Source organism: Gossypium hirsutum, chromosome D02, assembly GCF_007990345.1.
Source record: "Gossypium hirsutum isolate 1008001.06 chromosome D02, Gossypium_hirsutum_v2.1, whole genome shotgun sequence".
NCBI lineage: Eukaryota > Viridiplantae > Streptophyta > Magnoliopsida > Malvales > Malvaceae > Gossypium > Gossypium hirsutum.
This window is the reverse complement of record NC_053438.1, coordinates 3,786,412-3,847,359: the sequence shown is the minus strand read 5'-3', so window position 1 is coordinate 3,847,359 and position 60,948 is coordinate 3,786,412. Positions and strand designations below refer to the sequence as shown.

At 33.1% G+C, this 60,948-nt stretch overlaps 3 protein-coding genes and 2 long non-coding RNA genes across 10 annotated transcripts; all 5 read right to left on the bottom strand.

The window, feature by feature from the left end:
- Window positions 1-2,425: 2,425 nt before the first annotated feature.
- On the bottom strand, window positions 2,426-5,155 carry LOC121214435 (cytochrome P450 CYP749A22). The gene is made up of 5 exons (XM_041088073.1): window positions 4,861-5,155; window positions 4,551-4,774; window positions 3,915-4,147; window positions 3,399-3,777; window positions 2,426-3,319 (listed from the first exon to the last, which is right to left on the bottom strand). Exons 1-5 carry the CDS (start codon window positions 5,132-5,134, stop codon window positions 2,879-2,881), a joined length of 1,551 nt encoding a protein of 516 aa, XP_040944007.1. The 5' UTR covers window positions 5,135-5,155; the 3' UTR covers window positions 2,426-2,878.
- An 8,790-nt stretch (window positions 5,156-13,945) lies between these two features.
- On the bottom strand, window positions 13,946-16,994 carry LOC107944035 (cytochrome P450 CYP749A22). Of its 4 annotated transcripts, none has more exons than XM_041088074.1 (6): window positions 16,534-16,994; window positions 16,189-16,407; window positions 15,880-16,103; window positions 15,231-15,463; window positions 14,714-15,092; window positions 13,946-14,634 (listed from the first exon to the last, which is right to left on the bottom strand). In XM_041088074.1, the coding sequence occupies exons 1-6, from the start codon at window positions 16,535-16,537 to the stop codon at window positions 14,194-14,196; spliced, it is 1,500 nt and encodes a 499-aa protein (XP_040944008.1). In that variant the 5' UTR covers window positions 16,538-16,994; the 3' UTR covers window positions 13,946-14,193. The 4 variants fall into 4 exon arrangements, with proteins under 4 accessions (XP_040944008.1, XP_040944011.1, XP_040944010.1 ...); XM_041088077.1 differs by having other exon boundaries at window positions 15,880-16,128; window positions 16,189-16,357; window positions 16,534-16,816; XM_041088076.1 differs by having other exon boundaries at window positions 16,189-16,357; window positions 16,534-16,808.
- A 3,655-nt stretch (window positions 16,995-20,649) lies between these two features.
- Window positions 20,650-22,637, bottom strand: LOC107944036 (uncharacterized). Its single transcript, XR_001696123.2, has 4 exons — window positions 22,425-22,637; window positions 21,783-22,015; window positions 21,265-21,645; window positions 20,650-21,185 (listed from the first exon to the last, which is right to left on the bottom strand). It is a non-coding gene; the product is annotated as an uncharacterized lncRNA (long non-coding RNA).
- A 4,973-nt stretch (window positions 22,638-27,610) lies between these two features.
- Window positions 27,611-29,154, bottom strand: LOC121214434 (uncharacterized). The gene is made up of 3 exons (XR_005910042.1): window positions 29,023-29,154; window positions 28,864-28,923; window positions 27,611-28,085 (listed from the first exon to the last, which is right to left on the bottom strand). It is a non-coding gene; the product is annotated as an uncharacterized lncRNA (long non-coding RNA).
- A 4,736-nt stretch (window positions 29,155-33,890) lies between these two features.
- LOC107914371 (cytochrome P450 CYP749A22) lies at window positions 33,891-52,047 on the bottom strand. 3 transcript variants are annotated; one of them, XM_041088072.1, is made up of 5 exons: window positions 51,767-52,047; window positions 51,457-51,680; window positions 50,891-51,123; window positions 34,864-35,242; window positions 33,891-34,784 (listed from the first exon to the last, which is right to left on the bottom strand). In XM_041088072.1, the coding sequence occupies exons 1-5, from the start codon at window positions 52,038-52,040 to the stop codon at window positions 34,344-34,346; spliced, it is 1,551 nt and encodes a 516-aa protein (XP_040944006.1). In that variant the 5' UTR covers window positions 52,041-52,047; the 3' UTR covers window positions 33,891-34,343. The 3 variants fall into 3 exon arrangements, with proteins under 3 accessions (XP_040944006.1, XP_016698760.2, XP_016698759.2); XM_016843271.2 differs by lacking the exons at window positions 33,891-34,784; window positions 34,864-35,242 and adding exons at window positions 49,392-50,295; window positions 50,375-50,753 and having other exon boundaries at window positions 50,891-51,140; window positions 51,767-52,046; XM_016843270.2 differs by lacking the exons at window positions 33,891-34,784; window positions 34,864-35,242 and adding exons at window positions 49,392-50,295; window positions 50,375-50,753 and having other exon boundaries at window positions 51,767-52,043.
- Between the last annotated feature and the right edge of the window lie 8,901 nt (window positions 52,048-60,948).

The window sequence follows — 60,948 nt, the reverse complement described above, 5'->3', positions numbered from 1 at the left end:
TTGTAAAATAATAAAAAAATCATTTAAGCCTTGCCATATAAACTAACACATCATCATTTTTCCATATCACCTGCTGACCGTAAAGGAATTCAATGGGAAAATGAATTCAAGGAGATTAATTAAGAGCATTTTATTATAAGGGACTTAATTAATTTTTTTAAAAATTATTTTTGAAGAGTTTATTTGACATTTTAGCCCATTCTTTTAGTGATTTGTATGGAAAGCATGGGAAACAGACAAACAAAAGGTGAGGTAGAGCCCATCTTATGGATGATGTGAAACATATCAACATCTCAAAAACAAAAGCAAAAACCAAATCTCCCACTACCTAATACCAAAAAGTAACGGGTAAATTGGTGGATGTTGATTTTTTTATTGGTATTCGCATGTGCCAATATTCAGCTGTTTCGATGTGTCATTTTAGATTTATTATTATTTTTTTAAAAATATTATATACATAAAATTTAAAAATACTAAAATAATTGTTTCACCAATGCAATCAAATAAGTCAATAAAGATATTTCATAAATTAAGCAGGTAACAATTCATTATTCAAGAAATAAAATTTTAAATTTAAAAATATATTTTAAAACTCATTTAAGCAAGTCTATTAATTACACTGGACCGATATACAAGCCTATTAATTATAATTTATTATGATTAATTATACTGCTTATATGAATTCTAATTTATTAAATAAAAATGATCTTAACTAAAATATTATTTTAATAAAATGTTTAAATTTGACATGAAAAATCTTCGTGGAATTAAAGATATCAATTCAATAAACTATTAAGTTCTCTAATTAAATATTAATTTACTATGAATTTAGAACATCATAATCTTATAAATTAATTACTTGTATTTAATAACACATGATAAATTAACTAATTTAATTTAATTTAAACTCATATCGATTAATTATTTGTTAGATTGATGAATTTTATAATTAATCATGTGAAAAATGTAAAATAAAATATAAAGGTAATAATGCATGCACCTATTATACATCTTTTAATTTTGTTGATTTGATTTCTACTTTCCTTTTTTTAATATAATTCTCAATTTCTTTATTTGATAGTAATTCACGATATAAATTCTATTTTAGGTTTACAATAATTATCTTTTTATAACAACATGTTGTTATAGTATATAACAACCACCTTTTTATAACATGCAAAGATACAAATGGAGTTGTTACAGAAGGGGTTGATTGTAACCATTTTCTTTTTTGTCATTATGCTTCCTACAAAAATTGATCAATTGTACTAGAAACAAGCATTCTCTTGGAGCATAAAGTTGATAATTGCTTAAAAAAATAAAGTGCGTAATTGATGACCAAAGTGATGGCTGTAGTGGCAACCTTTGATGCCACTATGATGAACACAACAACAAAAAATGGAACACAAATGATTGTTTACGCATATCGATTTTTCTATGTCTATGGAACCTAACTTAGTGAGTAAATTCATTATTTTTAATCCCAAGACAACAAGTTATTGAAGTCCTATCACAACTCGGTATAGCAACCTCACTTTTGTATCTAAAGATCTAAATCACTCACCACTAAATTCCCTTGAGAATTTTGGTTGTAAAACCAAGCAACAAACTTAATTTACACTCTTAATGCACTATCAAATACAAGTTCCTCAATGAAAAAATAAGTGCTATAAAAACTCTATCTTTTTTTAACTTATACAAGCCTCTAATATATAAGAATTTAATGTTTGCAAAGATAAAAGATCAATTAGAATCAATATCCCACAAAAAATAGCCTTGTAAAAAAAACTTTACAAATATCCTCAAAGTCAAGAATAAATCAAAGATTTCGAAAATAAATTTTCAAATAAGTCAAGCCAATCTCCACAAAATAAGTGATCCAATTTGCTTGATTCAGATTGATTTAATATTCAAAGATTGATTCCACAAAATGGATCTTCAAATATGAGCCAACACATGTCCACAAAATCATCTAAGTCGTTGCCCAACTGATTTTGCTGAAAAGATTTCAACTCCAAAAATGTCAAGTTATGTTGCTTATAATGGCAATGCTAGCTGTAGTGGCCACTGTTGGATCTGGTACACTAAGTGTACTATGTTCGTTTTATATAATTGTATTTTTCAAACAAATTGGTTTAATAATATCTATTAATTAAAGTAATACCCTTTGGATATTGTCCTCAATGTTTTTGCATGCAAAGCAAAATGGAAGCAAATGTTGACTCATTGGTTATCTAATGTTTAAATTAATACTAAGCGGTATCACGTGGTCAGATCGTGATATGAAAAGATAGCTTGTATTAGTAGATAAACCTAAATATGTCCTTAGTCTAATTGAAAATAAGCAAATCGATTGAGAAACTAATATGTCGTCTATCAAGCCCAATTGTGGAGAAGCTTTGTCTCAAATGGAACAGATGACTCCTAAAAGATAAAAACATAGATGTGATTGACTGGACTGACAGTACATCAGATAAGACCCAAGGAGAATAGATTCTAAATCCATTTATGGATCTATTTACTTGTGATGTTCATAGTGTGATATACCTTAATCTTGAGTGGATGATGGACTATGCATGCATGGCTCGTATACTTTGATGCAAGTAAAAGGCTAAGATAAAGAACCATTAAAAGTTGGTGCACTGGATACACAACTTCTATAGTATGTAACATCATTCAAAATAGTAGAATTCATAACCCAACTAATTGGTAAATGGTATCTTCTCATCGACATTGCATGATAGATGAAAAGTAAACATGACCACGAGTCGTTTGTCTTTGTGATAAATGCTAGAACCTTTAAACATATTAAATATCATCTCTTAAAAGTAGAATTCACGAACCATGTTAAACCTCTAGTTCTTAACGGCTATGTACTTCAAGCATTACTATGTATCGGCTCAAGTATTACTTGAATTCCATTTTGGGGTTGAAGGGTAAGAATAAGTACTGGAGAGTGGACATAGGCAGGGGAAAGGGTAATGGTGTAGCGTTGTAGAATCATGGAGAGAGCAATCTTGGTTTCTATCATTGCAAATGTCATACCAACACAAGATCGAGGTCCTAATCCGAAGGGGAAAAAGGCAGCCGCGGTGTAATTGGTAGCTTTGGCAATCCCTTCAGCGAATCTCTCAGGTTTAAAATGATGCACATCATTTCCCCAAAAGTGAGGGTCACGGTGAAGTCCAATATTTAAAGGCAGAATATCTATATTAGCAGGCAAGAGTAGCTTTCCCAACTGAATTTCTCTTGTAACTGTTCTTTGGAGGACACTTGTTGGACCATACAATCTTAGAGTTTCATTGATGATCATGGTCATCTGTTTGGAAAATAGAAAAATATGTCAGATTACATCATGTCGATGGCTATTTGAATTCCCAGTTAGATAGTTTTCTTACTATTTTGAGTTTGGCGATGCCTTCGAGATGTGGATTTTGGTTACCAAATATGTCAACCAACTCTCTTCTCGCTTTTTCTTGCCAATCTCCAAGGATTGCCGAATGCAAGACTATCCATGCAAGTAAGGAATTAACAGTGTCTTGTCCAGCAAAATAGAATGTTTTGCATTCAGCTACCACGTCTTCCAATGAAAGCCTGTTTTTCGCATCCGAATCATGATAGGCATTTAGAAGTAATTCAAGAAAATCACTGCGGAAGCTATTGACTTCTCCATTCACAACTTTGTCTTCTCTTTTCTTAACAATCTTCATCACACGATCTTTTATTTCTTTTGAAAGTTTTTCAGACTCTAGCAAATCAGCAGATTTCCACAACTTGCTGCAAAAGCAAACCAGGGTCAGCTATATATAAGGAGAAAACCAAATCCATGGGGAATGAAAGTCTAAAAGTTGCATTCAAAAGCTAGTTGAAATCAAGGTAAAAGTTGGGATTAATTAAGCTTAGAGGGAAGATACCTGATCAAAGGAATTCTAGTCGTGGAAACATTTCGACTCATAATTACTGCCAACTTGCTCAAGATGGCAAATATCTTCTCCCCTTCCATGTAATTGCTACCAAATGCTGTTCTGGAAATCACTTCTGAAGTTAATAACTTAAATTCTTGGTACACTTCAATCTCTTTGCCTTCTTGGCCTTTCCACTTTTCTAGCATTGTTTCAACACTAGCAATTATTGCTGGAGTCATGTTCTGCCCAAACAATCCTCCAATATGTAAGTAGTAGTGACATATATAATTGGAGTCTGAAAAACACGTTTTAACACAAAATCATGATTTTAAATTAAAAAATTTGACAAATAAACACCTTTTCAAACTAGATTTTATTTCAAACCAGATTTTAATCCAAGTCAAAAAGCTAAAAGAGTGCTTAAATTACTTTTTTTAAATCTCTGATTCAATCTTTTATTTTACAGCATCAAGTTTAAAATTGACCTCCTAAGTAGTAAACGGTGTTAAAATTTTCAAAAGTATGTTTTTACTACACTTTTTCAACGTCCCTTAGCTAACAATACAAAAATTTACCAAAATATTGTAGTCTATGTATAATTGTTGTAAATTAATTACACCTGGTTTATATATTTGGAAGACTTACTTTTAGGCTTTCCCCATGGAAAGTGTGATTGGCCAGCTTTCGATGCTTTGCCCATTTTTGCCCCTCAATGAATATAAGACCATTCCCCAAGAACTTCCTACCAATATCTGAAAGTTTCTTTTTCTGAAAAATTTGTTCACTATTTTTCAGAACCTCTTTGATTAATTCAGGCTCTGAAATCACCAATTCAGCTCGAGCACCGTTCCAATAAACAAAATTCTTCCCTAATAACATGAAAAGAAAAAGGGTCTACCTTTTCTTAGAACTACAAGTTATAAATCATAGTGAAAAAAAAAAGCATGGATCTTACCATATCTGTTAGTCCAGGTGTAAATATGTGGCAGTACTTTGGGAAATAAATCATCTGTCAGGCCCACAGATTTACTTAAAGCATTTTGTTTCATTTTGGTAACTTCCTTGTTGTTGCCATGGATGAATCTGTAAGGAGGTCCTTTGATCCCCTGTGAATTCAGCATATGCTGAATACGGAGAGGTATCCATAGGTAATCATAAAGTAACTTTATTAAAGCTATGAAGAAGAAACAACATGGAGCAAGAATTAGAAGCTTCATCAACGCATTCATTTTTCTTCTCTAAACCAGAACCATTTCCCCCTTTATTATAGCATAAGGACCAAAATTGCGTTTGCAATGACGTAAATGGGTGCGTCGTACGTTCAGAGTGCGTTGGCCGTATACGTGAGAGACTAATATTATAAAAGTCAAAAGTCGAAACCATTTTTTCAAACAAGGTAGACTTTTATTTTGAAAATTAAAAAAAAACGAGAGTCGTCACCAATCCTTTTTATGTAGGTGTGATCGGATCACCTCATAATTTAATAATTTTAATAAAAGTTTAGATTTACTAAAACGATAATTTTTATCTACAAAATCCAGAAAATGGGTTCGAGAGTCGGTTACGCACGAGGAAGGGTTAGCACCCTCGATACGCCCAAAATTGGTATCTAGTTGATTAGTGTCTCAGTGTCGAAAATTAGAAATTTTGAAGAGATTTAAAATACGATCATTTGTTAAAATGTTGAAAATTTTCGAGAAAATAAACATATTTTACGTTAATCGAAACAGAGAATTACGTCCCGTAAGTTAGTACACAAAGTCTTAATTTCTCGATACGAGATTAAATGCCAAAAAATTTACTTATTTGAAAGATATTCGATTATCTCGGTTTTAGAAAAGACCATATTCTGTAAGTTAGAACACGGTCTTTTATTAATCTCGAGATTATTTTAAAAAATGTGTTTTTTCTAAAGTGGTTCGTATATTCGGATTTATCAGAAAATCGAAACCCCGTAAGTTAGGGAACGACTTCTCGAATTCCAAAAATACGAAATATTATCTTTGTTTTTAAAATTCTATATTTTTACAAATTTGGATAAAAAAATATGCGATATTTGAAACACTATATGAATAAAATGTTACATTAACATAATGAATATAATAACATCAATTTACGAAAATCATATAACATACACTATTTTAACATTAATAAAAAAAGAATAACAATGGTAAGAAGATCAAAGCATGCATATAAAAGGACAATACCAACTAAAAAATACCAATAATTAAAAGCACAATTTTTTTAAAATGACTGAAATGGGTCCGGTAAAAAATTAATTACCGCAATGACTCAATTTCCCGAAAACGCGTCCGCGTCAGCGTGTTGTCAAGTGACGAGGCAGGAAAACGCTTCCTCTAGGAAGCATTTTGCCCATGCGTGAACAGTAGCAACGACTACTTTTTTTACCGTTGGTGACCCCCCAATGGTAAAAAAAAATATATATATATAAAAACCCCCTTTCATTTTTTTCAAACCTAAATCCTTTCTCTCAATTTCTCTCTAATATTCTCTCAAATTCCTCTCAAATTTCTCTCATATTTCTCTTAAAAAAAGCTTTAATTTTATTTTTTTTGAATTTTTTTAAATCATAAAAATTTGATCGTGTTAGCAATGGCTGGAGAATTAATTAGTCTCGATAACAAGCACATATCCGTCGAACAAATAAAAATGGTAAGTGTTAAATTTAATTTTTAAATATTATTTATGATTTTTTTGATTTATGTAATTTTAAATAATTTTTATTTTATTATTTCTTATAAAAGTCTGTAGATCGGATATTGTAATGCTATATCCGTAATATGCATGGTCCTCCATCACCGTTGGTAGAGAATTACCAGCGGGAAGCAGGTTTTTGGCACGTGGCGACGGTAGGCTGGGATGCAAGTTGGACCCGAAACTCATCAGTGCGTTGATTGAGAGGTGGAGACCCGAGACGCACACATTCCATCTTCCATTTGGAGAGTGTACTATCACTTTGGAAGACGTAAATTTGCAATTGGGATTATCGGTGGATGGGTACGCAGTCACTGGGTCTGTTCAATCTGGTGATTGGGGAGCGGTATGCTACAAGCTTTTGAGCGCTATTTCGGATAATATTAATGGAGGTCGGATCGAGATGGGTTGGTTATGAGACACATGCTCAGAGTCGGATGATGATTCTATCGAACTAAAAAGAATCCGATATGCTCGGGCATAATTCTTCAGATAATTGGAGGTTATCTTGTGCCGATCTTGTCACGGCACCTTGTACATCTGAGATGGCTGCTAAAACTCATTGATTTTAGAGCAGCTGATGAATTTAATTGGGGGTCTGCCGTGTTGGCAACATTGTACCGGGAGATGTGCAGGGCGACGCGACCGAATAAAGCAAAAATCGAAGGTTGCCTATCACTATTGCAGTCATGGGCACGGTTTCGCTTTCCATTTTTATGTCTTCGAGTGGACCACCCATATACATTCCCACATCGGAGTCATCTTCTAACCCACCATCATCTGCAACGTACGAGGTCCTCTCACCGGTGGACATCGTAGGGAGTACATCATCCCTTCTTCTAAGCGTTTCATAACGTTCCCAATTGGATGTAGATTGCCAACCACTAGAAGTTGATGCCGTTCCCCAGTACGTATTTCCAACATCAAACATCGACCCACCGAGGTGCATGTCCCATCCACTAACAAAGTGTCGTGCAGGGGATGTGTATTCCATACCGCTACCAAACATGAGCTGTTCCGTGTCTTGTAACCCATTAACCGAGTGTCGGGCAAGGTTCGTGATACCTCTCGAACAACAGTCACAAGTGCATCATTTGGTGATGTAAATTGTTCATATAACTCAATATAGGGTGCTCCACTAGCGAGATAATTCTACACCATTGCCTCCAAGCTACAAGCACCTTTTATGTCGAACGAGTCATATGTCACCGGATCAACAGAAGAACAAAATTGATACGTAATAGACAGAACTTTCATTGGTGTCGTTCTGAATATTTTACGCCTAATTATTTTATGAAGTTTTGTCAAATCTATGTTCTGGTTAAAAATCAGTCACACTGTATTCTCCGATAAAAAAATAACACCGTTCTTAGTGTGACGAACCTCACCATCATAGTAAATAATAGCACTAATATGTTCACTCATATTCAATTTCTATCCTTCTTAGCCTCTCTAAATTTTTTTTGCTATAACTTATGCAATTTGAGAAAAAAATTTTCCTCATTTATAGCCTCAGGCCAAACATGAGCTATTGTAGCAAAAGCGCGTTCACGTGGGAGCTTCTTGCAGTACTTTTTCTGACAAAGCATCCTGCTTAAAGTGTTTTTGACACTATTTGCTCAAAAACGTCTACTCAAAATTATTTTTTCAGGAGCTACTGTAGCAAAAGTGCGTCCACGTGGGAGCTTTTTTCAGTACTTTTGTTGACAAAGCATCTTGCTTAAAGCGTTTTTGACACTATTTGCTTAGAAAAGTCTACTCGAAATTATTTTTCCAAGAGCTGTTGTAGCAAAAGCGCGTCCACGTGAGAGCTTCTTTCAGTACTTTTACTGACAATGCATCCTGCTTAAAGCGTTTTTGACACTATTTGCTCAGAAAAGTCTTCTCGAAATTATTTTTTTAGGAGTTACTGTAGCAAAAGAGCGTCCACGTAGGAGCTTTTTTAAATTAACAAATAATTTAATTAAGTAACCCTAAACCCCAAACCCTAATTTAATTGAGTTTTTCCTTAAAAACCTTAAACCATAAACCCTAATCTATTTTTTTTAAAATTTATAATTAATTTACTCAAGTAACCCTAAACCTTAAGTTCTTTGATTTTTCCTTAAAACCCCTTAACACTAAACCCTAATCTAATTTGTAAATTTTTTTAATTAAATTACTCAAACCCTAAACCCTAATTTAATTGATTTTTTCTTTAAAAACCATAAACACGAAACCTAATCCAATTTTGAAAATTTTATAATCAATTTAATTAAGAAACCCTAAACCCTAAACCCTAAACCCTAATCCCTTATTTATTTATTTTAAAAACCCTAAACTTAAAAACTTAAAAACACTAACACTAAACCCTAAACTAAAAACCCAAAACCCCAAAACCCTAACCATAGTAAAAGACACGGGCAAAATGCTCCCACGTGGATAGAAAGCGTGCCCTTAATGGAGCATTTTCCTGCTTCCTCACCTGACAATGCGCTGACGTGGACGCGTTTTCGAGGAAATAGGGTCATTCCGGTAATTAATTTTTTACCTGGCCCATTTCAGTAATTTTTTTAAAAAAGGGCTTTTATTTGTATTTTTCCCTTGTGAAAATATTGAAAGTAAAGAACCAAATTAAAACATAAACAGAAAATTAAAGACATAATTTGAAATAAAATATATACAAATAAATGAAATAATAACAAACATAAAATAATAGTAATAATTATAACATTAATAATAATGATAATAATGATAATAATGATAATAATAATAACAATAATGATATTAAAAAACAGTCTGATAATAATGAAATAAAAAATATAAAAAAATGCTTAAAATGGTGAAGTTAAGTAAACAAAGGGTTTAATTAAAACTAAATGAGATTAAAATGTATGGATTTTAAATAATAAAAGCCCAATAAGGGCCCAAATGTAACGCGCGAAAAACAACGAAGACTGATTGAGGAAATATCCCTGGTCCTTATATGCAGCGTTGCAAAGTGGGTCAAAATAAAATGACACGGAAATTACAGGGTGAAATTTAAAAAAAGAAAATAAGGTGGGACTTGATTGAATTGCATCATGAAAGTGAATGGACTATTCACGCAAATAGCCCGTTGAAGCAAAACACGCGGATCCTCCCCTTGGGTTTGGTTGACGCGCGGATTCAGAGGGACTAAGGCCAAAACGGTGTTGTTTTAGGGCTATAAGAATCAGCCCTAAACGGCACCGTATTACATGGCCTATAAATACCAAGATTTTTTTAAAAAAATCATTCTAACTTCTTTTTTTTTAAAAAAATTGATAGAGCTCTCTCATTCTTTCCAACGCCGATTGGACTCCGGTCATTGGCCACCATGTTGACCGCCGATCGCTGGCAACGGCGCCACCGTCTGCGGTGGCCAAAAAAAATAAAAAGAACCCTTTTTTGGGTCTTTCAACTCCCCTAAGCCCAAAAACACCGATTTTCATCGGAATCGGTGAACCTCTCCTCCCCGACGAAAAAAGGTATGTTTTTTTTCTTTTATTTTCCTCTTTTTTATTTTTTAGAAAAAAATAAACAAAAATAAAAAGAACAGACTACCTCTAATGAAATGTTGTTGATTCTTTTTCTTTTTGTATTAATCTCTGTAAAAAAAGAAGACCATCACATCATTTTTTTCGGCTTTATATAGCTGAATATTACAAAATATTCTTTTGGTTTTTTTTCTTTTTCATTGCTGTTTTCTACTTTTCGTCCTTGTAGGTACAGAGGCCGTATGGTGGTCACGTGGAGGGGACGCGTGGCTGGGGCGACCGCTGGAGGCGGACCTAGGTGTGGCGCACCTAGGGTTTTCTTTTTTTACTTCTGAAAATGGTTTAATTTTTGGGCTGTTGGGCCATGAGGGTTTTCATTGCATTTGGGCTATAATTGGGTAGTGTAAGTTTGGGCTTATTATTTGGTTTGTAAATATTTTGGACTTGGACTATTTTATTTGTTTTGGTTTTATTTATTTGGTTTTGGGCCTGGGCCAAAATTGGCCTATTACAACTGTCCCTCTTTGCTCATTCTCGTGTAACGAGAATGGTGCAAAGACTTTAAAGAGGCTAATTTTTCCTGGTCTTGCCGAATCTTGACTTTATGGTGCTTCTTTCTTTCAAGTAGCCTCATTCCATTTCATCGCATCTTCAGGGGTATAGGAATTGGAGTTTTGATCTGCTCCAATGTAATTTTAGGGAGAAGAGACTTGTAGCTTTGATCTATACCGCTGGAACTTCAATGAGATAAGGCTGGTGGCTTCAATTTGCTCCATTGCAACTTTAGGAAGATAAGATCCGCCATAACTTGTAGCTTTAATCTGTTCCACTGCAACGCTAGGGAAATAAGATTCGCTATCTTCAGTCTGCTCCGCTGTAACTTCAGGGAGATAAGGCTGGTAGCTCTAATCTGCTCCACTACAACTTCAGGAAGATAAGATCCGCCATAATTTGTAGCTTTAATCTGTTCCACTGCAACGCCAGGATTGTTTAATGCTTTCTTTTTCATTTAGGTAATTTGCTTGTTGTTGCCGTGGATGAATGTGTAAAGAGGTCCTTTGATTCCTTATGAATTCAGCATATGCTGTATCACAAGCTCCATCAAAGCACTCATGTTTCTTCTCTTAACACTGAATCCAGATGGTCCTTTTGTTTTTATATAGTGGATTTAGGACGTTTCTCAATAACAACTAACTTCTTAGTTTCTTTTAGGTCTAACTATGCTTTCACTCCCTGTATCTTTTGCACTTTTGAAATTCAATTCATAACATTGTAATAAAAAAAAAAAACCTTTGTTAAAGTAATATTTATTTGGCACTTACGAAATAAAAAATCATACTCATCTATCTAATACATACACGTGGAAAGTCAAATAAGCAAATGAAAATATTAATTCTCGAATTGTAAGATTCTTCAAATCTATTTTAAGAAGATAGAATGAAAATCGATATATACATTTATATTTTCATTCTAAGTTTTTTTTTAAAAAAAAAACAACAACACATGATTGAGTTGAAGGAATTGGTATTATCAATTGAAATTTAATTATTTAATTATAAATAGTGGATGAATTAAATGGACAAAAGATAATAAAATCTTTCTTGTTTTCTTTTTTTAATAAGAGTAGATTTTGAAGCTATTTTTGCATTTCTACTTCTTGAAAAACATTCTCCCATTATTGAGGAGGACTGAACTAATTATTTAAGTGTTTTTCATCGTTGTCTTGCAAGTAAAAGTTGCCAAATATTAGAAAACAAATTTGGCTGGATATAGACGGCAACAATATTGTCGGGAACTATGGAAAAAGAGAAATATCACCACGTGGGTCTTCTTTAATATTTTTATTTTTTTAAATAATATATTTTTTCTATTATTGGCTAAGGATTTTTTCGGCCCACTTTGTCATTTGAATTTAATAATTAGGTCTATTTTAATCTTTGAACATGAAAATTTTAAAAGTTTGATGATGTGACATGATCATATGTATCACTTGAAAATTAAAAAAATTATATAAATTTTTAGGTGATGATGTGCTACAATCTCACAGTATCAGTTAAAAGATAAAACTATTGATTTCTTATTCAATCGGTTTGACTACTAGACCAATAATAATTAATTAAATAATAATAATTAAAGTATAACTTCCTTGTTGTTGCCATGGATGAATCTATAAGGAGGTCCTCTGATCCCCTGTGAATTTAGCTAGAGATGATCATGGGCCGGGCAGGACCGGCCCCAGATAAAATTTTAGGCCCGTTTTCTAAGTTCAGGCCCGATCCGGCCCAAGATATGGGTCTAAAAATTTGTCCAAGCTCGACCCAAAAAAAATTGCTAAGCCCTACCCGGCCCGGCCTGGCCCATTTTAAATTTTACAACACCAAAAAAGTATATATTTAATAAATATATGATTAAAAAGTATATTTGATTAAAAATAAAAAAATATATTTAATATATATTTTGGGTTGGGCCGGGGCCAAAAAAGTTTTACCTGAGGCTCGGCCCATTTTTTAAATGGACCTCTTTTTTTACCCAAACCCTCTCATTTTTCAGGTGGGCCGTCAGGCTGGGCGAGACCGCCCAACTCATGATCACCTCTAAATTCAGCATATGCTGAATATAGAGAGGTATCCATAGGTAATCATAAAGTAACTTTATTAAAGCTATGAAGAAGAAACAACATGGAGCAAGAATTAGAAGCTTCATCAACGCATTCATTTTTCTTCTCTAAACCAGAACCATTTTCCCCTTCAAAACAGATAAACCAAAAGTCAGGTAGGACCCTATCTTTCCCATTATCGTGTGTGGTCATAAAAGGCTCCTGAAGATATCAACATCTCAAAAATATATAAATAGCTCCTGCCCCTCCCATGGGTCTCTCTGGATTCAATCTGCTCTTCTACTCCTTTCCTCATCTCAACTGGTAGCTTCAAATCTTAGTTCGATACCAATTATTACGGGACTAGAACTTTAATTTTATAAATCGCACGACCTTAAATAATTTCTTAACTTTAATAATAAGTACTACAATAGTACAAATTTTAGTATAGTTTATACCGGAATCATGTTTACATAAATAGTAAAAATAAGACATGACGAACATGCTTTACAGGTATTGTTATCATAAATATTGAAATGAGAGGAATGATAATTGTTACAAAAAGACCTAAAAAACCCAGCAACAAAGACATGAAAAGAGAATATTTATTCTCAGCTCCTATAAACAGTGTTTTAGTGATGATATCGCATTATGTTTTGCAAAGGTTCCTCAATTCTCAAACCTTTTAAACCAATGGTTTTCATTTGCCAAAACAAAATGGATTTAATTTAACTATATTAATTATCAATTTGTTTTAGGGTAATATTTAATTTTTCCCCATTTTCGTTGTTCCCTACAACATATATTAAACCAATCTCATTAATCTATATTTGAATTAGATATGGAAAGATAGCTTGTATTAATAAATAAACCTAAATATGTCCTTAGTCTAATCGAAAATGAGCAAATCGATTGAAAAACTAATATGTCGTCTATCAAGCCCAATTGTGGAAATGTTTTGTCTCGAATGGAACAAATGACTCCTAAAAGAGAGAGACATAGATGTGATTGACTGGACTAACAGTACATCAGATAAGACCCAAGTAGAATAGATTCTAAATCCATTTATGAATCTATTTACTTTTGATGTTCATAGTGTGATATACCTTAATCTATTTACTTTTGATGTTCATAGTGTGATATACCTTAATCTTGAGTGGATGATGGACTATACATGCATGACTCGTATACTTTGATGCAAGTGAAAGGCTAAGTTCAAAAAGATAAAGAACTACCGAAAGTTGGTGCATTGGATATACAACTTCTATAGTATGTAACATTATTCAAAATAGTGAAATTCATAACCCAACTAATGAGTAAATAATATCTTCTCATCAACATTGCACGATAGATGAAAATTAAACATGGCCACGAGTCGTTTGTCTTTGTGATAAATGCTAGAACCTTTAAACATATTAAATATCATCTCTTAAAAGTTCAATACACGAACCATGTTAAACCTTCTTAACGGCTATGTACTTCAAGCATTACTATGTATCGGCTCAAGTATTACTTGAATTCCATTTTGGGGTCGAAGGGTGAGAATAAGTATTGGAGAGTGGACATAGGCAGGGGAAAGGGTAATGGTGTAGCGTTGTAGAATCATGGAGAGAGCAATCTTGGTTTCTATCATTGCAAATGTCATACCAACACAAGATCGAGGTCCTAATCCGAAGGGGAAAAAGGCAGCCGCGGTGTAATTGGTAGCTTTGGCAATCCCTTCAGCGAATCTCTCAGGTTTAAAATGATGCACAACATTTCCCCAAAAGTGAGGGTCACGGTGAAGTCCAATATTTAAAGGCAGAATATCTATATTAGCAGGCAAGAGTAGCTTTCCCAACTGAATTTCTCTTGTAACTGTTCTTTGGAGGACACCTGTTGGACCATACAATCTTAGAGTTTCATTGATGATCATGGTCATCTGTTTGGAAAATAGAAAAATATGTCAGATTACATCATGTCGATGGCTATTTGAATTCCCAGTTAGATAGTTCTCTTACTATTTTGAGTTTGGCGATGCCTTCGAGATGTGGATTTTGGTTACCAAATATGTCAACCACCTCTCTTCTCGCTTTTTCTTGCCAATCTCCATGGATTGCCAAATGCAAGACTATCCATGCAAGTAAGGAATTAACAGTTTCTTGTCCAGCAAAATAGAATGTTTTGCATTCAGCTACCAAGTCTTCCAATGAAATCCTGTTTTTCTCATCCGAATCATGATAGACATTTAGAAGTAATCCAAGAAAATCATTGCCGAAGCTATGGACTTCTCCATTCACAGCTTTGTCTTCTCTTTTCTTAACAATCTTCATCAGACGATCTTGTATTTCTTTTGCAAGTTTTTCAGACTCTAGCAAATCAGCAGATTTCCATAACTTGCTGCAAAATGCAAACCATGGTCAGCCATATATAAGGAGAAAACCAAATCCAGGGGGAATGAAAGTCTAAAAGTTGCATTCAAAAGCTACTTGAAATCAAGGTAAAAGTTGGGATTAATTAAGCTTAGAGGGAAGATACCTGATCAAAGGAATTCTAGTCTTAGAAAGATTTTGACTCACAATTATTGTCGACTTGTCTAACATGGCAAAAATCTTCTCCCCTTCTAAGTAACTGCTACCAAATGCTGTTCTGGAAATCACTTCTGAAGTTAATAACCTAAATTCTTGGTACACTTCAATCTCTTTGCCTTCTTGGCCATTCCACTTTTCTAGCATTGTTTCAACACTAACAATTATTGCTGGAGTCATGTTCTGCGCAAACAATCCTCCAATATGTAAGTAGTAGTGACATATATAATTGGAGTCTGAAAAACACTTTTCAACACAAAATCATGATTTCAACTTAGAAAAATTCGCAAACAAACAAATTTTCAAACTAAACTTTATTTCAAATTAGATTTTAATCTAAGTCAAAAAGTTAAAATAGAGTTTTTCAATGAAATGACTTCTTTTTTAAATCTCTGAATTATTTTTTACTTTACAACATTAAATCTAAAATTGATATCTTAAGTGGTAAATGCTGTCAAATTTTTCAAAATTACTTTTCACGAAACTTTTCAACTTCGATAATAAATTAGCTAAGAATGCAAAATTTTACCAAAATATTGAATTCTATGTATAATTCTTGTAAATTAATTCCATCTAGTTTATATATTTGGAAGACTTACCTTTAGGCTTTCCCCATGGAAAGTGTGATTGGCTAGCTTTCGATGCTTTGCCCATTTTTCCCCCTCAATGAATATAAGTCCATTCCCCAAGAACTTCATACCGATATCTGAAAGCTGCTTTTTCTGAAAAATTTGTTCACTATTTTTCAGAACCTCTTTGATTAATTCAGGCTCTGAAATCACCAATTCAGCTCGAGCACCGTTCCAATAAACAAAATTCTTCCCTAATAACATGAAAAGAAAAAGGGTCTACCTTTTCTTAGAACTACAAGTTATAAATCATAGTGAAAGAACAGGCACGGATCTTACCATATCTGTTGGTCCAGGTGTAAAAATGTGGATGTACTTTGGGAAATAGATCATCTGTCAAGCCCACAGATTTGCTTAAAGCTTTTTGTTTCATTTTGGTAACTTCCTTGTTGTTGCCATGGATGAATCTGTAAGGAGGTCCTTTGATCCCCTGTGAATTCAGCATATGCTGAATACGGAGAGGTATCCATAGGTAATCGTAAAGTAACTTTATTAAAGCTATGAAGAAGAAACATGGAGCAAGAATTAGAAGTTTCATCAACGCATTCATTTTTCTTCTCTAAAACAAAACCATTTCCCCCTTCAAAACAGATAAACCATAAGTCAGGTAGGACCCTATCTTACCCATTATCGTGTGTGGTCATAAATGGCTCTGGAAGATATCAACATCTCAAAAATATATAAATAGCTCCTGCCCCTCCCATGGGTCTCTCTGGGTTCAATCTGCTCTTCTACTCCTTTTGTCATCTCAACTGGTAGCTTCAAATCTCAGTCCAATATACCAATTGTCACAGGACTGAAACTTTAATAATAAGTACTACAATAATACAAATTTTAGTATAGTTTATACGGGAATCATGTTTACATAAATAGTAAAAATAAGACATGACCAACGTGCTTTACAGGTATTATTATCATAAATATTGAAATGAGAGGAATGATAATTGTCACAAAAAGACCTAAAAACCCAACAACAAAGACATGAAAAGAGAATATTTATACTCAGCTCCTATAAACAGTGATGATATCGCATTATGTTTTGCAAAGGTTCCTCAATTCTCAAACCTTTTAAACCAATGATTTTCATTTGGCAAAACAAAATGGATTTAATTTAACTATATTAATTATCAATTTGTTTTAGGGTAATATTTAATTTTTTCCCATTTTCGTTGTTCCCTACAACATATATTAAACCAACCTCATTAATCTATATTTGAATTAGCTAAGGACAATAAATCACATAATCGTGAAGCCTATCATCTCAAAACATACCACAAACTCTAGTTTTATCATTATGTATCTTAACATAATACATATATAAACACTATTAAAAATCCTAAGTTTATCATAAACAATCATAAAATATTATTTTAATAAAATGTTTAAATTTCACATGACAAAATCTTCAATGAGTGGAATTAAAGATATCAATTCAATAAACTATTAAGTTCTCTAATTAAATATTCTACTATAAATTTGGAACATCATAATCTTATAAATTAATTACTTGAATTTAATGACACATGATAAATTAATTAATTTAATTTAAACTCATATCGATTAATCATGTGAAAAATGTAAAATAAAATATAAAGGTAATAATGCATGCACCTATTATACATCTTTTAATTTTGTTGAATTGGTTTCTACTTTCCTTTTTTAATATAATTCCCACCTTCTTTATATGATAGTAATTCGCAATGTAAATTCTATTTTAGGTTTACAATAATTATCTTTTTATAACAACATGTTGTAGTATATAACAACCACCTTTTTATAACATGCAAACATACAAATGGAATTGTTACATAAGGGGTTGATTGTAATCATTTCCTTTTTTGTCATTATGCTTCCTACAAAATTTTGATCAATAGTACTGGAAACAAGCATTCTCTTGGCGCATGTAGTTGATAATTGCTTAAAAAAATAAAGTGAGTAATTGATGACAAAGTGATGGTTGTAATGGCAACCTTTGATGCCACTATGATGAACACAACAACAAAAAATAGAACACAAATGATTGTTTATGCATATCGATTTTTCTATGTCTATGGAACCTAACTTAATGAGTAAATCCATTATTTTTAATCCCAAGACAACAAGTTATTTAAGTCCTATCACAACTCGGTATAGCAACCTCACTTTTGTATCTAAATATCTAAATCATTCACCACTAAGTTCTTCCCTTGAGAATTTTGGTTGTAAAACCAAGCAACAAACTTATTTTACACTCTTAATGCACTATCAATTACAAGTTCCTCAATGAAAAAAATAAGTGCAATAGAAACTCTATCTTATTTTAACTTACACAAGCCTCTAATATATAAGAATTTAATGTTTGCAAAGATAAAGATCAATTCGAATCAATATCCCACAAAAAATAGCCTCGTAAAAAAAACTTTACTAATGCGGTTGTTGAAAGCACAAAAAATATCCTATCCCTAATAAATAATGAAAAAGAATAGTAAAAGGAAAGTAAGGTAAAATCCTTAGGGACTGGATTTGCACAATATCTTATTTTGTGAAATCCCAAGCAGAATCTTTCCCAAGAAAACCTGCGTTCCTGGAAAAAAAATAAAAAAATAGAATTAAAGGTTTGGGTCTGGAAACGAAAAATAAAATAAAAACAAAATTAAGAATATTGAATCAAAAATTCGAGAAATTAAAAATAAAGTTAAGAGAAAGAAAATTCTTATGGGAGATTCCAACCTCCAGCTTTCTCGTTCCGCCTTGGGTTCAATCCTCAACTTTTAGATGATCCTTCCTAAACCGAATAAGCCAGTTATAGTGGAAGAGGACGCCTACGACCACCAGCTCTAAGGATTTAGACTTACGATTTAGTGAAACCTGACTCTAGCCAACAATTGCTTCTATGGGATCGTCTTATGCTAGATCAGCGCTTCTCAATGGTGAATCCCATGCCATTTTGTCTCTTGGGCTCACTAACCTCTAACGCAGTAAGTTAACGAATTGACTATGCAATCTTCCTAAAACATACAAAGCAGTCGCCTTTGCATACATTGAAAATCTTACTTCTTAAGGGACATGGATGGAAGCGTCAGCCCCGTAGTGCAGCGAAACAATGAATACTCAGCGAGGAGGCTAAGTACGGACTCTAGGCCTCGAGAACCCTTTTTGGAAAATATCGACAACTTTCGGCTAGATGAGTTTAGTGGCTCATGGTTGTGGTGAAAAAGAAAATAAATAAAATAAAAATAGAGATTTTATTGAAAGGAAATATGAGGAGAACAAAAGCCTAGACTTTTGGGGGAGAGAGTGTTTACATCATTTTTGAGTTACTTTACCCCTATTTATAGTGCTAGGGGAGATAGTCTAATCCTACTTAAACTCCAAAAGATAAAAACATTTAATTGAAGATAAATAAAATAAAATCCTAAAATTAGATAATCCTTAATAATTATCTTAATATTAATTATCCTAATATAATTAAAATAGAGTTTGATAGAATAAAATCTCTTTTTTTTGCATTTCAACCCTTGTGTCCTCCATGCTTGCACTTTTGGCACCAACTTTTATTTGTGTCGCACATTGGCCCATTTTATCTCTAAATTCACACTTTTTGCCCTTAATTTTGCTTTTGTCTCAAATTTAGTCCCTATGAGATAAAATATCATAAATAGCTCAAATTAGCAGGATCATATTCAAAATAAATACATAATTAATACATAAAAATACGTTATTCTAGAGTGTTATCAAATTTTACAAATATCTTGAAAGTTAAGAATAAATCAAAGATTTCGAAAATAAATTTTAAAATAAGTTAAGCCAATCTCCACAAAATAAGTGATCCGATTTGCTTGATTCAGATTGATTTAATCTTAACAGATTGATTTAATCTTAACAGATTGATTGCTCCACAAAATGGATATTCAAATATGAGCCAACACATGTCCACAAAATCATCTAAGTCGTTGCCCAACTGATTTTGTTAAAAAGATTTCAACTCCAAAAATGTCAAGTTATGTTGCTTATGGCAATGCTAGCTGTAGTGGCCATTGTTGGATTTGGTACACTAAGTGTACTATATTCGTTTTATATAATTGTATTTTTCAAACAAATTGGTTTAATAATATCTATTAATTACATTAATACCCTTTGCATATTGTCCTCAATGTTTTTGCACACAAAGCAAAATGGAAGCAAATATTGGCTCATTGGTTATCTATTGTTTAAATTAATACTAAGCGGTATTACGTGGTCAGATCTTGATATGGAAAGATAGCTTGTATTAGTATATAAACCTAAATATGTCCTTAGTCTAATCAAAATTGAGCAAATCGATTGAAAAACTAAGATGTCGTCTATCAAACCCAATTGTGGAGATGCTTTGTCTTAAATGGAACAGATAACTCCTAAAAGATAAAGACATAGATGTGATTGACTGGACTGACAATACATCAGAAAAGACCCAAGTAGAATAGATTCTAGATCCATTTATGGATCTATTTACTTGTGATGTTCATTGTGTGATATACCTTAATCTTGAGTGGATGGTGGACTATACAAGCATGACTCGTATACTTTGATACAAGTAAAAGGCTAAGTTCAAATAGATAAAGAACCGAAAGTTGGTGCATTGGGTATAGAACTTGTATAGTATGTAACATCATTCACAATAGTAGAATTCATAACCCAACTAAAAGGTAAATGATATCTTCTTATCGACATTGCATGATAGATAAAAAGTAAACATGGCCACAAGCCGTTTGTCTTTAATGATGAATGCTAGAACCTTTAAACATATTAAATATCATCTCTTAAAAGTAAAATACATGAACCATGTTAAACCTCTAGTTCTTAACGGCTATGTACTTCAAGCATTACTATGTATTCGGCTCAAGTATTACTTGAATTCCATTTTGGGGTTGAAAGTTGAGAATAAGTATTGAAGAGTGGACATAAGCAGGGGAAAGGATAATGGTGTAGCGTTGTAGAATCATGGAGAGAGCAATCTTGGTTTCTATCATTGCAAATGTCATACTAACACAAGATCGAGGTCCTAATCTGAAGGGGAAAAAGGCAGCCGCGGTGTAATTGGTAGCTTTGGCAATCACTTCAGTGAATCTCTTAGGTTTAAAATGATGCACATCATTTCCCCAAAAGTGAGGGTCACGGTGAAGTCCAATATTTAAAGGCAGAATATCTATATTAGCAGGCAAGAGTAGCTTTCCCAACTGAATTTCTCTTGTAACTGTTCTTTGGAGGACACCTGTTGGACCATACAATCTTAGAGCTTCATTGATGATCATGGTCATCTGTTTGGAAAATAGAAAAATATGTCAGATTACATCATGTCGATGGCTATTTGAATTCCCAGTTATATAGTTTTCTTACTATTTTGAGTTTGGCGATGCCTTCGAGATGTGGATTTTGGTTACCAAATATGTCAACCACCTCTCTTCTCGCTTTTTCTTGCCAATCTCCATGGATTGCCAAATGCGCAAGACTATCTATGCAAGTAAGGAATTAACAGTTTCTTGTCCAGCAAAAAAGAATGTTTTGCATTCAGCTACCACGTCTTCCAATGAAATCCTGTTTTTCGCATCCGAATCATGATAGGTATTTAGAAGTAATCCAAAAAAATCACTGCGGAAGCTATTGACTTCTCCATTCACAACTTTGTCTTCTCTTTTCTTAACAATCTTCATCAGATGATCTTTTATTTCTTTTGAAAGTTTTTCAGACTCTAGCAAATCAGCAGATTTCCACAACTTGCTGTAAAAGCAAACCAGGGTCAGCTATACATAAGGAGAAAACCAAATCCATGGGGAATGAAAGTCTAAAAGTTGCATTCAAAAGCTACTTGAAATCAAGGTAAAAGTTGGGATTAATTAAGCTTAGAGGGAAGATACCTGATCAAAGGAATTCTAGTCGTGGAAACATTTCGACTCATAATTACTGCCAACTTGCTCAAGATGGCAAATATCTTCTCCCCTTCCATGTAATTGCTACCAAATGCTGTTCTGGAAATCACTTCTGAAGTTAATAACCTAAATTCTTGGTACAGTTCAATCTCTTTGCCTTATTGGCCTTTCCACTTTTCTAGCATTGTTTCAACACTAGCAATTATTGCTGGAGTCATGTTCTGCCCAAACAATCCTCCTATATGTAAGTAGTAGTGACATATATAATTGGAGTCAGAAAAACACTTTTCAACACAAAATCATGATTTCAAATTAAACAATTTGACAAATAAACACCTTTTCAAACTAGATTTTAATCCAAGTCAAAAAGCTAAAAGAGTGCTTTTTAATGAAATTACTTTTTTTTTAAATTTCTGATTCAATCTTTTATTTTAGAACATCAAGTTTAAAATTGACCTCCTAAGTAGTAAATGGTGTTAAATTTTTCAAAAGTATGTTTTTACTACACTTTTTCAACGCCCATAATAAACTTATCCTTAGCTAACAATACACAATTTTACCAAAATATTGTAGTCTATGTATAATTCTTGTAAATTAATTACACCTAGTTTATATATTTAGAAGACTTACCTTTAGGCTTTCCCCATGGAAAGTGTGATTGGCCAGCTTTCGATGCTTTGCCCATTTTTCCCCCTCAATGAAAATAAGACCATTCCCCCAAGAACTTCCTACCAATATCTGAAAGTTTCTTTTTCTGAAAAATTTGTTCACTATTTTTCAGAACCTCTTTGACTAATTCAGGCTCTGAAATCACCAATTCTGCTCGAGCACCCTTCCAATAAACAAAATTCTTCCCTAATAACATGAAAAGAAAAAGGGTCTGATGAAGTTGGTTCAGCATGCAACAAACTCGACAGCGTGCAGGCCATGAAGACCAAGACATGCAGGAGCTGCTGATGGAAGCTTATTTTGTTTATTTTGTAATTTCTAGTCAATGAAATGTAATCTTAGTTCATTTCTAACTAAGTTAGGTTGTTGACTGATGTAATTAGCTTATGTATGAGCTGTAAACACAACTTTGTATAGGTTTACAAGCTAAAATTTCAAGTTTCCATGTAATTAGTGGGAGTAGGTGATGTTTAGGTAATTACTTGCTGTTTTTGACAAGCTTAGTGCTTGGTTTATGTATTGGCATTATGCCATTATTCAATTTTATGAATATAGTTCTTTTTTGTTCATCAATTTTCCTATTCATTTTTTCTTAGCTTTTCTTCCTTTCTTTTGCTCGAATTCTCTTGTTTGCTCAGCAAGTCTCGAGACTTGCTCGACAAGTTTGTGCTGAGTCTGTTAGTTTCAGTTACAGCACCAACAATTGGTATCTAGAGCCTATTTCTTAAGGGATCTGTTATACAAATACATGGCTTCATCAAGCTTTTCACCAGCTGCACCTCAAGTATTCAATGGAGAAGGCTATCACATATGGGTGGTCAAAATGAAGACCTACCTGCAGGCATACGATCTGTGGGAGGTGGTCAACTCAGATGTTGAACCAGAACCACTTAGAGGCAATCCAACAGTGGCTCAGATCAGGCAGCATGCTGATGAGAGGACCAAGAGGCACAAAGCCATGTCTTGCATCTAGAACTCAGTGTCTGATGTGATTTTCACAAGGATTATGGCCTGTGAATCACCAAAACAGACCTGGGACAAGTTGCAGGAAGAGTTTCAAGGGACAGAGATGACAAGGCAGCAACAGTTGTTGAACTTGAGGAGAGATTTCGAGAATTTGAAGATGAAGGAAGAAGAAACTGTCAAGCAATATTCTGACAGGATTATGGCTGTGGTTAACAGCATCAGGCTCCTTAGAGAGCAGTTCAATGAAGCTAGGATAGTGGAGAAGGTTATAGCAACTCTGCCTGAGAGGTATGAGGCAAAAATCTCATCTCCCGAGGACTCAAGGGATCTGTCCACCATCTCCCTGACAGAGTTGATCAATGCTCTATATGCTCAAGAGCAGAGGAGAGCAAGCAGGCTGGAGGAGCATCAAGAAGGTGCCTTTCAGGCAAGAAAAAACACTGCCTATAAAGGCAAGAAGGCCTGGAGAGACAAGCCAAAGAATGATGCTGCAAGGAGAGAAGGTCAGACTTGCAAGCACTGCAGAAGGGTTGGTCATCCAGAAGAAAAGTGCTAGTTTAATCCAGAAACTGTATGTCAGCATTGTAAGAAGAAGGGTCATGTTGAGAGAGTTTGCAAGAGCAAGGCCAAATCAAGGCACAATCAGTTTCAACAGATGAAAGCTGAGGCTCGAGTAGCTAAGGAGGACAGTGACTAAGAGGAGCAAGTTTTTGCTGTGTCATGCTCAGCTGCTCAGGAAAGGTTCTCATCTGGTTGGCTCCTAGATAGTGGATGCACCAACCACATGACACCTGATGCTGCAATCTTCAAGTCTTTAGACAGAAGCTGCAGAACTAAGGTCAAAATAGCAAATGGTCATTTCATTCAAGCTGAAGGCAAGGGTGATGTGCTGATATGCACTTCTACAGGTGCCAAAGTGATTTCAAATGTGCTCTTGGTGCCTGAAATTGACAGAAACCTGCTTAGCATAGCTCAATTGCTGGAGAAAGGGTATTCTGTTGTGTTCAAAGACAACCAGTGCCAAATCAGTGATCCAAGTGGATCCAAACTGATGGCAGTCCCTATGGCTGATAAGAGCTTTGTGGTTGACTGGACAAAGAAGTCAGACATTGCCTACACAGCCACATTAGATGAATCCAAGTTGTGGCATCAAAGGCTGGGACATGCCAACTTCAGATCGATGGCCCGAATGGTCAGAGAAGACCTGGCTGAAAACTTCATCAACTCAGTGGACCATGATGATGTATGTGGAGTATGTCAGCTAGGAAAGCAGGCCAGACTCCCATTTCCCTCGAATCAAGCCTGGAGAGCCTCTGAAAAACTCCAACTGGTGCATACTGATGTGTGTGGCCCTATGAAGACTGAGTCATTAAGTGGAAACAGGTATTTTATACTGTTCATTGATGATTTTTCAAGATATTGTTGGATTTACTTCTTAAAACAAAAATCAGAGGTGGCCTCAGTGTTTTGGAAGTTCAAGACTGCTTCTGAGACTGAAACAGGCTGCAAGCTGAAGACCATAAGGTCTGATAATGGGACTGAGTACACCTCAGCTCAGTTCCAAGCCTTCTGTGAGAAGGCAGGCATCAAACATCAACTTACCAACACATATACACCTCAGCAGAATGGTGTAAGTGAAAGGAAGAACAGGAGTTTGATGGATATGGCCAGATGCTTAATGATTCAGAAGAATTTGCCTAGAATACTATGCGCAGAAGCAGTTAACACTGCAACATACATTCAAAATAGACTACCAACAAAGGCTTTGGATCAGAAGACCCCATTCGAGGCCTGATTTGGCTTCAAGCCATCACTGGCTCATCTGAAAGTCTTTGGATGCATTTGTTATGCACATGTACCTACTGTTAAAAGGGACAAATTGTCTGAAAGGGCTCAACCTGCTGTACTGGTGGGCTACAGCACTGTTAAGAAGGGCTATAGGATCTTGGATCCTTCAACAAACAAAGTGTCAGTTAGCAGGGATGTGGTATTTGATGAAAGGTCATGTTGGAACTAGGAAAGACATGAACCTGAAGAAGTTTCTGAAGAACTAGCAACAGACCAAGCTGAGCCAGACCAAAATGTTCCAGAAATGGACATTGATGATGAACCAGTCAGAGGAACAAGGCCATTGACTGAGATTTATGAAAGGGCTCATGTAGCCATAGCTGAACCAAGCAACTTTGAAGAGGCTGAGGCTCAGCAAGGGTGGAAGCAGGCAATGGCTGAGGAGATCAACATGATTGAGAAGAACCAAACCTGGGAATTGGTTGAAAGGCCAGTCAAAAGGAAGGTGATTGGGGTGAAATGGGTGTACAAAGCCAAACAGAATGCTGATGGTACCTTGAACAAGCTGAAAGCAAGGCTAGTAGTCAAGGGGTTCAGTCAGAGATATGGCCTGGACTACTTGGAGACCTTTGCACCAGTGGCCAGGCTCGACACCATCAGACTACTGATTGGCTTAGCAGTACAGCTCGAGTGGAAGATCCATCAGCTCGATGTAAAATCAGCCTTTCTGAATGGTTTCCTAGATGAAAACATCTATGTTGAACAACCACAAGGGTTTGAAATAGCTGGCAAAGAGCATATGGTCTACAAACTAAAGAAAGCCCTATATGGATTAAAACAAGCTCTAAGGGCTTGGTACAGCAGAATCGATGGCTACTTGACTGATCTGGGATTCGATCGAAGCAAGAGTGAGCCAACACTGTATGTCAAGAAACAAGGGACACAAACACAACTCATTGTGTCCCTGTATGTTGATGACCTTCTGGTGACAGGAGGAGATCGAGCAGTGCTGGCTGATTTCAAGACCAAGATGCAGGAAGTGTTTGAAATGTCTGATCTTGGGGAGATGTCCTATTTTCTTGGAATGGAGGTGTCTCAAGTACAGAATGAGATATTTCTAAGCCAGAGAAGCTTTGCCACAAAGATTCTGACCAAGTTTTCCATGCAAAACAACAAGGCAACTAAAACACCTGTTGCTGTTGGAGAAAAACTATCGAGCCAAGGTGTTTTTGAGAAGGTATGTGAAACAACCTACAGGAGTCTAGTTGGTTGTTTGCTATACTTGACTGCCACTAGACCAGACATCATGTATGCTATAGGATTGCTCTCAAGATTCCTGCATTGCTGCAATGAGAAGCATTTCCAAGCTGCAAAGAGAGTGCTGAGATATGTCAAAGGCACTTTGAACTATGGTTTGAAGTATAGCAAAGAAGGAAATCTGAAGCTGGTTGGCTACACTGATAGTGACTGGGCTGGCTCGATAGATGACATGAAAAGCACCTCAGGGTATGCTTTTAATCTTAGTTCAGCCATGTTTTGCTGGAGCTCGAAGAAGCAAAGTCTAGTGGCTCAATCTACTGCTGAAGCAGAGTATGTGGCCGCAGCAAGTGCTGTCAACCAAGCCATATGGCTAAGGAAAATCTTAGCTGACTTGAATATGCATCAAGAGGAAGCTACTGAGATCTTCTGTGACAACCAATCTGCTGTAGCAATTGCTAAAAATCTAGTGTTCCACGGAAGAACAAAGCATTTCAGCATCAAGCTGCATGTTGTTCGAGAAATGGAGCAAGCTCAGGAAGTAAAGCTGATCCTCTGTAATTCAGAGGAGGAGTGATGAAGTTGGTTCAGCATGCAACAAACTCGACAGCATGCAGGCCATGAAGACCAAGACATACAGGAGCTGCTGATGCAAGCTTATTTTGTTTATTTTGTAATTTCTAGTCAATGAAATGTAATCTTAGTTCATTTCTAACTAAGTTAGGTTGTTGACTGATGTAATTAGCTTATGTATGAGCTGTAAACACAACTTTGTATAGGTTTACAAGCTAAAATTTCAAGTTTCCATGTAATTAGTGGGAGTAGGTGATGTTTAGGTAATTACTTGCTGTTTTTGACAAGCTTAGTGCTTGATTTATGTATTGGCATTATGCCATTATTCAATTTTATGAATATAGTTCAGTTTTGTTCATCAATTTTCCTATTCATTTTTCTTAGCTTTTCTTCCTTTCTTTTGCTCGAATTCTCTTGTTTGCTCAGCAAGTCTCGAGACTTGCTCGACAAGTCTATGCTGAGTCTGTTAGTTTCAGTTACAGCACCAACAGGGTCTACCTTTTCTCAGAACTACAAGTCGTAAATCTTAGTGAAGAAAACAAGCATGGATCTTACCATATCTGTTGATCCAGGTGTAAATATGTGGCTGTACTTTGGGAAATAAATCATCTGTCAAACCCACAGATTTACTTAAAGCATTTTGTTTCATTTTGGTAACTTCGTTGTTGTTGCCATGGATGAATCTGTAAGGAGGTCCTTTGATCCCCTGTGAATTCAGCATATGCTGAATACGGAGAGGTATCCATAGGTAATCATAAAGTAACTTTATTAAAGCTATGAAGAAGAAACAACATGGAGCAAGAATTAGAAGCTTCATCAAAGCATTCATTTTTCTTCTCTAAACCAGAACCATTTTCCCCTTCAAAACAGATAAACCAAAAGTCAGGTAGGACCCTATCTTACCCATTATCGTGTGTGGTCATAAAAGGCTCTGGAAGATATCAACATCTCAAAAATATATAAATAGTTCCTGCCCCTCCCATGGGTCTCTCTGGGTTCAATCTGCTCTTCTACTCCTTTCCTCATCTCAACAGAAAGCTGCAAATCTTAGTCCAATACCAATTGTCACGGGACTAGAACTTTAATAATAAGTACTACAATAGTACAAATTTTAGTATAGTAAAAATAAGACATGACCAACATGCTTTACAGGTATTATTATCATAAATATTGAAATGAGAGGACTGATAATTGTCACAAAAAGACCTAAAAAACCCAACAACAAAGACATGAAAAGAGAATATTTATACTCAGCTCCTATAAACAGTGTTTTAGTGATGATATTGCATTATGTTTTGCAAAGGTTCCTCAATTCTCAAACCTTTAAAAACCAATGGTTTTCATTTGCCAAAACAAAATGGATTTAATTTAACTATATTAATTATCAATTTGTTTTAGGGTAATATTTAATTTTTCCCCATTTTCGTTGTTCCCTACAACATATATTAAACCAACCTCATTAATCTATATTTGAATTAGCTAAGGACAATAAATCACATAATCGAGAAGCCTATCATCTCAAAACATATCACAAACTCTAGTTGTATCATTATGTATCTTAACAAAATACATATATAAACACCATTAAAAACCCTCAATTTATCGTAAACAATCATAAATAACTTCAAAGCAAATGGCACATTTTTTTGGCTTTTTGTCAACAGACTAATAATCTCGAGTCAAACAAAGAACTTCCCCTTAAAAGGTGTGTTCTACTTTCTCAATATAAAATTTCAAGAACCGACAACCTGCCAAAAGTCACATACATTAGATTCTACATATTAACTATAAAAGAACCCTTAAGCCTAAATCATACCTTTCAACCTTTTTACAACTCCTTCGGTTTGCCCAAATCAGTTAAAGTTTTACGATTAACCTAAAATAAAAATCAAATACTGATGAAATTAGAAAGGTTTCATCAATGAAATTGACAAACAAGGGTTTCAAGAAAAACAAATTAATTCTTCAAACGTACCCTTCTATCAATTCCACAAAGGATTAATGAAGGTTGTAAAAAGATGATTTGCAATTTTTTGAACTAAAAGAGTTTGTGATTTGTTTGAAAAAAATAGGGATTGTTAGTAAAATCTGATTAAGGGTATTTTCAATCAGTAAAATGTTTTCCCTTAATGTTTAAATTTTATTAAATTTATGATGTTTTATTTTTAACTATTTTTAATTTTATTTATGGAATTTTAGTAATATTTTGAAAAAAATTAATAAATATTTTACGTGGCAAATGATTGGCTGAATTAAATAGATAACAGATTAATTGTTTAGATACCATTTTGACTAAAGAAAAATTTAAATACCAATTTTAAAAAATTAATATAATTTAGATATCATTTTATTGTTTAAACCATTCAAAAATTGATAGAATATTTTCTATTAAGCATGTTTCAATACTATGCCATTGCTACTCTTTTACATGAATTTTATTATTATTTTAAAGTAAATAATAATAATTATTAATTACTTAGCTGAAGCACTCACAAAAAAAAAAAAAAAAAGATTAGGCTCACACAATCTTTAACGAGATTGACACTCTTAAAGTATGTTTCATCTTGTATTCGATCACAAAAGAAAAAAATTGAAAAATAATCAATAAAATAATTTAATAAATACTCACTAATTGCTAAATTATGAGTAAAGTCTTAGAATTCTGATCGACTGAGTAACTGGAGTCAAGTGTTTAGGTTGTCATTTGTCTTCACGTCAAAAGATTTAGTGACATTCTAAGCTATTCACTTATTCTATTGATCTTAACAATTTTGACTAAAGCTAGTAATCATTTTTTTGATAAAACGGGCTTGACTTGGATTTTGAAAACGAAAACGAAAACGAATGTCCCCACCAATCCTTTTTTTTTATGAGGTGTGATCGGGTCACCTCGAAAAGTAGTTGTTTTTAATAAACGATTTGATTTTATTAAAACAACGGTTTTGGTCTACAAAATTTAGAAAAATAGGTTCGGGAGTCGGTTACGCACGAGGAAGGATTAGCACCCTCGTAACGCCCAAAATTGATACCTAGTTGATTAATTAATGTCTTAGTGTCGAATATTGAAAACTTGAAAAAGATTCAAAATACGATCCTTTATCAAAATTTTGAAAAATAAACTTTAAAGAGAGAAGCATATTTCTACGTTAATCCAGAAGAAGAATCACGTCCCGTAAGTTAGGACACAATGTCTAAAATTCTCGATTCTTAATTCAATCGGCTCTTAAACTAACAACGATTAAATAAATAATTAAAATTTCATAAAAATATAAAAAAATATTTTTTAAAGAAGCGATTCCACCTATTCAATTGTTTCGATTTTTAAATTCTAAAAAAAATCTAGTTTTTAAATATAAATTAAAAATTCATAAAAATTATTATAAATTTATAAACAATTATAAGACATTAAAATATAGAAAAATATAAAATGCTATAAATTTTTTTAGAAAAAATATATAAAATTTATTAAAACTATTCAAATACTATAAAGAAATATAAAAATTAAAGAAAAAGTTATAAAAAATTTAAAATTATTACACATTTTTGTTTTCTCTCACGCATTGTCATACATCATATATCAACCCTTCCTTATTAATGTCCCTCGCATCATCTTTCCTCAAATACAACATCATTATATATCACTAGAGGTATTCATGAGTTGGGTGGAGCTTAATTAAGCCTAATTGCATAAAACTTTCTAGGCTTGAGCCCAACTAGACCTAGCTCGCCAAAATGATTCGTTTCGCCATTTTAAAAATAATAAAAATATATTTTTAACTTAATTATAAGATATATAAAATATTTAGAAAAGCTTTCTTTAACATTTTTTTTATTTTTTGAACAGGATCGGTCCATGAACACCTCTATTGATCGCTCACTTTAAGCCATCAAGTACTAAACCCATGGTCACTCAAACCCCTCACAAGTTTGATCATCGCACTTCAATCTCCCCATTTCCTTATTACTAAAACCAAAGACTCTAATGTCCAAAAAAATAAAATTGAAAATGCCAAACACTCCAAACCAATAAAAAAATCTATTTAATAATTTTTATAAAAGTTACTACTAATTTTTAATATTTTTTGTATTTTTAATAATTTTCTCTAACTTACTCGTATTTCTTTGTATTTTTTAATAATTTCTAAAATTTTATGCTATTTTTATGATAATGTATTTATATTTAACGATGTTTTAATAAATTTCCTGTGTTTTTATAAACTATTTATAACATTTAAAAATTTTCTATCATTTTTAATATTTTTAAAATATTTTTTATGATTTTTATAATTTATATTTTAAAATTAGATTTTTTTAAAATTTTAATAATTTTTTATTTAAATAATTAATTAAACCCTTGTAAAATAATAAAAAATCATTTAAGCCCTCCATGTTAGCTTGCCATATAAACTAATTAACACACCATCATTTTTCCACATCACCTGCCCCGTCAGCAGTTAACTGAACGTAAAGGGATTCAATGGGAAAATGAATTCAAGGGGATTAATTAAGTGCAAATTGAGATTTAAAAAGCTCAATTTGGTGCACTTTATTATAAGAGACTTAATTAAGTTTTTTAAAAATTATTTTTGAAGAGTTTATTTGACATTTTAGCCCATTCTTTTAGTGATTTGTATGGAAAGCATGGGAAACAGACAAACAAAAGGTGAGGTAGAGCCCATCTTATGGATGATGTGAAACATATCAACATCTCAAAAACAAAAGCAAAAACCAAATCTCCCACTACCTAATACCAAAAAGTAACGGGTAAATTGGTGGATGTTGATTTTTTTATTGGTATTCGCATGTGCCAATATTCAGCTGTTTCGATGTGTCATTTTAGATTTATTATTATTTTTTTAAAAATATTATATACATAAAATTTAAAAATACTAAAATAATTGTTTCACCAATGCAATCAAATAAGTCAATAAAGATATTTCATAAATTAAGCAGGTAACAATTCATTATTCAAGAAATAAAATTTTAAATTTAAAAATATATTTTAAAACTCATTTAAGCAAGTCTATTAATTACACTGGACCGATATACAAGCCTATTAATTATAATTTATTATGATTAATTATACTGCTTATATGAATTCTAATTTATTAAATAAAAATGATCTTAACTAAAATATTATTTTAATAAAATGTTTAAATTTGACATGAAAAATCTTCGTGGAATTAAAGATATCAATTCAATAAACTATTAAGTTCTCTAATTAAATATTAATTTACTATGAATTTAGAACATCATAATCTTATAAATTAATTACTTGTATTTAATAACACATGATAAATTAACTAATTTAATTTAATTTAAACTCATATCGATTAATTATTTGTTAGATTGATGAATTTTATAATTAATCATGTGAAAAATGTAAAATAAAATATAAAGGTAATAATGCATGCACCTATTATACATCTTTTAATTTTGTTGATTTGATTTCTACTTTCCTTTTTTTAATATAATTCTCAATTTCTTTATTTGATAGTAATTCACGATATAAATTCTATTTTAGGTTTACAATAATTATCTTTTTATAACAACATGTTGTTATAGTATATAACAACCACCTTTTTATAACATGCAAAGATACAAATGGAGTTGTTACAGAAGGGGTTGATTGTAACCATTTTCTTTTTTGTCATTATGCTTCCTACAAAAATTGATCAATTGTACTAGAAACAAGCATTCTCTTGGAGCATAAAGTTGATAATTGCTTAAAAAAATAAAGTGCGTAATTGATGACCAAAGTGATGGCTGTAGTGGCAACCTTTGATGCCACTATGATGAACACAACAACAAAAAATGGAACACAAATGATTGTTTACGCATATCGATTTTTCTATGTCTATGGAACCTAACTTAGTGAGTAAATTCATTATTTTTAATCCCAAGACAACAAGTTATTGAAGTCCTATCACAACTCGGTATAGCAACCTCACTTTTGTATCTAAAGATCTAAATCACTCACCACTAAATTCCCTTGAGAATTTTGGTTGTAAAACCAAGCAACAAACTTAATTTACACTCTTAATGCACTATCAAATACAAGTTCCTCAATGAAAAAAATAAGTGCTATAAAAACTCTATCTTTTTTTAACTTATACAAGCCTCTAATATATAAGAATTTAATGTTTGCAAAGATAAAAGATCAATTAGAATCAATATCCCACAAAAAATAGCCTTGTAAAAAAAAACTTTACAAATATCCTCAAAGTCAAGAATAAATCAAAGATTTCGAAAATAAATTTTCAAATAAGTCAAGCCAATCTCCACAAAATAAGTGATCCAATTTGCTTGATTCAGATTGATTTAATATTCAAAGATTGATTCCACAAAATGGATCTTCAAATATGAGCCAACACATGTCCACAAAATCATCTAAGTCGTTGCCCAACTGATTTTGCTGAAAAGATTTCAACTCCAAAAATGTCAAGTTATGTTGCTTATAATGGCAATGCTAGCTGTAGTGGCCACTGTTGGATCTGGTACACTAAGTGTACTATGTTCGTTTTATATAATTGTATTTTTCAAACAAATTGGTTTAATAATATCTATTAATTAAAGTAATACCCTTTGGATATTGTCCTCAATGTTTTTGCATGCAAAGCAAAATGGAAGCAAATGTTGACTCATTGGTTATCTAATGTTTAAATTAATACTAAGCGGTATCACGTGGTCAGATCGTGATATGAAAAGATAGCTTGTATTAGTAGATAAACCTAAATATGTCCTTAGTCTAATTGAAAATAAGCAAATCGATTGAGAAACTAATATGTCGTCTATCAAGCCCAATTGTGGAGAAGCTTTGTCTCAAATGGAACAGATGACTCCTAAAAGATAAAAACATAGATGTGATTGACTGGACTGACAGTACATCAGATAAGACCCAAGGAGAATAGATTCTAAATCCATTTATGGATCTATTTACTTGTGATGTTCATAGTGTGATATACCTTAATCTTGAGTGGATGATGGACTATGCATGCATGGCTCGTATACTTTGATGCAAGTAAAAGGCTAAGATAAAGAACCATTAAAAGTTGGTGCACTGGATACACAACTTCTATAGTATGTAACATCATTCAAAATAGTAGAATTCATAACCCAACTAATTGGTAAATGGTATCTTCTCATCGACATTGCATGATAGATGAAAAGTAAACATGACCACGAGTCGTTTGTCTTTGTGATAAATGCTAGAACCTTTAAACATATTAAATATCATCTCTTAAAAGTAGAATTCACGAACCATGTTAAACCTCTAGTTCTTAACGGCTATGTACTTCAAGCATTACTATGTATCGGCTCAAGTATTACTTGAATTCCATTTTGGGGTTGAAGGGTAAGAATAAGTACTGGAGAGTGGACATAGGCAGGGGAAAGGGTAATGGTGTAGCGTTGTAGAATCATGGAGAGAGCAATCTTGGTTTCTATCATTGCAAATGTCATACCAACACAAGATCGAGGTCCTAATCCGAAGGGGAAAAAGGCAGCCGCGGTGTAATTGGTAGCTTTGGCAATCCCTTCAGCGAATCTCTCAGGTTTAAAATGATGCACATCATTTCCCCAAAAGTGAGGGTCCCGGTGAAGTCCAATACTTAAAGGCAGAATATCTATATTAGCAGGCAAGATTAGCTTTCCCAACTGAATTTCTCTTGTACCTGTTCTTTGGAGGACATTTGTTGGACCATACAATCTTAGAGCTTCATTGATGATCATGGTCATCTGTTTGGAAAATAGAATAATATGTCAGATTACATCATGTCGATGGCTATTTGAATTCCCAGTTTGATAGTTTTCTTACTATTTTGAGTTTGGCGATGCCTTCGAGATGTGGATTTTGGTTACCAAATATGTCAACCAACTCTCTTCTCGCTTTTTCTTGCCAATCTCCAAGGATTGCCGAATGCAAGACTATCCATGCAAGTAAGGAATTAACAGTTTCTTGTCCAGCAAAATAGAGTGTTTTGCATTCAGCTACCACGTCTTCCAATGAAAGCCTGTTTTTCGCATCCGAATCATAATAGGCATTTAGAAGTAATCCAAGAAAATCACTGCGGAAGCTATTGACTTCTCCATTCACAACTTTGTCTTCTCTTTTCTTAACAATCTTCATCACACGATCTTTCATTTCTTTTGAAAGTTTTTCAGACTCTAGCAAATCAGCAGATTTCCACAACTTGCTGCAAAAGCAAACCAGGGTCAGCTATATATGAGAAAACCAAATCCACGGGGAATGAAAGTCTAAAAGTTGCATTCAAAAGCTACATGAAATCAAGGTAAAAGTTGGGATTAATTAAGCTTAGAGGGAAGATACCTGATCAAAGGAATTCTAGTCTTAGAAAGATTTCGACTCATAATTACTGTCAACTTTCTCACGATGGCAAATATCTTCTCCCCTTCCATGTAATTGCTACCAAATGCTGTTCTGGAAATCACTTCTGAAGTTAATAGCCTAAATTCTTGGTACACTTCAATCTCCTTGCCTTCTTGGCCTTTCCACTTTTCTAGCATTGTTTCAACACTAGCAATTATTGCTGGAGTCATGTTCTGCCCAAAGAATCCTCCAATATGTAAGTAATAGTGACATATATAATTGGAGTCTGAAAAACACTTTTTAACACAAAATCATGATTTTAAATTAAAAAATTTGACAAATAAACACCTTTTCAAACTAAATCTTATTTCAAACTAGATTTTAATCCAAGTCTAAAAGCTAAAAGAGTGCTTTTTAATGAAATTACTTTTTTTAAATCTCTGATTCAATCTTTTATTTTACAGCATCAAGTTTAAAATTGACCTCCTAAGTAGTAAATGGTGTTAAAATCTTCGAAAGTATGTTTTTACTACACTTTTTCAACGTCCATAATAAACTTATCCTTAGCTAACAATACAAAATTTTACCAAAATATTGTGGTCTATGTATAATTCTTGTAAATTAATTACACCTGGTTTATATATTTGGAAGACTTACCTTTAGGCTTTCCCCATGGAAAGTGTGATTGGCCAGCTTTCGATGCTTTGGCTATTTTTCCCCCTCAATGAATAGAAGACCATTCCCCAAGAACTTCCCACCAATATCTGAAGGTTTCTTTTTCTGAAAAATTTGTTCACTATTTTCCAGAACCTCTTTGATTAATTCAGGCTCTGAAATCACCAATTCAGCTCGAGCACCGTTCCAATAAACAAAATTCTTCCCTAATAACATGAAAAGAAAAAGGGTCTACCTTTTCTTAGAACTACAAGTTATAAATCATAGTGAAAAAAACAAGCATGGATCTTACCATATCTGTTGGTTCAGGTGTAAATATGTGGATGTACTTTGGGAAATAGATCATCTGTCAAGGCCACAGATTTGCTTAAAGCATTTTGTTTCATTTTGGTAACTTCCATGTTGTTGCCATGGATGAATCTGTAAGGAGGTCCTTTGATCCCCTGTGAATTCAGCATATGCTGAATACGGAGAGGTATCCATAGGTAATCATAAAGTAACTTTATTAAAGCTATGAAGAAGAAACAACATGGAGCAAGAATTAGAAGCTTCATCAACGCATTCATTTTTCTTGTCTAAACCAGAATCATTTCCCCCTTTATTATAGCATAAGGACCAAAATTGCGTTTGCAATGACGCAAATGGGTGCGTTGTACGTTCAGAGTAGCTTGGCCGTATATGTGAGAGATTAATAGTATAAAAGATAATAAATTCTTTCTTATTTTTCTTTTTTTTTAGTAAGAGTAGATTTTGAAGCTATTTTTGCATTTCTACTTCTTGAAAAACATTCTCCCACTATTTGATTCATTCTGTCACATTTGTTTTACTTTGAATTTGGATTTAAGTGAGAATTTAAATTTAATTGTATTGACTGTCGTCTTTTTATTTGGATCATTAGTGTGGCGGATTTTGAAATATTTATTGGGAGGTCGAAATTAAATTGTATATCTTTATAATTTTTAAAGAGTTAAATTAATTTTTTTAATAATAATAAAAAATAAATATATAAAATAATTGGTAAAAAGTGTCAAAATTGGTTGCTGATTGTTTCAATAAATCCCTCACTCATGTAAGTTTATTGTTATTAGTGGATACTCTTTCTAGGAGTTGTTGGTAGCATTAATTTATGATGTTTTTTCAATCAGTAAAATGTTTTTTTCGTAAGGTTTAAATTTTATTAAATTTATGATGTTTTATTTTTAACTATTTTTAATTTTATTTATCAAATTTTAGTAATATTTTGAAAAAAATAAATAGATATTTACGTGGCAATTGATTGGCTGAATTAAATAGATAATAGATTAATTGTTTAGGTACCATTTTGACTTAAGAAAAATTTAAATACCAATTTTAAAAAATTAATATAATTTAGATATCATTTTATTGTTTAAGCGATTCAAAAATTGATAGAATATTTTCTATTAAGCATGTTTAAATACTCTGCCTATATATGCTACTCTTTTACATGAATTTTATTTTATTTTAAAGTAAATAATAATAATTATTAATTACTTAGCTGAAGCACTCACCAAAAAAAAAAAAAAAATTAGGCTCACGCAATTTTTAACGAGATTAATACTCTTAAAACATGTTTCATCTTGCATTCGAACAAAAAAAAATTGAAAAAATAATCAATAAAATAATTTAATAAATACTCATTAATTGCCTAAATTATGAGTAAAGTCTTAGAATTGTGATCGATTGAGTAACTTGAGTCAAGTGCTTAGGTTGTCATTTGTCTTCACGTCAAAAGATTTAGTGACATTCTAAGCTATTCAGCTATTCTATTGATCTTAACAATTTTGACTAAAGTTAGTCAACATGTGGTGAATTGATTAATCGGAGTGGAGTGTTTGGATTGTCATCCTTTTTCATGGAAAAAGATCTCGTGACACTCTAGATAAACTTTTAAAAGAAAAAAAAATGAACACAAAAATATGGGACAAACGGTTGTTAATTTTGGTGTCTTGACAATTTAACGTAAGTTAATGTTGTGCAGCTTAATTATGAGATAATTTAATAATTGTATGCTTAATTGAATTGATGTGTCGTGAACAACTAAAAATTTGACTAAGGTAAGTGTACGTATCAATTAACAATATAGTTACGGTGAATAAAGATATCGTTTCCACGAAGACTAAAAGTACTAGTAAATACTGTCTTTTTATTATTTAACCGATAAATTTGAGTGATCGATTAAAATTAAAATTAACTAAATTAACTAACTAAAGAATGTGACAAAAAATATATCAGAAAAATAAGCGATTAACAACCAAGAAGCGAAACAATACTCATCTAGGTTTCATCTGTCGTTATCAATCTAAGTTACGCAATTTCTTTACTTAGCAACTTGATTTGTAAAAATCCCTAGAGTATACAAATATTTCTTTCGAGAATAAGAGCAACTAACTCAAGATTGATTAATTGAAATTTCTTTCTAATTAAAACCCCTATTATCGCATTAACTTGTGCTATGAATTCCCTTATTAGATTTGACTCTAATTCGATAGATTTATGTTGTCTTATGTCTAGGATTGCATGCAAATCCACTCAATTACGCAAGATCTACTCTTAAACAGGGTCTATTCCTCCTCTGATTTAAGCACACCAAACATGGATAAATAATCTAGAAATATTATATCAAGAATTAAGATCTAAGTATTTATTGAGCAAAATAAAAATCAAACGACAGAATCCATCCTAGGGTTCATCTCCCTATGTATTTAGAAAATTAGTTCATGCTTGAAAATAAAAACATCAAAGATATAATATAACCGAAAGAAATAAAGAAATGATAATCTCCAAAGAAATCAACTGGGAGTCTTCAATCTTGACAGAAATCTACTTCAAAATCAGCTTCAATGTGGCAGGTCATGTCAATTTTGCAGAATTGCACTTTGAAATGCGAAAAACCACGATTTTTAGGGAATCTGTTAAAATTTTTTTCAGAATCTGTTTAAATTTTATTTCAAAATCGGTTATATTTCTAGATTATTTTAAATATCAGGAAGTGTGGAAGGGGTCAACCCGTGTGTCTCTTGTACCTTACTCCAATTTTTGCTTGTTTTACTCCCAAATGCCCTTTTAAGCATAAAAATAAGAATTTGAAGGATTGGAAGCATAAAATTCACCATTAACATTGAATAATCACCCAAAAACACACTAAGAATGTGTAACACCCTAAAACCCGACCTAAAAGTTTAGACCGAATCTCGGAGGTCACATTGACCACCTAAAGTGGTTGAGATAAAAACTCTGTCACAAGCATGTAATTTTAGAAAGTTAGATAACACTTAATTAAATTTTGAAACAAAGTTTAAATGGCATTCGACGCAAGTCGGAAGTAATTCATATGGAATCATTTAAATGGCATTCGACGCAAGTCGGAAGTAATTCTTATGGAATCATTTGACAGTTCTGAAAGCATAAATTTGTCATTCACAAACCAAAATTTCGAAACCTTGATATAACGGAACATATAAATTGTTTAAAACCGTAACAACTAGTTGATCGAAAATCCAGACTTAACTCATACCACATTTTTTATAATCTTTCCTACGAACCATTTGAAAATAACAACTGAATTTTTAAGTAGCATCATTTGAACCAAAATCAATTTACTCGATAGTCTGAAACCTCCGGCATGCCGAGTCCAGCTTTCGAACACGAAAAGTACCTCGAAGAATGAAACACTAAGGTGAGGTGAGCTACTTGAGCTCAATGTGAGTCTGAAATCAAAAGCAATCAACAAAACGGAGTAACACATCGAGTATTCCAAAACAGTATATGAGCACAAATCATAAATGGAAATCTCAATGGGTAATTCAATAACATGGTGCTTTTAAAGCATACCAAACCACATATTAGATAAAACACATCAAGTTATAATGGTCATATCTCCAACACCTCAATGCTCACATAAACAAACATATATTTAGATGCGTAGCGAATGTAACGAGTCAAAAACCCACCCCAACCATCTGAAGACCACTTCGACCACCCTGCACACCACCTATGAGCTATATCAAGCCCGTCCACCCTGCACACGACATAGGACCATGATAGGCCCATCTACCCTACACACCACATATTGTGGAACTAAGCCACTCGAATAACAATATGTAGCTTAGCTGACAAATGTATAAATCATTACGGTAAACTGCTGTACAAAAATATTGCAGTTGAACTACCCAATCAGCCTTCCTTCTCTTCGCAACTAAAAACCTCGATTTTATGCAAATGCATGAATGCACAACATACGCTAATAGACTCACAGAGACCGTCACTCACATTCAGCCGAACAATTTCAAAATCAATAGCGTTTGTACATATTTCAGAATTACGACAACAAGTAAGCAATTCAAGCTCATTCATCATAATCCATTAATACATTTCCTGATTACCTAAACTGAACACATACATACACACTTAAATCCATATTGCAGCGGAGTCCCAAATACAGTTACCAAGACTTAACCAAGGGTTGAAATATACAGAAACACAAAACGAGCAAAATTTCAACACTGAACAAAAATTTGCAAAACAGGGCCATACGGCTGTGTGGTAGTGCCTAGGTTGTGTGGAGGTCTACTAGGTCGTGTGGTGGTCTACACGCCCGTGTGCAAGCTGTACACTCTCGTGTGGAGGAGACACATACCCGTGCGACCGAGTTACATGGTCGTGTGAATAATTAATGTCACTCACTGTCCAAAAATGTCAAAATAAGGAGCAAAGTAAACAGGGCTGTGTGGGAATCTCACATGCCCGTATGGCTAAGGGACACGACCGTGTGTCCAAGGCACACAAAAATCCCTAAATAGCTGCCACACGACCGTGTGGCACTAAAAAAAGTCCAAAATCCCAAATTTCCAATGTCACACGACCGTGTGGACTACTCGTGTGCGGCACACGCCCATGTGGTAAAGAAACCACACCGAAAGAAGCTAAAATTGCAATTTCACAACAGCAAAACAAACCCCAAATCGCTAACCATTCAAGACACATCAGAATTTTGCATATTTCCCTAAAATCCAACAACAATTCGTTACCGAATTCACACAATTTCATAAACACACTAGAAACTGCTGAATTCCATAGAATCCAATAGCAATTCGATACCAAAATTAAACATTTTCAGAACACACACCTGATTGATGTTCCAGAGCACCAAGAACCGACCACTTCGCCTTTACTCTAACGACCTGAAACTCAGTTCTGCAAACATACTAAAGCTATAAACAATTTCGACCTAAAATTTATATCAAATTACCAAGTATTAACCGAATAAACCTATTCGACGTCTGATCAAACGAAGAACAAAAGCACCACCAGGATTTTAAGGCAGCGGTTTACAAAAGTATTGAAACCCAATAAAGAAAAGAAAGAAAATCAGAATCTATAATTTTTCTTTACCGAAAGAGGGAGACTGATGTGAAAGAGAAAGTGGAGAACGTGAGAAATTTTTAGGATTTTCTTCTATTTTTTTCAAATAAAAAATATAAATAAAATTAAAACAAAACTTCCTTTATTCTCACATTGGAATTCAAACACTCGTCCAAGGGAAACTAGTAACATACTCTACCACCAAACCAACAAGCTCATTTTGATATTAAAAAGCGAAAATAAAACCAATTGTTCGACCTACTCGCTGACCCTCACTACAAACCTCAAAACTTCTAACCCCCAATTTTGAGATGTTATAGAACGAGGTTAAAATATGTTACTTTTAGCACTTATCATAAATTGTTAATCTATGTGCTTGCTTGAGCGAGACGGTTGTAGGGTTAAAATTTTGATAGTGCTTATTTTTTTTATTGAACTAAGGACTGTGAAAATTGAATTGGCTTTGATGATTGTGATATGTTTAGATGATGAATGCATAAAATGTTTAAGGGCAAGTATTGATTAAGGGGGGATTTGATAATGTTCTTAATAGACATTTTTTTAATGATTTATTCTGATTAATTTTGGACATGGATGTTACTACTTTGGTATTTTATTGACTATTTTCTATATAAATATAGCGCATGTTCGAAGTGTTAGAGTACAATATAAAAAAGTAAATTTATCGTTGGATTGAGAAGTTGACATACAAGACATTTAAAATTTAGGATTATTTTATTATTATTATTTAGAAAGATTTCTCTTTAAGATATTAATGAGGATTAAATTTTATCTTAGGCAATGAGTAAAGACTTTTTATATTCTTAAGCTTGTCTATTATTATTATTATTATTATTATTATTATTATTATTATATAGTAAGGCGTGAAGAGAGGGGGCACACGGTACCCACCAACTTTTTTTTTGCTTCATTCAAACTAATCTATTGTAAATACAACAAGAACAACATTCAAAGGTACAACTTACAAAATACCACAATGAAACATTTCCTACAATTGAAAACTATTATTCGAAATCAAAGCTAATACTCACTAACAAGCTTTAAACATGTCACCACGATTAATACCTACTATCGCCAAGGTTGAAGCCATTTCATTACCTTTTGATCTGCCATCAAGAATACTACACTACCAACCTGCTCAATTTTCCTTTCAATATCTGAAAATGTTGTTTGTAACGACCACAGTCTCATATTCTTGTTCAGAGACCAATTGTACACCATTTTTGAACTAATTTCTACAATAAGAGAGCTATTAATCTTCCATCCCATGGATAACAACAAATCCAATGCTATAAACACTGCCTCTACCTCTACTGAATCTGCGTCATTAGCTGCAATAGGACCCGAAAATAAAGCTCTTGCAACACCCTCCATATCTCTTAGTACTCCACCACAACCTGCAACTTTCTCATTTACTATCCCGCATACATTGAAATTTAGATAGCCTTGTGGAGGAAGGCGCTATATCGACGAAGAGGATCTGGTTTAATTGTATTAAAGCTGCACTTGTTCGGACAAATCCACCAAGAGCTCTCCTGCACCATTAACTCATCATATACAACCCTTATCCACAACATTGCCCTCATCTTGGATTGAAATATCAAAGCTTCCATAGTCATCACCTTTCTTTCGAAGACAATTTCATTTCTTTCTGTCCACACTGACCAGCAAGCTGCCGAAATTGATAGCAACCATAACATTCTTCAGATTCCTAACAATTTCACATTATAACACAGAATAAAATTTAGCAAATCGTTCTACCGATTTCCATTCAACCTCCCACCATTTGAAAAATTTATACGAAAACCCTTCAATATATTTGCATTTGAAGAATAGATTATCTGCTCTCTCTGGTACTCTTTCATACTATGCACATTTGATTGAAATGTGTTGAAGCTATACCCCTCTTTTAACAAGAAATTCATTTGTAGGAATCTATCAATAGCAAGCATCCATAGAAAACTTCGCACTCTCGGTGGTACCTTTAACTTCCAATTTTTTTCAAAAGCAAAACTTATGTCTTCCCCTCCAACCTTAATTAATAAGTTAGATAACTTCTTTACCGTGAACTCCCCATTACTATCATGCACCCAATTTAGCTGATCCTTCACCTCTAGAACTAACTCCATGCTTTTCACCATATCCTCCAATCTACGAAGCATCACAACCTCTCTATCCAATAATGTTCGTGTAAAGAATTAACCATAATTCACATTGCTAAAACCATTGTTGCTCGAATAATCTGTTACCATACCTTTCTTTTTTCTTGCTAAGCGGAACACTCTAGGAAATTCTTTTTTTTTGTGGTTGATTACAACACCAAATATCCTCTCAAAACATCGCATCCTTCCATTCCCAACCATCCATCTAAAAGCTTCGTTAGAATTCACCGTAATTCATATTGCTGAAACCATTGTTGCTCGAGTAATCTGTTACCATACCTTTCTTTTTTCTTGCTAAGCGAAAAACTCTAGGAAATTCTTTTTTTTTTTGTGGTTGATTACAACACCAAATATCCTCTCAAAACATCGCCATCCTTCCATTCCCAACCATCCATCTAAAAGCTTTGTTCCCCACCCATTTAGAAACATTAGTGTAACCGTCCAACTTTTAGTGGTGTCAAAAATAGTGATTCGAGATCACTAAATCTGACGAGTGAGTTTGAAAATTTTATTAATTATTATTTACGAGTCAAGTGTGATTTTAGAAAGATTTTTGATTTGGTGGTTTGTGTTTTAGAAGAATTTTAAGAAAAGTGGTTTTGAAAACGAGGTATCGAGGCCTAAAATTTATAAACTGAGCTGTAAATAATTTTAGAAATATTTACGGAGTGTCATTGAGTTACTATCAAAAGTTTGTTAGAAAATTTTAACGTTTTGATGGTTAATTAATTAAAAAGAACTAAATTGAAAAATATGCAAAATTTGCTAAAATGATTAAATAACTTAAGTGTTTAATAAGGGAGGACTAAAAGGGAAAATTAGCCCAAAGTGAAAGGCTTGGACGGTACAAGCAGAAAAAAATCAAAGGATAAGTGTGAACAAGGGGCAAAATTGGAAAAGAAATAAAATTAAATAGTTAAAATTGGACTAAATTGAATCTCTAGACATTTCTTCACTTTTCTTTAGCCAAAAACACCATTGAAAAGATCTCAAGGCTGGTTTTCATATTTTATCTTCATGTAAGTTTAATTCTTGCTCTTTTCTTGAAATTTTTGTGTTTTTGAGACTTTTACAATTAGGTCCGACTACTTATTTCATTAGTTTTTGATTCTATGGGTAATTTCGAAAGTTACCATTGATGATTGATGGATTTTTATGATGAGTTATCATGGAATTTAAGCTTTAATTTTGTTATATAATGATTTTAATAAGTAATTTTGATAGATATTGATATTAGGACCAAATTGTAAAAAGGTTAAGAATTAGGGTTTGGTGTTAAAATTCTAAATATCAAGGGTATATGGTAACTTAAAATAATTAGATAAAGTGTTAATTGAGAAAAATTAGCTTAATTGATGGGTAAATTGATGAGGGACTAGATTGTAAAAAATGTAAAAGTTGGGGCAAATGTGTAATTTCAAAAATTAAAGGGCATAAATTCTGAAATGAATTAGAATTGATTTAGATACTGAGAAATGAACAATTTTATATTATAGATCAAGAGCCTGAAGAAAATCGTGAAAAAGATAAATTAGCTGAGTAGTCCCCGAATTACTACGAATTCTACAATTTAGCCCAAGTAAGTTCGTATGGTTAAATTTAAATGTTAACTGTTATATTGATGAATGACATTATGTATTTATTCATATCATTTGTTGAAAATAATATTATTGTTAAAGTTATGAAATTGAATTGAATGTTTGAAGCAAACAGAATGCCGGATTGAGTAAGGTCGTTCTGTGTAAATGAGGAATTGACGGTAAATTACCCAAGTAAATCGAGGTTCAGCATTTGTTGCAAAATTTCGTGTGTACTTTCCGTTTAGCTCTCATGAGCTTCAGTTAACTTATACAAGTTACCGTTTAACCTTAATGGGTTTCTGTTTAGCTCTTTGAGCTTTAGTATAACCCTTTTGAGTTTTAGTTCAGCTCTTTTGAGCTTCAGTTTAACCCTCATGGGTTTCCATTTAGCTCTTATGAGCTTTCGTTCAACCCTTATGGGTTTCAGTTTAGCACTTATGTTCTTTCGTGCAACCTTTGGGCTTTTGTTTACGATGTACTCAAATCCGTAAATCGTTCTTTGATTGACAAGAAGTGGCAAGTGCTATATGGAATTAATGTGGAAGAATTTAGGTTATTATTGATATTGAGCTCAAAGAAGCGAATTCATCGATTAAAGTTGTAGTTGGCAGGAAATGTGTAATGAACGATTTACTTAAATGAATTGTCATGGTATGTTCGGTAAGATTTATGTATTAAGCCAACGAACTTACTAAGCTTCATTAAGATTACTTGTGTTGTTTAATGTTCTTTGTAGATTTTCAAGAAGTTCGAATGATCGGATCAACACATCGGGTCACACTATCTAGATTACTCCGGTAGATTTTGTTGTACATTTTATGGTTTATATGGCATGTATAGGGATGGATTGAAAAAGGCTATACTTGGAGTATAATTATGAATGACAATTATATATATATGTGTGTGTTTGTATGTATATAGCTAGGAGTAGGTTTTGGTAAATCAATGAATGAAGTTAGTTTGGCAAATTTAGACAATTGAATTTCGTGATAGCTTATTATGCTTAAAACATGATTTTTGGCTTGTGTTTATTGCTTGATTAGGGATATTTGGTATATTGAATTGCTGTCTATAGGTTGATGTCAAAAAAGGTGAGAAAAGTGGCCTTAAAATGGCCTATTTTCGTCCAAACGGGCAGAGACATGGGCGTGTGTCTCAGCCGTGTGTGACACACGGCTTGGCACATGGGCATGTGATCTGGCCGTGTGTCCCCTGCACCTTGAAATTTCAAAACAGAATGCCTAGGTTTTTACACACGACCTAGCACACAGACATGTGACCCCTGTACTTTGCACACAGCCTAGCATAAGGGCGTGTGGTTGGCCATGTGACACAAGTCAGAGAATTACACGGGTAAGGATACGGGCTGGGACTCGGCCGTGTGCCTCACATTGAATGCCCACACGGCTTAGGACATGGGCATGTCTTCAGGCCATGTGAGCCACACGGCTTGGCCACACGGGCGTGTGTTCCTTATTTCTAAGGAAAATTTTGACATTTCGCGAAAAATTTCTAGAGTGTCCGGTTTAATCCCGACTCACTTCTAAAGTGTATTTTGGGCCTTGAGGGCCTATATAAGGGACAATATGAGTATTATATGAATAGTTTTTAATATGTATACTAAATGTTATGAAATGATCGTGTTTGATTTTGAAAAGTCTGGTAAAGCTTTATAACCCTATTCTGGTGATGGATAAGGGTTAGGGGTATTACAATTAGCGTCTTTAGAATTTTCTACAATACCTCTCCATACAATCGACATATTTTTTAGATTAGTCGTCCTAAAGCGCCACTGTTGCGTGCGCTAACCATACCTTGCTAGGATGAGTTTTCGCCACAGCGCGTCTTTTTCAACCGCGAATCTCCAACTCTATTTTGCTAATAAGCTCTATTTTTAATTATGAGATTCACCACTCCTGCTCCTCCCTTCTCCTTTGGCTTACATATATGTTTCCAGCTTACCTTTGCCATCTTCCTTTTACCATTTATACTCCTCTAAAGAAAATTTATCCTTATCTTGTCGATCCTTTTAATAACTGTCACTGGAGCTTGGAATATAGACATGAAATAAATTAGCAAGGCAGGCAAAACAACATTAATCAATACAATCCTTGCAGCCCATGAGAGCGGACGACATTTCCATCCCGATAATTTCTTCTTGAATCTCTCTACAATTGCGTCCCAAGTGGATACTCTCCTCAGATTTGCTCCCGATAGAATCCCTAGATAATTAAAAGGCAAAAACCTTATCTTACACTTACATATTGTAGCCATTTGATATAAGAGTTCTTCATTCACATCAAATCCTACTAAACATGATTTTTTGAAATTGATACTAAGACTTGAAAAGATCTCAAAACACCATAAAATATACTTCGAATTTCTCACCTCATCTTCATCTGCTCTCAAGAATAGTATAGTATCGTTCGCGAATAGTAAATGAGAAAAAATCTACACGGGAATAACATCTTGAATGCCCTAAATTAGTCCCATCTCCACTGCTTTATCCATCGAGAAATGTAGCACTTCCGTCACTAGGATAAATAAAAATAGGGATAACGGATATCCTTGATGGAGACCTCGGCGGAATCTGAATTCATTTTTGGTTGACCCATTGATAATTACTGCTACTCTCGCCATAGATACACACTCCATAATCCATTCTATCCATTTCTCGCCAAATCCCATCTTGAGTAAAACTAACTCCAAAAAATCCCAACAAACACAATCATATATATGCTTTAGAAAAATCTAGTTTAAAAATCAGATTGCCCCCCAATACCATCTTTCTTTTTAATCGAATGGATAATTTCATTTACAATTAAAGTTCCATCGAATATTTGTCTACCTCTGGTAAATTTACATTGTGTTTCACTCACTACCTCTCCAACAACCTCCCTAATTCTTCGAGATAACACCGTTTCCACTATCTTGTACAACAAGCTCACCAAAAAAATTGGTCTAAATTCTAATATTTTATTTGGATTTTCGATTTTGGATATGAGTGCAATAAATGAAGAATTTATGCTCCTCTCAAGCTTTCTAGATCTAAAAAAGTCTAACATCATTCTAAAAAGTTCCTCTTTTACAACATCTCAACATTTTCTAAAAAAGCACATATTAAAGCCATCCGACCCAGATGCTTTCGACTCATCGCAACTCCACACTGCCTCTGTTATCTCCTCCAACGAAAATGGTAACTCCAGTTTCAAAGCAACTTCATCATTTAACTATTGTTTTGATTTTATTTTAGTGTTTTTTTAATTTCAATTAAATATTCTCCTTCAACTATTTTCTTTTCTTGTTTTTTAATTTATGAGATGTTAAATTTAACCTAGTTTTAGATTGATAATTGATCCAATATTTGAACAGTGAACTTTTAAAATCATATTTATATTCTCCATTTCGGTATTCGTTAATTCTCCAATTTAAAAGATAAACTTGATCACTTCTCAATGTTATTTTAGCATCAAAATCAAGAAGAGTCCCTTGGTTTAGTGTTGAACGACATAAAGTTAGAGAATCGATGCTATCCGTAATTGTTGTATTAGATCCACTGAATTACAAATTGACATGACAAATGGCGTGAGTGGTTGGATCCATCAAAGAAGTTAATAATTAAGTTTAAATGACTCATACAATTGAGGCCGTTGATTTGAGTCAGGTTCTTTTAGTTTGCAAGGCTACCAATGAATTAAATCACCAATGCTACTTTCAAGGTTATTCACTTGATAAGGCTTAGCCGTCGAGCTGTTCCCGCAATTAATTTACCACTATGGAAGAATTAGGTGCTTTGAGGTTCGTTCCTTGGCATCTATAATTGACTTATTAATTAAAGGAAAAAAAATTCATTCTCCGTGATCAGTTTGAAGACTAAGTCAAAATCGAGCTTGAAGCTAAAGCTTTTGTTTTATCGGTTTATTCAATTTTAATTTCATTTTACTTATTTCTACTTCATTTTAATTATTAATTTATTTTTGTTGTTTATTTATTTTTCAGATTTAATTCCCCTTAGTTTTTCGTATAGGTTGGCACAAGTCATGGGCATAAAAACTGCTCGGGACACGTTCTAGTTATAAAGAAATAGAAATTTGGATAGATCAACCTTTGTGGGATCAACCCTACTCTATATACTACAAATTTAATTTTGGTTTCAAGTGTAGGAATTTATTTTTAGTAGATACAAATCCCATCACGGAAAACACATCTACATCTATAGTGTTTTGCACAAAGTTTAATCCGCTAACAAGCCTTAGTATAACCACTAGTTTAAGAAAAATCAATTTGAGATTAATCAAATAATAAACACAAGATTGGATGCACAAAATCCTAAAAAAGATGCAAGCAAGTAATCAAAATATTTTTTTTCAAACATGCTAACAAATAAGAGAAGTTATGTGACCTGCGCGTGCCAAACGCAGTTGTCATTTCTCGAGTCACTGCTCCCAAAACTTGCCTCGACATATTCTTCTTTATTGATTGTGTGTTTTAGCATCTTGGAAATAAGTAGCTACTTGCATTTCATTATGTATGAAGGTGGGCACACCATAGGAGGGAAGGGGTTGCAAATGCTAGAACCTTATACATATTAAATGTCATCTTTTAAAACTAAAATACATGAACCATGTTAAACCCTTATTTCTTAGCAGCTATGTACTTCAAGCATTACTATGTATCGGCTCAAGTATTACCTGAATTCCATGTTGTGGTCGAAGGGTGAGAATAGGTATTGGAGAGTGGACATAGGCAGGGGAGAGGGTAATTGTGTAACGTTGTAGAATCATGGAGAGAGCAACCTTTGTTTCTATTGTTGCAAATGTCATACCAACACAAGATCGAGGTCCCAACCCGAAGGGAAAAAATGCAGCCGTGGTGTAATTGGTAGCTTTGGCAATCCCTTCAGCGAATCTCTCGGGTTTAAAATGATGCACATCATCTCCCCAAAAGTGAGGGTCACGGTGAAGTCCAATATTTAAAGGCAGAATATCTATATTAGCAGGCAAGAGTAGTTTTCCCAACTGAACTTCTCTTGTAACTGCTCTTGCCAGGCCATTTGATGGACCATACAATCTTAGAGTTTCATTGATGATCATGGTCATCTGTTTAGGAAATAGACAAATATGTTAGATTGCATAATGTTGATGGCTATTTGAATTCCCAGTTAGATAGTTTTCTTACTATTTTGAGTTTCGCGATGCCTTCGAGATGTGGATTTTGGTTACCAAATATGTCAATCACCTCTCTTCTCGCTTTTTCTTGCCAATCTCCGTGGATTGCCAAATGCAAGACTATCCATGCAAGTAAGGAATTAACAGTTTCTTGTCCAGCAAAATAGAATGTTTTGCATTCAGCTACCACGTCTTCCAAGGAAAGCCTGTTTTTCGCATCCGAATCATGATAGGCATTTAGAAGTAATCCAAGAAAATCACTGCCAAAGCTATTGACTTCTTCATTCACAACTTTGTCTTCTCTTTTCTTAACAATCTTCATCACACGATCTTTTATTTCTTTTGAAAGTTTTTCAGCCTCTAGCAAATCAGCAGATTTCCACAACTTGCTGCAAAAGCGAACCAGGGTCAGCTATATATAAGGAGAAAACCAAATCAATGGGGAATGAAAGTCTAAAAGTTGCATTCAAAAGCTAGTTGAAATCAAGGTAAAAGTTGGGATTAATTAAGCGTAGAGGGAAGATACCTGATCAAAGGAATTCTAGTCTTGGAAAGATTTCGACTCATAATTACTGTCAACTTTCTCAAGATGGCAAATATCTTCTCCCCTTCCATGTAATTGCTACCAAATGCTGTTCTGGAAATCACTTCTGAAGTTAATAACCTAAATTCTTGGTACACTTCAATCTCTTTGCCTTCTTGGCCTTTCCACTTTTCTAGCATTGTTTCAACACTAGCAATTATTGCTGGAGTCATGTTCTGCCCAAACAATCCTCCTATATGTAAGTAGTAGTGACATATATAATTGTCAACACAAAATCATGATTTCAAATTAAAAAAATTTGACAAATAAACACCTTTTCAAACTAGATTTTAATCCAAGTCAATAAGTTAAAAGAGTGCTTTTTAATGAAATTATATATTTTTTTAAATCTCTTACTCAATCTTTTATTTTACAACATTAAGTCAAAAATTCAACGTCCATAATAAATTTATCCTTAGCTAACAATACAAAATTTTACCAAAATATTGTAGTCTATGTATAATTCTTGTAAATTAATTACACCTAGTTTATATATTTGGAAGACTTACCTTTAGGCTTTCCCCATGGAAAGTGTGATTGGCCAGCTTTCGATGCTTTGCCCATTTTTCCCCCTCAATGAATATAAGCCCATTCCCCAAGAACTTCCTACCAATATCTGAAAGTTTCTTTTTCTGAAAAATTTGTTCACTATTTTTCAGAACCTCTTTGACTAATTCAGGCTCTGAAATCACCAATTCAGCTCGAGCACCGTTCCAATAAACAAAATTCTTCCCTAATAACATGAAAAGAAAAAGGGTCTACCTTTTCTTAGAACTACAAGTTATAAATCATATTGAAAAAAACAAGCATGGATCTTACCATATCTGTTGGTCCAGGTGTAAATATGTGGCTGTACTTTGGGAAATAAATCATCTGTCAAGCCCACAGATTTACTTAAAGCTTTTTGTTTCATTTTGGTAACTTCCTTGTTGTTGCCATGGATGAATCTGTAAGGAGGTCCTTTGATCCCTTGTGAATTCAGCATATGCTGAATACGGAGGGGTATCCATAGGTAATCATAAAGTAACTTTATTAAAGCTATGAAGAAGAAGCAACATGGAGCAAGAATTAGAAGCATCATCAGCGCATTCATTTTTCTTCTCTAAACCAGAACCATTTCCTCCTTTATTATAGCATAAGGACCAAAATTGCGTTTGCAATGACGCAAATGGGTTCGTCATATGTTCAGGGTAGGTTGGTCGTATATGTGAGAGATTAATATTATAAAAGCCAAAACACCAGTCTATGATGCCATTCAGGTGGATAAGTAACATGTCTAAATTTTATACGCGTTCATTCCTTGCATTTACTTATATCATATATCCCTCTTTTTGGGAATGAATAAAATAATGAAGCATTATTCCTTTCTAACCCTCCATTCTCACCACACTATTCTTTTTTATTGTCAAAATCTTCATTTTCTACACAGGTAACACGTGATAACGTAAATAAACAAAATATAATTTTTAATAGTATACATCTTTATAATTTTTAAAGAATTAAATTAAATTTTATTTTTTTTAAGGATAAAATATAATTTTACTATTATTAATTTAAGAGCATGTCCACTACTCTACGCTATTGTTAAAAACATCAAGATTAGATATGAAAGTAAATGTGAGACATTATTATAAACCAAAATATCAGGTCTATTACGACTTACAATTATTGAGGAGGACTGTACTGATTATTTAAGTGTTTTTCATCGTTGTCTTGCAAGTAAAAATTGCCAAATATTAGAAAACAAATTTTGCTGGTTGCAGCATATTTAAGACATATAGACGGATACAATATTGTCGGGAACTATGGAAAAAGAGCAATATCACCAAGTGGGTCCGCTTTAATTATTATTTTTTAAATAGTATATTTTTTCTATTATTGGCTACCAGGATTTTTTTAGCCCACTTTATCATTTGAATTTAACAATTAGGTCTATTTTAATCCCTGAACATACAAAATTTAAAAGTTTGATTATGTGACATGATCATATATATCACTTGAAAATTAAAAAATTATATAAAATTTTAGGTGATGATGTGCTACAATCTCACAGTATCGCATCTAGTGTTTTAATAATCGGACCGGTGGTTAAAAGATAAAACTATTGATTTCTTATTCAATCGGTTCGACTGCTAGACCAATAATAATTAAATAATTAATTAAAAATTCCTAAAAATCTAAAAATAAAGTTAAAATAATTTTTTAAATTGTCAATTTTGACCAATTTCCGATTCAATCAGTTCAACCCCTTTGTTTGGACCGTTATACCAATCGCTTTTTAGTTCAGTCAATTTGACCGAATGATCTGATTTTGTTTCAATAACACTAGTCACATCATCAAATGTTGATAGAATCCAAGTTCAATGACCACTTGAATTTACTTGCCAAGTTTAGTTATAAAATTGGAAAAAAATAATACAATATTAAAGTGCATCTAATTCCCAAGTTGAGGGCCAAAAATTATATTATCTATACTATTATTTAAGTCCCTAACTGAATTGGTGTCGCCAATTCAGTTAGAGAAATTACGAAAATATTTTTTCATAATTAGAATAAGTTATATTGTTCGAGGGTAGTTTAATCTTTTTATTTTAAAAAAAATAATTAAAAATGAATATGAGGGGATTTGAACCTAAGACAATCACAATAATAAAACTTCAAGTATATCACCATTAAAACTTTATTTTAATATCGTTTATATATTTTTATTTTAATATGCATATTTTATTATATTCATCAATTGTATCTATACTTATTATTATTTAAGCTCCTAACTAAGTTGGTGTCACAAGTTAATTGAGTATTTTAGTCTTTTTATTTTAACAGAAACCAATAAAAATATACTTATAGTGGGTTTGAACCCAAGATTGATTATAACACCATGATAAACAATTTGTATGTTGCTGAGGTTGGATGATGCATTATGGTGTTTTGTGCCTTTTATGGCCTACTGATCGGTTGAGGCTGTTATTTTATTGAAAATGGCTTCTGTCTTTTTTGGTATGTTGTGATTATAGAATTGAATTTGAGTCTATTCATTGTGTTATGATTGAAGGTGTCTCTCGAAGTGGATGCTTTGGTGATTTTAAAGTACGGTTATCGTCAGTCTTAAGAGCTATAGTGGGGTGGTTTGAAAGTTTTATGGAAGCCGATATGACATTGAGTTTCCTTTGATATCGGTTCCATTGAGATTTTTTCTAGCTGTTGGTCTTGATAAGGTGTTGCTGGTGTTGGCTCTATTTTAGGTTTCTTATCTACTGATAAGTGATGGTGTCTAAAGCTTTTTCAAGGTTTGATGGATCATTTTCTTACTTGGGGTGAAGTCCAATGCTTGCTCGTTGATTTATGTAAAGGTTTTTTTAGCAAGGGTGATCACTATAGTTAGTTGCTTGGTTCTGGATTATGGGTGGAGCCGCTATTTGTCATAGTTTTTGATGTAGTGTTTTCCATGTTGAGAAGGGTTTCGTAGTAGTGTTTGTTTTAAGATATAACTTGCTCTCTCACTTCTTGTTTTCTGCTTTGGGCTATGGTTTTCTATCATTAGTAAAGTGTGCTCTTCTTGTGGTGATGTCATATTGGTGTATGTTAATTGTGCAGTTCAATAGAAATCCTTTATAGAAATTGAGTTTCTTGTCATACATTGCTCAGTGTGTAGTGGGCTGTTCTCGTCAGTCCAAAATGTAAATAGTCATTAGCTTCATTGTATCCTTGAGGTTAATTTTCTTGGAACTCATTTGCACACCGAATATAGGTGGGGGTGAATATAACCTTAAAGATAGTAACTTGATACACGCCTTGGAGCCTTGTCCTATTTCTTTTTTTTGTTCGAGTTTTGTTCGTGTGTTCAAGATTTTCTTCACCAGAGTTTTGTACTAACAATTTTAAGGTTCTATAATTCATGATGACTACCATAACACATGAAAGTGGAATACTAAGGGAGTTGGCTTCCAACTTTGTCAAACTTGATCGGTTTGATGGTGGCAATTTTCGATGATGGCAAAAAAAGATGCACTTCTTATTATCAACTTTGAAGATTGCTTATGTTTTGGATACTCCTAAACCTAAAGAGAATGATAACTAATCTGTTGCTACAATTATAGAAAAACAAAAATGGGACAATGCTGATTACATGTGCATGGGCCACATATTGAATGGTTTATTTGATGGTTTGTTCGACACCTGCCAAAACGAGGTCATCGCTAAAGAATTATGGGAAAAATTGGAGACAAGATACATGACCGAAGATGTTACAAGTAAGAAATTTCTTGTCAGTCGTTTCAATAATTATTAAATGGTTGATGGTCGTTCTGTTATGGAACAATTCCATGATATTGAAAAGATGCTGAATCAGTTCAAACAATATGATATGAAAATGGATGAAATGATTGTTGTATCCTCCATAATACACAAACTTCCTCCATCTTGGAAAGACTTTAAAAGAAGTCTAAAACATAAGAAAGAGGAAATATCTTTTGAGGCTTTGGTAAATCATCTTCGTATTGAAGAAGAATATCAAAAACAAGATCATAACCTAAATTTTGAAAATGCCAAAGTGCATGTTACGGAGGAAGTTCAAACTACTAAACCATTGAAGAGAAAGTTCAAACAGACTGATAGAGCACCTAAGTTCAAAAAGGAACAAAAAGGCTCATGCTATCATTGTAGAAAGCTAGGACATTTCAAGAATGCATGTCGATTTTTAAGGAAGAAATCATCTTCTAATGCTGATAATAACGAAAAGTTCGTTGCAATGATATTTGAAATTAATATGGCACAAGATGATAATACATAGTGGATTGATACCGGAGTAACCAAACATGTGTGAAAGACAAAAGCATGTTCACAAAGTTCACACAATGTGAAAATGACAATGTCTTGTACATGGGAAATTCTTACACCGCAGCAATCAAAGACAAAGGGTTTGTTGAACTACAATTCACTTCTGGAAAAGTTTGAACCTTAAATGATGTATATTATGTACCAGAAGTTAGGAAGAATTTAGTGTCTGAAAGTTTGTTGAATAAGTTTGGTTTCAAACTTGTTTTTGAGGCAGATAAGTTTATTTTGTCTAAGGGAGGAATTTTTATGGGGAAAGGGTATATGTATGAGTATGTTCAAACTCAAGAATAAAAATATTATTTCTGCTTAAATGGTTGAATCTTTTTATTTGTGGCATTATAGATTAGGTCATTTGAATTATAGAAAATTGAATGACATGTATAAGTTAAATTTAATTCATATTTTTAATAATAATATTGAAAAATGTAATACATGTATGTTGACTAAAATTACAAGAAACCCTTTCCCTAAGGTTAAAAGGAAAACAAAATTGCTTGATTCGATAAATAATGATTTATGTGACATGCATAATACTCCTACGTTAGGTGGAAAGAAATATTTTGTTACTTTTATTGATGATTGTTCTAGATATTGTTATGCATATTTATTGCATTCAAAAGATGAAGCGTTTGATAAATTTAAAGTTATAAATCTGAAGTTGAACTTCAGTGTGAATCATTTATCAAGTGCTTAAGATCAGATAGAGGTGGAGAATACTATAATCCAAGTTATTTTGAATCCACTAGAATTGTCCATCAAGTTTCATCCCTTTACACCCCACAACAAAATGGCGTACTTGAGAGGAAAAATAAAGTCTTAACTAGAATGGTAAATTCAATGTTATCATATTCAAGTCTTGGACAATGTTTTTGGGGAGAAGCTGTTCTAACAGCTTGTCATATATTGAATAGAGTTCCTAATAAGGAAACTAAAATAACCCCCTATGAACAATGGAAGAAAAGGAAACCAAACATTAATTATTTGACGGTTTGCAGTTATAGAGCTATTGTCAAAGTTCCAACACCTAAATGTAAAAAGTTAGGTGAAAGAGGAATTGAATGCATATTTATAGGTTATGCACATAATAGCAAGGCATATAGGTTCATGGTAATTGAACCAAATGATTCAGTTTCAATTAATACTGTTATTGAATCAAGAGATGCTATTTTTGATGAAAATAGATTTAATTTTATATCAAGACAATTACTGTAACATCCCTTACCTGTGTCCGACGTCGGGACAGGATACGAGGCATTACCTGTCTTAAACATAAGCAACCATACAAAACCGGGCCATAAAATTTCATTCAATTTAAAACTATTTATACATATACATCATCAACAACTCTTATACTAGCATAATTATATCTAATTAACATACCATACCATTGAGTAAAACTTAGCCATTGGACATCAAGACTTGCAGCACATACAACCATTAGGAATTTAGGCCATACCCACAACTCATCATGTATCATGCAAACGCAACTCACATCACAAGACATTGGCATATAATTAATATATATATAGGCTTACAACCAATTAGCCAATATAAGTCAAGTTACATGGCTACACATAAAATCAAACCTTTAACCATTACAAACCAAAACATTTGGCCAAAACATAATAACTCATACACAAAATGACTGAGTCCCTATACATGCCATAAACTTAAAATGTTTGAATATGTTGATATCGATCAATAGCTTGATAGTGTGATAGAATCTTCGACGATCTCCAACCCGAGCTAGTATCTGTGACACTATAGGAAAAAGAAAGAAAGGGGGTAAGCTATATAGCTTAGTAAGTTGGTAAGTAAACAATAAGAAATCTGTTAACATGCTTTTACCAATCCTCACAACATATCTCAAGGTAATACAATCAAAATTGCACATAGTTGCACTATTTACTCATGTTTACATCAAGCTGTCTACTCGAGTGATAGTCACTAAATTATTTATATCTTGTGCTACAGAACTTTAAATTAAGATCCACTTGATTTTACCTAAACTATTTATATCTTGCGCTACAGAACTCCAAATTAAGATCCACTTGATTTTACCAAAACTAGACTCACATATCTTCTTACCATAAAATTTTCAAAATTTTTGGTTTAGCCAATAATTACAGTTAATTCTTCAACTTCATCCCTGTTTTGCTGTCTAACAGTTCTGACCCTTCTTCTCTAAAAATTAATTATCTCTTAGTACGGAATTTGAATGATATTCTCGTTTGTTTCTATTGAAAATAGACTCATTAAGAATTTTAATCATATAAATTATAACCCATAATTGTTTTTATACAATGTTTAATAATTTTCCAAAATCAGAATTGGGGATTCCGAAATCATTCTAACCTTATCTCACAAAAATTCAAATATCTCATAATATCATATTTTTTTGCTTACACCGTTTCTTCTATGTGAAACTAGACTCAATAATATTCATTTTAATGTCTTATTCAACCTCTAATGCAATTCCTACAATTTTTGGTGATTTTTCAAATTTATACAACAGCTGTTGTCCAAAACTATTTTATTGCAAATTTTACTCTTTCATGATTTCTTTGTATTAACATTTATTTAGACACACATAACACCAAAACATATCCATAACTAGCCATTCCAATAGCTAATCATTATCATATATTTACATGCCAATCATTGGCCAATTTCACCTATACATCAACAACAAAGACTTAAACATATCATGTCTCAATTTAATTTGGCCTAAAAGCCTCGCACAATCATCAATCAAATTTACCACAAATCTATACCTCATAAGTATAGACCTATAATCACAAGGTCATCACAATATCATTCTTACAAGTATGACTTACTCATTTACATTCTTATCAAATGTCCAAAATACATTGAGTTCATTACTCATGAATTTTTCGTACATACCTGTATCCATTCAATATGATCATACCTTGTCTTTTCTTTGACATAATCTTTGGATTACCTGTTGAACCACTTGGAATACTAAGGATACTCGGGAAAACTCGTACATAATGTATCGTACAAATGCCCTGTCCCAGACATGGTCTTACATGGAAATCTCATATCGATGCCAATATCCCAGCTATGGTATTACACGAAGTCTCATAACGATGCTATATCCCAGATATGGTCTTATACGAAATCTCAAATCAATGCCAGTGCCATCTCCCAGATATGGTCTTATATGGGATCTCGAATCGATGTCGATGTCATATCCCAGATATGGTCTTATACGGGATCTTAAATCAATGCCGATGCCATATCCCAGATATGGTCTTATAGATTTTCTCACTTCGATGCCAATGTCTCAAACATGGTCTTACACGAAATCACACCTCGGAAGTCCTAATATCATGAAATCATCATCCTATACATTTCCTAAGATTCATTCGGAGCTTTCGACTTCGTAATTAAATCAATACATGCACGAAACCAGTCATCCAATGCTCAAATCAATTCGGCAATATATATATACATAGACAAATCAATTCGACAATGTATATATATACATATAAATCAATTCGGCAATATATAAAACATATATATTTGAATTCAAAAATATTTATTTACTTATGAACTTACCTCATACAGAAACGAACGGATCGGATCAACTACTCGTCAACTTTCGATTTCCCCCGATCTAAATCCGATTTCTTTCTTTGTTGATTTACGTGAATTCAAATTTAACTCATTTAATCACCTATTCATTCAATTTCATCCAAAAATACCTATTTGAAAATTTTTGCACTTTAGCCCCTAAAGTTTCACATTTATTCAATTTAGTACCTATTTGACAAATATACAAAATTTACACAATTCAATATAACCCAAGCTTAGCCGAATTACTATAGTGCCCCTAGCAGACCAAAACTTTTATTTATTTCACATTTGAACCACTCAACTGGCATATTTCACAATTTATCTCCATTTGACATTTTTGCCAAAAATCATTTTACAAAACATATTTATCTATCAACAATTATTCATTTTCCATCATCAACATTCAAAAACATCAATCTATCATCAATGGTAACTCACAAATTCATCAAACCAATTCAAAAATTAGGGCATGGGCTAGCTAGAACATGAAGCAACAATCTCAAAAACATAAAAATTATCAAAAACGGGCTTAAAAATCACTTACACACAAGAGATTTATTAACCAAAAGTTTCAAGCTCCCAAAGCCTTCCTTATTGCTGTAAATTTCGGTTGGGGAAGATGAATAAAGATGGTGGCTTTAAATTTTTTTATTTTATCATTAATTTACTTATTTACCATTTTACCATTAAAAACATTAGTAATTATACCAAATGTCACTCCACTATCATACACTAACTCATAAATATCCTATTTACCACTTAAGGACCTTTGCTTTAATGTTCTATAGCTCTTAGACACCTTTAGCTTATAGAACACAACTTTTACATTTTACGCAATTTAGTCCTTTTGCCGAATTAAGCATTCAAACAGTAAAATTTCTTGACGAAACTTTTACACATATATAATCACATGCTGTAAATACCAAAAATAATATTAAAATGAATTTTTGACCTCAGATTTGTGGTTTCAAAACCATTGTTCTAATTTAACTAAAACCGAGTTGTTACAATTACAGCCACAACAATTGATTCATTCTTCAAATGAGAAAAAGATCCCATTGGAACAAATTGATAATGATGATGAATCTTCTCAAGAATTAAGAAGAAGTAAGAGGATTAAAAGGTCAAAGATTTTTGGACCAGATTTCATTATGTTTCTTGTAGAAGGTAAAGGTGAATGTATATGCAATAAGATACCTTATTTTTATAATACGAAATCTGATCCTATTATATTTGAAGAGGCAATGAAATCTCAAGACTCTACTTTTTGGAAGGAAGCAATAAATGATGAGATGGATTCAATAATGGGAAATCAAACATGGATCTTAGTTGATCTTCCACCAGGTTCCAAACTAATAGGTTGTAAATGGATCTTCAAAAAGAAAATGAAGGTCGATGGAACCATTGATAAATTTAAAGCAAGGTTGGTAGCCAAAGGTTTTACACAAAAACAAGGTATTGATTACATTGATACCTATGCTCCAGTAGCAAGAATTGCTACAATTATCACTTGCCTTTATATATTAAACAAAGTCCGTTAGGACCTTATCTTACCCATTATC

Excerpts from the sequence above, each read along its gene's own strand:
- LOC107914371 (XM_041088072.1), bottom strand. The coding sequence starts at position 52,040 with ATGAATGCGCTGATGATGCTTCTAATTCTTGCTCCATGTTGCTTCTTC. Across the intron at positions 51,681-51,766 it reads CACCTGGACCAACAGATATG|GGAAGAATTTTGTTTATTGG; the intron begins GTAAGATCCATG and ends TCATGTTATTAG. Across the intron at positions 35,243-50,890 it reads ACTAGAATTCCTTTGATCAG|CAAGTTGTGGAAATCTGCTG; the intron begins GTATCTTCCCTC and ends TTGCTTTTGCAG.
- LOC121214435 (XM_041088073.1), bottom strand. The coding sequence starts at position 5,134 with ATGAATGCGTTGATGAAGCTTCTAATTCTTGCTCCATGTTGTTTCTTC. Across the intron at positions 4,148-4,550 it reads TCCATGGGGAAAGCCTAAAA|AACATGACTCCAGCAATAAT; the intron begins GTAAGTCTTCCA and ends TTGTTTGGGCAG. Across the intron at positions 3,320-3,398 it reads GCATCGCCAAACTCAAAATA|ATGACCATGATCATCAATGA; the intron begins GTAAGAAAACTA and ends TTTTCCAAACAG.
- LOC107944035 (XM_041088075.1), bottom strand. The coding sequence starts at position 16,459 with ATGAATGCGTTGATGAAACTTCTAATTCTTGCTCCATGTTTCTTCTTC. Across the intron at positions 16,104-16,188 it reads CACCTGGACCAACAGATATG|GGAAGAATTTTGTTTATTGG; the intron begins GTAAGATCCGTG and ends TCATGTTATTAG. Across the intron at positions 15,093-15,230 it reads ACTAGAATTCCTTTGATCAG|CAAGTTATGGAAATCTGCTG; the intron begins GTATCTTCCCTC and ends TGCATTTTGCAG.